The sequence below is a fragment of the Streptopelia decaocto genome (assembly GCF_964273445.1).
Source record: "Streptopelia decaocto genome assembly, contig: HAP1_SCAFFOLD_129, whole genome shotgun sequence".
In the NCBI taxonomy this organism is placed as follows: Eukaryota; Metazoa; Chordata; class Aves; order Columbiformes; family Columbidae; genus Streptopelia; species Streptopelia decaocto.
In genome coordinates this window covers 127,449-198,964 of record NW_028115434.1, presented here as the reverse complement: position 1 = coordinate 198,964, position 71,516 = coordinate 127,449, and the positions used below count along the sequence as shown (strand labels likewise).

Sequence of the window (71,516 nt, the reverse complement as noted above, 5' to 3'; positions counted from 1 at the left end):
CTCAGGCTCTATCGGGCTCTGTCGAGCCCTGTCAGGCTCTGTTGAATCCTCTTGGGCTTTTTTGGGCCCTGTCAGGCACTATGGGGTTTTATCGGGCTCTGTCCAGCCCTGTCAGACTGTGTCACTCTTTGTCAGGCTCTGTTGGGCTTTGTTAGGATTTGTTGGGCTCTGTTGGGTTTTTTTCAAGCTCTGTTGGGCTCTGTTGGGCCCTGTCAGTCGCTGTTCGGCTTTGTCGGGCTCTGCTGGGCTTTGTCAGTCTCTGTCGGCCTTTATTGGGCTTTGTCAGGCTCTGTCTGGCTCTATCAGACTTTGTCTGGCTCTGTCAGGCTCTGTCGGGCTCTGTCAGGCCCTGTTGGTCTCTTTCAGGCTTCATTGGGCTTTCTTCAGCTCTGTTGGGCTTTGCCAGGCCCTGTCATGCTCTTTCAGGCTCTATTGGGCTTTGTCAGATTTTTCTGGGCTCTGTTGGGCTCTACAGGTCTTTGTCGGGCTTTATTGGGCTTTGTCGGTCTTTGTCAGGCCCTGTCAATCCCTTTCGGTCTCTTTCGGCAAAGCGCAACACAGCCCAACAAACCTTGAAAGAGACTGACAGAGACTGACACAGCCCGACAGAGCCAGACAGAGACCAATAAAGACCAACAAAGCCCGACAGAGCCTGACAAAACCCAACAGAGCCCAATAAAGCCTGACAAAGACCTATAAAGCCTTACAGAGCCCAAAAAAAGTCTGACAATGCCCGACAGGGCTTGACCAAGGCCAATAAAGCCCGACAAAGCCCGTTAAAGCCCGACAGAGCCCGACAAAGCCCAGCAGAGACCAACAAAGCTCAAACAAGACCGACAGAGGCTGACAGAGGCCAACAGAGCCCGACAGGGCTGGACAAAGCCCAACAGACCCCCAACAGAGCCCAACAAAGCCCAATAAAGACCGAGAGAGCCTGACAAAGCACAACAGGGCCTGACAAAGCTTCAGAAAGCCCCACAAAGCCCCATGGAGCCTGACAGAGCTTGAAAAAACCCGACAGAGCCTGACAGGGCCCAACAGTGCCTGATAGAGCTCAAGAGAGCTCAACAAGGCCTGACAAAGCCTGACAGACCCCAACAGGGCCCAACAAAGCCTGACAAAGCCCGACAGGGCATGACAGAGTCCGACAGGGCCCAACAAAGCATGACAGAGCCTGACAGGGCCTGACAGAGCCCAACCAATCCTGAAAGCACCTGACAAAGCCTGAAAGCACCTGGAAGACCCCAATAGAGTCCAAGAGGACATGAAAAAGCCCGACAGAGCTTGGCAGAGTCTGACAGGGCCCAATAGAGCCAAACAGAGCCTGACAGAGTTTCACAGAGCCTGACAGGGCACAAAGAACCTGATTGTGGCTTGCAGTGGGTATATGATCTTCTAGGGTAAGACAAAGCACTACAGGGGGACTTGGACCTTGAAAAAACACAACACAGAAAAATAATTACACTAATTCAAAGCAGGCACTCTCCCCAGTTTTTTTCCTCTCAGATTTGGTTTGGTTGGGGTTTTTTTTCTCTTCCAGACAGCAAGTCCCAAGGGCTACAGTGCAGTATCAAATAGCAAGAAAACATGATTTAGACTGCAGACAGTCACTCCTGATTTTAAAATGCTAGTCTAGTCTATTTAACCTTACTACTTATTTGGCAATTTGTAGAGGATGCAAAGCACTTGTACTGCAATCATATATACTATTTAATCCTATGTGCTATTTAATCCTCCATACTGTTTAATCAACACTTCCAGCCAGATGTCCCTGCAAAATTTTGCACATACTTTGAGCTCTGACCAGGAACAGTGACCACATGTTGATCAAATCACCTCTAAAAGCTTCTAAACTCAGTTTCTAGAAATATGACAGATCCTGGCACCATGACTAATAGAGATCTCTTCAGACTCCTGCCCAAGGGATTTGGGGGATAGAAAACATCAGCTGCCCTGATTATTTTTTCTTTTTTTTCTTTTTTTTTTTTTTTCCACAAGCTCTCCCTTTATTATTTTATGAAGAGACATTTCATATTATTCCACATATGTTCATTAACCTCACTCCTCCTCTAAATGTCTTTCACCAATCGAGAATTTCTTTACAAACAAGTCTGATGTTTTAATTCCTAAGTTAACCATGTCAGCAAAAGACTAGTGGAAGTCACCAGTCTGCAGTCCAGGTTAAAATCTCTCTGGGTATCCATGTGAGAGAAATGAAAAATGAAATGAAGACAGTTTCTCTGACCATATTTGAGCTGTAAATCACACAGGAAACTCCTGTCCCTGCAAACCCTGAAGTCATCCAATCCACCCAATGACAGAGATGTGCAATGGAACTCCTCTGGCTTCTCCTAGACAATCTTCTTCTCCATTACAGACATATAAAGCAGTTACTTGGAAAATGAATACGTACGCTCCTTTGGACTCCTTTCCTATTCCATCAGTTCCTGGGAACAGGCTAAAAAGATTTGTGCTGTTATGAACAGAAATGCAGACATCTCTCATCGTAAGACCCAAACTTGTAATGACATTTCACTGATCATTTTAACTAGCAAAAGCTTTTAATCCTCTCATTTTGCCAAGCATAAGGGCTGCAAGGACAAGCAATGCCAGGCTAGGCTGCAGGACCTTTTTTTGCTTTATATTTTCATACCACATTCATCTTCAGACGATGAGGAAAGCCATCAGACCTTATGGCCCAAAGAAAAACTCCAGCTACTTGAGACACTTAGACTAAGCCTAAAATACAAAGATCTCTCCATAAGAATGGTTTTTCTACTGTACTTCCACAATCTGCTGGCAGTACAAAAAAATAAGCTGCCGAGCCCCTTAGGCTGAGTCATGGTGGTTTGGTGCAGGGATCATGCATATGATGGGAATATTTCACCATTTCTGCTCTAGTTTTCAGTGTATTACTACGAAAACACCCACCTGATGACATCATTTCAACAGCAAAGCCAGCAATTTGCAGAATTCAGCTTCTTTGGGGAACTGAGAAATTGCTGAGCTGACACCAAGTCCTGCAGTGTCCCTGTCACCTGCAGAGTCACCACATCCTCGCCACGGTAGCGGGCATTGTGACAAAGGTTCTATGTCAGCTGGGTGTGGCAGCCGAGCGCCCCCTAGGGGAGGGGGAGCCTGTCAGCCCCGGGCCTGTCACTGCCTGCTGTCCCTCCTGTCACCAGCGAGGCCTCTGAAAACTTGCCAAAATATCCCCAGACTTGGGGGCAAGGTCGCCCAATGTCTCCAAAAGACAAGTCAGGAATAAGGATATGGGACAGAAGGAGAAAGCAAAGGGAGCAGGACAAAGGGAGAGAAGAGGAAAAAGTAGAGCCAGGCTGCAGGACTGAAATGGGGGAATTGAAAGAAAAGAGGCCGTAAGCGGGAGAGTGAGAGAAAAAGGGAAGAAGAGATGAAAGAAGAGACATCCAGCCAGACGAGGGGTTAGTGAGAGAGGATGGGACAGAGAACAGGATGAGAAGGAAATAAGGCAAGGAAAGGCAAGGCAAGTCAAGGATAGGAAAGGCAAGGCCAGGTTGCAGGACGTTTTTTTGCTTTATAGTTTCTAGCAAATTTGTCTTCAGATGAGGACGAAATCCATCAGACATTTTAGATAAGGCCCAAACAAAAACCCCCGCTGTAATAAATTTTGACTCGATCTTGTAAATAACAAGAATTTATTTAGAATCCGGCAATAAGCAAAGACAGCGCTGGGTGCGGCCTGGAGACCTCAGTCTCTCTCACGGTACGCGCACACCACTAATTCAGTTCTCTGGGTTTTTAAAGTCCATCTCTGGTCCACAGCTTCCGGATGTAACTTTTCACTCACGTTGAAGGCTCGTATCATGTGGGTGTTGACTGCTGTGTAGCCAGTTTCGATCGCCTTACTTTGGTTACTTATGAGGTAAATACATCAAGCAGGACAAAGCAAGTAAGCATACAAACAAACATCTCCTTGTTAGGTAAATACATCAAGCAGGACAAAGCAAGTAAGCATACAAACACTTCTCAAAACTCAAACAAACATCTCCACGAGCTTTAATGAACAAACATTTCTCGGAACTGCTTGTTACAATTTCCCCCTTTTCTATTTTTTACTTATTTTGTTCGTTAAAGCGTTGCAACTCTTGACCACTTAATACTAATAATTCGGTGTTGTTTTGATCATGCAATTTCTCATATTTTGCCTCAATCAACATCAAGTGAGCGGCTTCTAGTCTGCCTTTCACGATCTCTATTACTTTATTTAAGATACAAGGTCCGAATGTTAATACTAGGATTAAAAGAATCAGTGGTCCTGCTACAATAATACTCATTAGGATAGTTGCAGTAACTCTTCCCTGGATTGGAAGAGGGACAAACATAATAACCTTTTTGATCTAAGCATGGTTGTGTAGGTGCTAACTGACAAAGGGTTACAGAAAAACTAGGGGATCCCACTGTAATATTCTCTTTAATCACTTGGCTCTCTTCTACCTGAATTAGGGTCCATTTGTATGGTCTATGTGCTGATTCCCCATTACTGGCCATTAGTAATAATACTAATACAGCATACCAGGTGGGGTTGCATTTGCCTAGGTTCAGCTTGCTTTGATTTTGCAATTTGTTGTGCTGCCTAGCACTGGGGTAGTTCTCCCAACATCGCCACACAATTCCATTTGGGTTTTTGCCCCCACTTTGTGTTATTCCTCTGCCTCGCCCGTCGACTCGGTTGCTTCAAGCCACGGGGTAAACCATCTTCTCGGCAGCAAGAATATTCTTCAGGAGGCCCCAAATGTTTCCAGCAACTGCACCATCGCTTGTAAGCTTCCCAGTTGCAGCTTTTTTTTTTTTTTTTTTACCAAGGGGGAATGGCATGTTATTTCTTTTACAGTGGTTCGACAGCACACTTGTACTATGTGTAATTTCAGAGGAGTTGGCTCATTATGGTGGAAATAAAACCGTTCAGGTCGTATTCCATAGGCATATATGTTCCACCAACTAGGATCTTCGGTCTCGATTTCTCCTCGTAAGACTTTAAGTTTTAATGTTAATTCAGTAATTTCTCGTTCAATTGAATAACACTGATCACAAGTCCCTAGAGGGGGAATACCGTCTAGGCAATGCAACCACCAGTTTTCCTGGCACACTGTGCATTTAAAACATACGGTCCCTCCCATTGAGGGGTTAGTGATGCCTCCTTCCAGGTTTTTATAAGCACTTTATCTCCGGGTTCTAGAGTATGTATTTTTATGCCTAAGGGCAGACATTGTACCACCAATCCTTTCTCCCAAAGGTATTTTCTCCGTTTTAGTACCTGTATTAGATAATTCCTTATCTGGAAATCCTTTACTTCTGGGTGTTTCTGTGGTATTTCTAAATCATAGGGCATACCATATAACATCTCAAAAGGTGAGATCCCGAGGTCTGTTCTCGGCTGCATTTTTATATTTAATAGTGCTAAGGGCAAACACTTTACCCATGACATTTTAGTTTCTATCCCTAATATTTATCTTATCTGCCTCTTAGACTTTGGGGCTGGTAATGACAAGATCCCTTTTACTCTTTCTGGGTCTAAATGTTTGGTCCCCCTGCTTAAATAGTGCCCTAGATATTTTACTTCTTGTTCAACAAACTGGAGTTTGGTTTTTGATACTTTGAGTCCCTGTAAACTAAGAAAATTCAATAATCGTATGCTCTCTTATCTAACCACTTCCTCATCCTGCCCTGCTAGCAATCTATCATCTAGGTACTGCACCAACACCGCCTCAGGGCTGCGTTCACACTCCTGTAAAATCTGTTCTAAACCTTGCCCAAACAAGTTGGGTGACTCTGTAAATCCCTGGGGGAGTACCGTCTATCGCAACTGTTGTTTTCTGTGAGTGTCTGGGTCCTCCCACTCAAAGGCAAAATAATTTCGACTTTCCTCATCTAGTGGGCAAGTCCAAAAGGCATCTTTTTAGTCTATCACACCACACCACTAATCATTAGGTGACTCAGAAGGGTATATGGGTTAGCCACCACGGGAAATCGACTCACAGTCCCCTTGTTTACCTCCCTCAGGTCATGTACCAGCCTCCATTTCCCATCTTTTTTTTTTTTTTACAGGTAAAATGGGGGTGGTAAAGGGAGACATGTAAGGTTCAAGCAAGCCTTTTTCTAACAACCTTTCTATTTCTGGTTTTAACCCCCTTCGACCTTCTTCAGATATTGGATATTGTCTTACCCGAATGGGTATTTCTGGGCTAGAGATTTTAACTTTAAAGGGTGTTATGTTCAGTTTCCCTACTGAATCTTCCATATACCACACTTCACAATTAATTTTATTCTCATCTTCCACCCTGAGAGGACATAATCTTATCTGAATTTCTTTCTCCGTTACTTCTAAATTAACACCCAATTCGATTATTAAATCCCACCCCAAGAGATTATATTCAGCTTCACGAACTAAAAGTAAATTTCCCACTCCTATTATGGAGTTGGTTTCGATAATCACCGCCTTTATAACAAGAACACGAAATGGCTCTCCTTTTGCCCCAATTACTTGCATTGTGTCGGAGGATATTTTGCATCCCCTGGGCAAGGCTTGTATGGTAGATCGCTCTGCCCCGGAATCGACAAGAAATTCAATTTCTTGCTGCTGGGGGCCCACTTTCAATTTTATCAAGGGCTCTGTTCCTTTTTGGGTCCCCAGCAAAAAGAGCCCCTGACACCCCTATTCCGCTTTGAACATTTTCTCATCCGCCATTTTCTTCCTACAGTTCCACTTAATGTGCCCTTTCTTTCCACAGTACAAACATTCTATCGGCTCACCCTGTTCCATTGTAGTCTCGCTATTAAGGGGTCTTGTCTTAGGACTAGGCCCCTTATACTCTGCCCTTCAATCTTTGGATTTCTGAGCTGTACCTTCTCTGACTGCTGCAACCATCATTCGTACAGTCCTCTGCTCCTTTTCATCCTCTCTCCTGACATACACTTTCTGAGCTTCCCTCAATAGTTCATCTAACAACATTTCCAAATTTCTACTTTTTGTTGCCCTTAGTTTCTATTACTTCTCTAGGGGAGATCTCACCATTTCAGGTGTCAGGCTACCCCGAGAAGCATACGGCTTGTCCTCCCCCTGCTTCCTTCCCCCTCCGCCGCTTCTAGCAGCGCTTTTTTTTTTTTTTTTTTTTTTTTTTTTTTTTAATATATATTTTTCTTTCTCTCCTTGCTGCAGTTTAGACACAGGCAAGGCCACATGGATGGGGGAGGTTCAGTTTATCTTACAACTTAGCACAGGCTTGTGATTTATGTTACAACACAGGCCTGGGATATTTAGCTTTCTTATTTTTCGATTTAATTCCAGTCATAATATACTTCATATGCAGTTCCAATTACCTCAGCGATAGTTACGTTCCTCAGTCTCATTTACCTTTGCAGACGTCAGAAAAACAACATATTAAACATCAATTCCTTACATTCATTTTAGATCCAAATCAGTCTATCCACAGAACAACACTAACTTCAATACAGCTAATTCAGAATTTCACATTCAAATCACTTCCCCCACTAATTTATTCTCATGTGTACAGATGCAGCTTAACGGGGAGCAAGGTGGTACTTTAATAATGGAAACAGTTCTCATTTTGTAATTATACCATCCCCAAACCAGGACCCAACCTCCGGTGTGCATACAAAAGAGCCAAATCCAGCACGCCGAGATGTGACACAGCCTATCACAGAGCTGTGCAAGTTCAGATGCCAGAACAAAGCCAGCAAGCCAGAAAGAATAGCACTGGCTATCATACACAAAACTCCATTACCACATTCACACAGTCAAGATCGCTTGCAGTTCATCTCACGTATATGTAATAGGTCCTAAGAATTGATCAACCCGCCCAGCTACTCCTAGCGGGTCCTCTAAAAGGCTCCTCATTTCCTTTTTAAAATCTCTAACGTCTCCGGAATTGAGGGGCACCACCACATACCCCATTCCCACCTGTGGACCTCCCATCGCAATTTCTCGCAACGGATATAATTGTCCCGTAGCCTGGTACTGCTGCTGTCTAGTTTTACTACGTGTGACGGGCCCTGTGGGTTGACTGAGATTCATTTCCTCCAGGTTCGGTGCCAGTGGTGGAGCATTCGGACTAGGGGCCAACACCGGGGTGGTGGCGGCAGCACATAAGGTGGGGGTGTTACGGGAATTTCTTCCTCATGCCGCTTGTTTCTTCGTTTATCGTACTTCTCATCCCCCTTTTCTTTTAAGGGATACAGATTGATCCTAGTTTCTGACCCTATCTATAAGCGTGCATAATCACTCTCCTCTTGACTAAATGGTTCCTTTGAGTTAACATAAAGATTCAGGGCTTGGCAAATCCAATCCTCAGAGGATCCGAATACTGGCCAAAACAGGTGGTCCTTACGGATTTCCTTACTGCCCCAAACTTCCATACAATAGTGTATCATTTTTATTTTACTCTTACCCCGCCTAGAGGGGTAAATCGTTCCAATATTTGATCATTAATCCTAGTAGACTATCCTGAGGAATTGCTTGCGAATCCCCACCCATGGGACCAGAAGGTCTACTTTTCTTCTGTCCCATCTTCCAGGGTACACTCACGCACACTCACACGCGCTCCCCTTGTTCGTGACTCGCTCCCTCGCGGGCTACGAGAACTGCACTACTGGAGGGTCCGCACTCGCTTCATCCGCAATTGGACATCTCAGTCATCGTACCCCAGGAATCCCAGCCCCAACCCGAGTGGAAATCCGGCCTATAGTCACGCGTCCTGCGTGTTCACTCGGGGTCTTCGTGCACAAAGTTTAAGGGGCTGCCGGCATTTACTTTGCTTATTGCAATTTAGAAGGTTCGTCGGTGAAGGGTGGCGACAAAATCCTCCAAGGGCCGCTAGAAAAAGAAGCGGGGCGCCTCCCTCAAAAAGGATTGCCGCCGAATATCCTTCATCCGAGTCATGGCACCAAATTGTAATAAATTTTGACTCGATCTTGTAAATAACAAGAATTTATTTAGAATCCGGCAATAAGCAAAGACAGCGCTGGGTGCGGCCTAGAGCCCTCAGTCTCTCTCACGGCACGCGCACACCGCTAATTCAGTTCTCTGGGTTTTTAAAGTCCATCTCTGGTCCACAGCTTCCGGATGTAACTTGTCACTCATGTTGAAGGCTCGTATCATGTGGGCGTTGACTGCTGTGTAGCCAGTTTTGGTCGCCTTACTTTGGTTACTTATTAGGTAAATACATCGAGCAGAACAAAGCAAGCAAGCATACAAAGACTTCTCAGAACTCAAACAAACATCTCCTGGTTAGGTAATTACATCAAGCAGGACAAAGCAAGTAAACATACAAAAAAACATCTCCTTGTCAGGTAAATACATCAAGCAGGACAAAGCAAGTAAGCATACAAAAAAACTCAAACAAACATCTCCAGGAGCTTTAATGAACAAACATTTCTCGGAACTACTTGTTACATACCCCGTCTCTGCTATTGCGTCCCCTCGGACTCTGCATCGCCCCCGGGTACCTCATCCCCCCCGGTACCGAACCCCCAGGCACTGCATCTCGTCCCGGGTACCAAGCCCCCAGGCACTGCATTCCCCCCACTACTGAACCCCTGGGTATCGCACCCCCCCCCGGTACCGAATCCCTGGGCACTGTATTCCCCCAGGTACCGAACCCCTGGGCCCTGCACCCGCTCCGGGTACCGAATCCCCAGGCACCTCACCCCCCCCAGGTGTCAAACCCCCAGGCCTTGCATCCCCCCCGGGTACCGAACCCGCTGGCACTGCATCCCCCCTGGGTAACGAACCCCCGGGCACTGCATTCCCCCCGGGTACTGAACCCACTGGCACTGCATCCCCCCCGGGTACCGAACTCTCAGGCCCTGCATCCCCCCCGGGTAATGAACCCCCGGGCACTGCACCCCCCACCCCGGTCTCTGCTCGAAAGCGAAAGGGGAAGGCGGGTCTGGTCACACCGGATATGTCCAGCGGCGGGTGGCGGGGCCGAGCCTCGGGCCCCCCCCGGGAGCCCTGAGCCCTCCGGCCCTGCCCCAGTGCCGCCATCGTCCATGGCGCGGCCGCTTCTGCCGCTGCTCTGCGCTACCGTCGGTAAGCGGGACTCACTCGAGCTCCCTCGCCTCGCCGCCGGCGTCGCCACGCCGTTCCCTGGGTGTCCGCACCGTCCCCGGGGTGTCCACGCCGTTCCCGGGGTGTCCGCGCCGTCCCCAGGGTGTCCGCGCCGTTCCCGGGGTGTTCACGCCGTCCCCGGGGTGCCCAATCCACTGCCTGGGGTGCCTGCGGTGCTCCCTGGGTACACACACCTCCCTCCTGCTGCCCCATGCACCCCCGCGGCGTACCCACGCTGCTCTTCGGAGTGCCCAGGCTCCCTCTTGGGGTACCCATGCTGCACCCCTGGGTGCCTACCCTACTCCCTGGGGTGCTAAGGCTCCTTTCTGGGATGCCCACGCTGCTCCCTGGGTGCCCACACCTCCCTCTAGCTGCCCCATGCACCCCCCTGGGGTACCCACACTGCTCCTTGGGGTGTTCAGGCTCTTTCCTGGGGTGCCCACACTGCTCCTTGGGGTGCTCAGGCTCCCTCCCAGGGTACCCACGCTGCACCCCTGGGTGCCCACACCTCCCTCTAGGTGTCCCATGCACCTCCCTGGGGTACCCACACTGCTCCTCCGAGTGCCCAGGCTCCTTCTTGGGGTACCCATGCTGCACCCCTGCGTGCCCCCACTGCTCCCTGGGTGCCCACACCTCTCTCTAGGTGCCTCAGGCCCACCCCTGGGGTGTCCATTCCCTGGGGTGCTCAGGCTCCCCACTGGGGTGTTCATGGTGCTTCCTGTGTGCACACATCTCTCTCTTGGTGCCCCATGAACGCCCTGGGGTATCCACACTGCCCCCCGGGGTGCCCTTGCTGCTCCTTGTGTGCCCATACCTCTCTCTAGGTCCCCCATGCACCCCGAAAAGGTGCCCATGCTGCACCGTGGGGCACCCTGGGGTACCTGTACTGCTCCCTGTGTGCCCACACCTCCCCCTAGCAGCCCCACATGCACCCCCAGGGCGTCCAAGCTGCTCCCTGGGGTGCCTGGATCCCTCCTGGGGTGCTCATGCTGTTCCCTGCTATGCCCACACCTCTCTCAAAGTGCCCTATGCCCACCCCTAGGGTACCCACCTGCACCCTGGGGTCTCCATGCTGCTCTTTGGGGTGCCTGGGCTCCTTCCTGGGGGGCCCACGGTGCTCTCTGCATGCCCACACCTCTCTCTAGCTGCCCCATGTACCCCCCCGTGGTACCCACACCGCACCCCTGGATGCCCAAGATGCTCCATGCGTGTCCACACCTCTCCCCGCATCCCCCATACCCACCCTGGGGGTACCCACACTGCATCCCGAAGCACCCACACCTCTCTCAAGGTGCCCCATGCACCCCTCTGGGGTGCCCACGCTGCACCCCAGGGTGCCCATGCTGCTCCACGCATGCTCACACCTCTCTCTGGGTGTCCCATGCCCACCCCTGGAGTGCCCACGCTGCTCCCTGGGGTGCCCAAGCTGCACCCCCATGTTCCCCTTGCACCCCTCTGGGTGCCCACCTCCCTCCTTGGGTGCCCACTCCACCTCCCCACCAGTGTCCAGGGAGGCTGGGAGTGAATTTAGGGTCCACGTGATGGACCCACAGGAGCTGCATCACTGCAGGATTTCACCCTGGGTGGGCTCTGTGGGTTTTCCATGGGACTGTGATTTGTCCACGGCTGAGAATCACCACTGGATCGGGAATGTCACACCGTGTCTTGCATCTCCTAAAGCAGCTTTAGGAAAAATCACCATCACAGCCCAGCGTGGAGCTGGCGATGCTGACACCCCAGCGAATTGCTGACAGCATTGGCGAGACTATTAGGAAATGTTTAATTAATATTTAATTAAATAAACATGTTGGAATTGTGAAGGGTGGGCGTGGAAGCGTAGGAAATGGGGCTGGAAGGGACTGAAAAGGTTCGGGACAGCTTTAGTGCTGTCCCTTCTCCTAGCTCCTGTCTGCTGCCAAAGCTGCAACGCCCTGGAAAATCATGGAGTCACAGAATCATTTTGGTTGGAAAAGACCTTTAAGATCATGGAGACCAACTGTTAACCCATCCCTGTCCCTGCCCCATGTCCTGAGAACCTCATGTCCGTCTGTCCAGCCCTCCAGGGATGGTGACTCCAGCACTGCCCTGGGCAGCCTGTTCCAATGCCCCACAGCCCTTTGGGGAAGAAATTGTTCCCAGATCCAACCTCAACCCCCCCGGCGCAACTTGAGGCCGTTTCCTCTGGTCTTGTTTTTCATTATCACTTACAGACCCTCATACCCACTACACGTGGGCACCTGGGAAGGTGGAGCAGTCGCAGAGGAGACGTTCCTGCTGCCCCAGGACCTTGTCACCATTCCCCCTTTAATTCAGTCAACAGACAATTTGGGATGTGCTGGTTGTGCTGACACATCCCATGACGCTCACTCTGGGCATCACGTCCTCTCCTGCTTCTCATTCCTGGCACAACTGGTCAGCCATAAATATTCTTCAGTTTGAATGTGAAAACGTTTTATTTATTCCTATGATTTCAGTGCTCCTGAGGAATTCTTCAGTCTTGGGCACAGAACTCCGAAATTTCTCTTTTTCACCACTTTTTTTTTGCTTATGCTTTTTAAACCATTAGCAGAAAATGCTCTAGAAAATAGAAAGAAAAATCGTTACGTTTTCCTGGTGTGGATTCTCTGGTGTCTCGTTGTGGTTGTGCAGCCCCATGAGCCAGAGGGGTCATCTCCATGCTGTGGGATGACAGCACAAAACAGCATTTGCATCCCTGGGACTAATCCAAGCAACTCTATGTTCTGCTTCCCAACCTGTCGGGACGAGCTCACCAGCATAATTTGAGATCGCTGGCTGAGAAAGCCAAAAAAAGCAAAGCAAAAATGTGCTTAATTCATGCAATACCAAAAAAAAAACCACCCCAACAAATCACAAACCTATTGTGTGTGTATTTTGGCCTGGAAATTTAATATCAGTGGGATACAGGGAATTAGGGTGGAAATAAAGCAGCCAGAGGTATTTTCACAGGACGGCTGGTTCCCAGCACCACAGCTCGTTTGGGAGGTTCGTTAACGATGCAACGGGGTTTTGAGCGCTTGGGCTGGCACATCAATGGGAAAATTCAACCTGCAAAGCTCAGAGGGAATGGAGACGAGCGCAGAGATGCTTCTGGCCATCCTGAGAGAGTCTTGTGAGCTTTTCCTTGAATTAAAAAGCAAAATAGAAGACAGATGTTGGGTTTTTGCCGTGTGGAAGTCCCCAGTGGTGCACAGATCCAGGGAATTTTATCAATCTGCTTCAATAAAAAAGCAAATAGGAGATGGAGAGGTTTTAGTTACCACCGATCTTGCTTGGAAGCAAGAGCTTTATCACGGTCCCAGTTCTCTCCATCCATCCATCCATCCATCCATCCATCCATCCATCCATGTTTTGCACCATTTCCAATTCACTATATAAAGGAAACCTAAATCTTGGCCACACATCTCCAGTGCTGGAAAACTGAATTCTCAAAGATTTCCTCCTCTTTTCCCCCTCGGCACGTGTTCATCTCATTGAACAAACTAAAATCCATGCAGCGATGGGACGAGATGCCGGGGTCATGATCCTGGACAGCAGAGATGTTGGGGTTTTCCCATTGAAGGATTTGGGTGTTTTGTGGAAGAGAAGTTTATTTTAGAGTTGAACCAAGTGGAAAAAAAGTGCTTTGGTGAGATTACAGTGACAAGATCAGGTTTAAGAGCTGAAAGGCATAAGCAGGACTCAACAAGTCACTGTTTTTCCTGGACATTTTGGTGCTTCGGGCTGGATTTCAGTGTCCGCGGGTTGTGTTGGCACTGGGAGGGCTTTTCATTCGTTTTCTGGCACAGCTTCTGTTCTGGTGACGTGTGAGGCTGTTGTGAAATGTCCCGTGGGGTTTTCTCGCAGTGGTCCCAGAAATTCCGCTGCTGCCTTGAGCAGAGGCTGAGAACCAACATGCTCAGCACACACATGGGCACCACATCACTTGCACTCTCCGGCCACAGCGGCTGCAGCTTTTTGGGGTGTTCCAGCACCAGGGGACACACATGGACCCACCTGAGCACTGAAATGGAGCAGACACACCTATTCTGGAGATAGATAAATTGATTTTTATCTGCAGGAGTTTTGGGTGAGCATGTGGTGCTCCTGTCCCCACTGTGCTCCCATCACCGTCCCGCTCCCGATCCCAGACCAACTGTGCATCCCTCACACCAAACGTGTTTCATCCCAGTTGAGCATCAATTCATCCACCTTGCGCATCACATCCCAGCCACGGATCACTCCATCCCGGCCCTGTGGGACTCTCTGTAACTCCCTGAAAGGAGCTTGGAGACAGGGGGGTCGGGCTCTGCTCCCCAGGAACAAGCGCCAGGAGCAGAGGAAACGGCCTCAAGTTGCACCAGGGGAGGTTGAGGTTGGATCTGGGGAACAATTTCTTCCCCAAAGGGCTGTGGGGCATTGGAACAGGCTGCCCAGGAGTCACCATCCCTGGAGGGGTTGAACGGATTGGAAATGAGGTTCTCAGGGACATGGGGTAGTGCCAGGGCTGGGTTAACACTTGCACTCAATCTTTGAAGGTCTTTTCCAACCAAAATGATTTTATGATTCTGTGACATCCCATCCCTGCATTGCTCCATCCTGTCCATGCATTTGCGTCCCAGCCATAAATCATCCCAGCCTATTTGTGACAGGCCAAGGGGTGATGGTTTTAAACTAAAGGAGGGAGATTCAGGTTGGACATGAGGAAGGAATTGTTGCCCTGAGGGTGGTGAGAGCCTGGCCCAGGTTGGCAAGAGAGGTGGTGGATGAACCATCCCTGAGACATCCCAGGCCAGGCTGGACGGGGCTCTGAGCACCCTGAGCTGGTGCAGATGTCCCTGCCTATGGCAGGGGGCACTGGGGAGCTGGGAAGGTCTTTCAGCCCAAACCCGTCTGTAGTTTTGTGATTCTAGGGCTGACCCTGTGCATGGGTTGCGCTGACAGCAAGCCCACAGTGGGACCCAAAGACTGGGGGTCAATGTGACAATTCGAGGTGCTTCGTGTTCCTGCAGCACACCTGGCAGGAGGGGGGTGTTCGCTGAAACAGGGGAGCGAGCTCCGGAGCCGGGAGGGTGGGTGCTCAGGAGCTTCGCCCTGGGTTTGGCGATGCTGACCTGCCGGTCATGTGGAATGGAAATGGTCGTGGAGCCCCTGAGACTGGGGGTCCCCATGGTGTGGTTTTCTGTTGGAGCGATAAAGGACTCAGCAAACACTTTGATTCAATGTGAATCACACTAAAGCCATTTATTATAGAAACAAGCCTCCTTATATATGCAACTATATTCTAATCACGCGTCCACGCTCCAAGCATGGATTCGCTAAATGAGTATCGTGGGCTGTCCGTGCGCTGGAGTCTCACTGATGATGCGTCCGATGATTCACGCCACGCCAGGACCCCGCTGATTGAGGACGCCCCTCTTTCTCACAGCAGATTCTGTTCTCAGCTTCTCGAAGTGGCCTTGATATTCCTTTGAGCCTGACTAATTCAGCAACAGATCTTTATCCATCAAAACCCCGCCACAGTTTCCCTTGTGTCCTGGGGACTTGGTTGGGGACCACGGAGGCGAGGAAGCCTGAGCTCAGCTCTGACATCACTGCTCACTCTGACATCAATTGTGATGTCACAGCACAGCGCCGCTGCATGGGCATTCTATACGGGCAGGAGGCTGCAGTGGGACAGGGAACATGGGGGAACTGCACGGGTGGTGAGCAACTGGAGCAGCTGTGCAACATCTGCGGAGGGAGGTGGTCCTTGTCCCCGTGTCACTGCTCCCTCCTGGCATGTGTCACCATAGCAGGGGTAACTGCCACCCCCTGTTTCCACTGCAGCTGTCACCCTCTGTCACCTCCTACCAGCACCGCTGCTTTTCAACAGAGCGACACGCAGCCCTGGTCTCGGAGTCACCGTGCCCAGAAGCAAAGGGGCAGCAGAGACCGGTCAGCCTGTTGTCACCATGGATTCCTCGAATATCATCAAGGTTACTGTGAAGACGCTCAAACAGGAGGAGAAGTTCGAGGTTGCTCAGAGCAGCACCATCCAGGAGTTTAAGAAAGAAGTTGCCAAACGTTTCAAAACATCCCCTGATCTGCTGGTCCTGGTATTTGCTGGGAAAGTCCTCAAGGATCAAGACACTTTGAGCCAGCATGGAGTTCACAGTGGGGTCAACATCCACGTTGTCATCAGGTCCCAGCAGAAACCACAGGATGGCCTGGCAGATCAAGAAAGAGCGACCACCCTCATGCAACCTCCCAGCTGCAGCAATTCCAACTTATTCTGCTTGGGAAGCACGGGTCATCTGCAAAACCCAAGCTTAATCCATCACGACTTGTCTGAGCTGTCGACCTCCAGCCAGGAAACAGTGGCACAGACCATGGCAGACCTCTTGTCCAGGATCCCTGCTTCAGGCCTGGATCTGAACACCATCAACAACACCACACTTCTGCTGGGCTTCCTCCTTGGGGTGACGGACGTATTTCTCCTGGGCCTGGACTCCACAGACACGTTGGACTTGGAGAGCAGCATTCAAGAAGAAGAGGTACCCCTGCACAGCTTGAAAAGGGAGATGCAGACTGCTTTGGTGCAGGATGTCCTCGACAATGCCGACATTGTCAGGGACCTCCTCATGTCCAGCCCTCAGATGCAGCAGCTGGCTGAAGAAAATCCTGAGATTGGCCACATTCTCAGCGACCCCCAGACTATCAGAGAAATGCTGGAGGCCTCCAGCAGCCCTGCCGTAAGGCAGGAGATGATAAGGAACCATGATGTGGCCATGAAGAACCTGGAAAGCATCCCTGGAGGGTTCAGCGCTCTGGAGCAGCTGTACAGAGAGGTTCAGGAGCCCATCTTGGACGCTGTGCAGATGGGAAACAGCCCCTTTGCTCCCCAGGACAGTGACCCACCCGTGACGGGAGCCAGGCTACCAGCCCACACCGAAAACCGGAGGCCATTACCCAACCCTTGGGCTCCGCGGTCCAGCGGGGTCAGTGGTAATGCAGGGGACTGCGATGGCCAGTTCGCCATCAGCAGCACAGGTGACAGTTTCACCTCACTGAGCTTGGGTCCTGCGGCAGGACCGGTGGTGCCCAACTCGGGGCAGGTTCAGACCATGGTTGAGCAGCTGACAGGAGACCCAAAGCTCATGCACAGCCTGGGGAGTGCGGTAACACACCCCGAAAGCCCCGCACAAGTGCTGCTGAATGGCGCCAAGACACCGAGTGACGGAAATTCTCCACGTGAAGACCAGCAGGTGCAGCAGCTGCCACCGGAGCTGGAGGATGCCGAGATTTCGTCCCTGCTGAGGAACCCGCGGGCGCTGCAGGCGTTGCTGCAGATCCAGCGGGGATTACAGACCCTCTCGACAGAGGTACCGGATTTTATACTGAGTTTGCAGGACCCAAGTGTGCAGCTGGATCTGGAAAGCATGGACGACTCGTCACAAAGCAGCGAGTCTGAGGACAGTGGAGATTTCAAGTCAGATGGGGAGCAAGGAGAACATCAGATGGAGATGGATGAGGAGGTGCCACAGGCCAGATTTGGGAGACAAATGGAGCAGCTCAGGGCCATGGGCTTCCAGGACCAGAGCGCAAACTTGGAGGCGCTGATTGATGCAGAAGGAGACGTCAGTGCAGCAGCAGAGATACTGGCGAAAGCACCGTCATCGGACAAGATACCATAACTGGTTTGTCCAAATGAACCGGTTACAGCACCTCCTCTGTCAATGGCTGCATTTCAGTCTCACCCCACACTAAAAGCAGCAGGGTGCATGCTAACAAGTTGTGTGCTGTAGCGTTCTTCCATCCGTGAGAATTGATTTCCCCTGGTCCGCAAGGGTTTCTTGCATCCAAAGGCAATAGACTGAAGAGCTTTCTGTGTCGCCTGTCACTGCCGGCATCAGCCTTTCCTCAAGGGAGCAAATGCTGTTATGAAAGTCAATGTGTCACTTCTGCCACTGCGTCTCCTGTGCGTGTGCTGTCCGTGAGGGTTATCTTAACAGTCAGTGGTGGCTGTAAGTCACGTTTACATCCCAAATGTATGCACAGTGGGTTTTTACCCACCTGTTGTTGCACGGAAGGATTGAATTTCATGCACCAGTTCAGAGTTCAGCGTTCCGGGAGCGGCGCGTTCCGGGGCCACCAAGCGCTGTTTACTAGAGGGTGTTGGGCCGGTGCTGGAGCGAGCTGAGAGAAGAGAACGGAGCTGGGGAAGGGGGTGTCTGGCCCCGTTGTTGGGGATTTGGGGATGCTGGGGGGGTTAGGAGGGGGCACCACCGGCTGAGCCCCACTCTGTTGTCTCTGAATCGCTGCCTATTTGTTTGTATTTGAGCAGGTTTGCAGCAAAACTGGGAAATGGAGGGATGCTGTGTCTGGCATGCTGTATCTGGGATGTTGTATCTGGGATACTGTACTGGGATGCCATATCTAGGATGCTGTGTCCGGGATGCTGTATCTGGGATGCGGTATCTGGGATGCTGTACCTGGCATGCCGTATTAGATATGCAGTATATAGCATGATGTTTCTAGGACGCTGTATCTAGGATGATGTATCTGGGATGCTGTATCTTGGAAGCTGTATCTGGGATGCTGTATCTGGGATGCTGTATCTATGTTTCTGTATCTACGATGCTGTATCTGAGATACTGTATCTGGGATTCTGTATCTGGGATACTCTATCTGGCATGCTGTATCTAGGATTATCTATCTAGGATGCTGTATCTGGGATGTTGTATCTGGGATACTGTATATGGAATGCTGTATCTAGGATGCTGTATCTGAGATACTGTATCTGGGATGCTGTATCTGGGATGCTGTATCTGGCATACGGTATCTAGGATACTGTATCTAGCATGATCTGTCTGGGATGCTGTATCTAAGATGCTCTATCTGGGTGCTGCATCTGGGATACCCTACCTAGGATGCTGTATATAGGATGCGGTATTTGGGATGCTGTATCTAGGGTGCTGTATCTGGGAGGCTGAATCGGGGATGCTGTATCTGGGATACTGTATCTAGGATGATGTATCTGGGATGCTGTATCTGGGATGCTCTATCTGGGATACGGTATCTAGGATACTATATCTAGGATGTTCCGTCTCGTATGCTGTATCTGGGATGCTGTATCAGGGATACTGTATCTGGGATGCTGTATCTAGGATGCTGTACCTAGGATGCAGCATCTGGGATGCTGTATCTAGGATGTTGTATCTGGGATACTGTATCTAGGATGCTGTATCCAGTATGCTGTATCTGGGATCCTGTGTCTAGGATGCTGTATCTGGGATGCTGTATCTGGGATGCTGTATCTGAGATACTGTATCTAGGATGCTGTATATTGGATGCTGTGTCTGGGAACGGTATGTGGGATACTGTATACAGGATTCCTTATCTTGGGTGCTGTACCTGCGATGCTGTATCTAGGATGCTGTATCTATGATGCTGTATATATTATGCTGAATCTGGGATGCTGTATCTATGATGCGGTATCTGGGATGCTGTACCTGGCATGCCGTATTAGATATGCAGTATATAGCATGATGTTTCTAGGATGCTGTATCTGGGATGATGTTTCTGGGATGCTGTATTTTGGAAGCTGTATCTTGGATGCTGTATCTGGGATGCTGTATCTAGGATGCTGTATCTAGGATGCTGTATCTGGGATGCTGTATCCGTGATGTTCTATCTGGGATGCTGTATCTGGGATGTTGTATCTGGGATACTGTATCTGGGATGCTGTATCACGGATACTGTATGTGGTATGCTCTATCTACCATGCTGTATCTAGGATGCAGCATCTGAGATGCTGTATCTAGGATGCTGTATCTGGGATGCTCTATCTAGGATGCTGTATCTGAGATACTGTATCTAGGATGCTGTATATGGGATGCTGTATCTGGGTACTGTATGTGGGATACTGTATCCAGGATTCCTTATCTTGGATTCTGTACCTGGGATGCTATATCTAGGATGATGTATCTGGGATGCTGTATCTATGATGCTGTATATATTATGCTGAATCTGGGATGCTGTATCTACAATGCGGTATCTGGGATGCTGTACCTGGCATGCCATATTAGATATGCAGTATATAGCATGATGTTTCTAGGATGCTGTATCTGCAATGATGTATCTGGGATGCTGTATCTGGGATGCTGTATCTGGGATACTGTATCTGGGATACTGTACCTAAGATACTCTTTCTGGAATGCTGTATCTAGTATGCTGTATATGGGATACTGTATCTGGGATACTGTATCTAGGATGATGTCTCTAGGATGCTGTATCTGGGATGCAGTATCTGGGATGATGTATGTGGGATACTGTATCTAGGACGCAGCATCCGGGATGCTGTATCTAGGATGCTGGATCTTGGATGCTATATCTGGATGCTGTATCTGGGATACTCTATCTAGGATGCTGTGTCCGGTATGCTGTATCTGGGATCCTGTATCCTGGATGGTGTATCTGGGACGCTCTATCTGGGATACGGTATCTAGGGTGTTCCATCTCTTATGCTGTATCTGGGGCTGTATCTGGGATACTGTACCTAGGATGCTGTATCTAGGATGCTGTATCTAGGATGATGTATCTGGAATGCTATATCTGGGATGCTGTATCAGGGATGCTGTATCTAAGATGATGTATCTGTGATACTCTATCTGGGATGGTGTATCTGGGATTCTGTATCTGGGATACTGTATCTGGCACGCTGCATCTGGGATGATGTATCTGGGACGCTCTATCTGAGATACTGTATCTTGGATGCTGTATCTAGGATGCTGTGTCTGCGATGCTGTATCTGGGATACAGTATCTAGGATAATGTATCTAGCATGATCTGTCTGGGATGCTGTATCTAAGATGCTGTATCTGGTATGCTGTATCTGAGACACGATATCTAGGATACTGTATCTAGCATGATCTGTCCGGGATGCTGTATCTAAGATGCTGTATCTTTGATAACGTATCTAGGATGCTGTATCTGGGGTACTGTATCTAGGATGATGTATCTGGGATACTGTATCTGGGATGCTGTATCTAGGATGCTATACCTAGGATGATGTATCTGTTATGCTGTATCTAGGATGCTGTGTCTTGGATGCTGTATCTGGGATGCTGTATCTAGGATGCTGTATTTACGATGCTGTATCTACGATGCTGTATCCAGTATGCTGTATCTTGGATGCTGTATCTAGTACGCTGTATCTGGGATGCCGTATCTTGGACGCTGTATATAGCATGCTGTATCTGGGATGCTGTATCTAGAATTATCTATCTAGGATGCTGTATCTGGGATGCTGTATCAAGTATGCTGTATCTGGGATGCTCTATCTGGGATGGTGTATCTTGGATGCTGTATCTGGGATTCCGTATCTGAGATGCTGTATCTAGGATGCTGTTTCTTGTATGCTCCTATGTGGGATGCTCTATCTGGGATGCTGTATGAGGGATACTGTATCTGGGATGCTGTATCTGGGTACTGTATCTGGGATACTCTATCTACGATTCCTTATCTTGTATGATGTATCTGGGATGCTGTACATAGCATTCCGTATCTGATATGCAGTATATAGCATGATGTTTCTACGATGCTGTATCTAGGATGATGTATCTGGGATGCTGTATCTTGGAAGCTGTATCTGGGATGATGTATCTGGGATGCTGTATCTAGGATTCTGTATCTGGGATGCCATATCTGGGATACTGTATCTAGCATACTGTATCTAGGATACTGTTTCTGGGATGCTGTATCTGGGATGCTGTATCTAGGATGCTGTATCTGGGATGCTGTATCTGGGATGCTGTATCTAGGATGCTGTATCCTGGAATGCTGTATGTGGGATGCTGTATCTGGGGTAATGTATCTGGGATGCTCTATATAGGATGCTCTATCTGGGATGCTGTATCAAATATGCTGTATCTGGGATCCTGTATCTGAGATGCTGTATCTAGGATGCTGTATCTTGGATGCTGTATCTGGCATGCTCTATCTGGGATGCTGTATCTAGGATGCTGTATCTGGGATGCTGTATCTAGGATGCTGTATCTGGGGTGCTGTATCTAGGATGCTGTATCAGGGATACTGTATCTGGGATGCTGTATCTGGCATACGGTATCTAGGATACTGTATCTATGATTCCTTATCTTGGATGCTGTACCTGGGATTCTGTATCTAGGATGATGTATCTGGGATGCTGTGCATAGCATTCCGTATCTGATATGCGGTATATAGCATGATGTTTCTACGATGCTGTATCTAGGATGATGTATCTGGGATGCTGTATCTTGGAAACTGTATCTAGGCTGATGTATCTGGGATGCTGTATCTAGGATTCTGTATCTGGGATGCCATATCTGGGATACAGTATCTAGCATACTGTATCTGGAATACTGTATCTGGTGTGCTGTATCTAGGATGCTGTATCTGGGATGCTCTATCTCGGTACTGTATCTGGGATACTGTATCTAGGATGCTGTATCCGGGATGCTGTATCCGGGATGCTGTATCTGGGATGCTGTATCTAGGATGCTGTATCCTGGAATGCTGTATGTGGGATGCTCTATCTGGGATTCTGTATCTAGAATGCTTTGTCTGGGATGCTGTTTCTGGGTTGCTGTATCTGGGGTAATGTATTTGGGATGCTGTATCTGGGATGCTGTATCTGGGATACTGTATCTGGGATACTGTACCTAAGATACTCTTTCTGGAATGCTGTATCTAGTATGCTGTATATGGGATACTGTATCTGGGATACTGTATCTAGGATGATGTCTCTAGGATGCTGTATCTGGGATGCAGTATCTGGGATGATGTATGTGGGATACTGTATCTAGGACGCAGCATCCGGGATGCTGTATCTAGGATGCTGGATCTTGGATGCTATATCTGGATGCTGTATCTGGGATACTCTATCTAGGATGCTGTGTCCGGTATGCTGTATCTGGGATCCTGTATCCTGGATGGTGTATCTGGGACGCTCTATCTGGGATACGGTATCTAGGGTGTTCCATCTCTTATGCTGTATCTCGGATGCTGTATCTGGGGCTGTATCTGGGATACTGTACCTAGGATGCTGTATCTAGGATGCTGTATCTAGGATGATGTATCTGGAATGCTATATCTGGGATGCTGTATCAGGGATGCTGTATCTAAGATGATGTATCTGTGATACTCTATCTGGGATGGTGTATCTGGGATTCTGTATCTGGGATACTGTATCTGGCATGCTGCATCTGGGATGATGTATCTGGGACGCTCTATCTGAGATACTGTATCTGGGATGCTGTATCTAGGATGCTGTGTCTGCGATGCTGTATCTGGGATACAGTATCTAGGATAATGTATCTAGCATGATCTGTCTGGGATGCTGTATCTAAGATGCTGTATCTGGTATGCTGTATCTGAGACACGATATCTAGGATACTGTATCTAGCATGATCTGTCCGGGATGCTGTATCTAAGATGCTGTATCTTTGATAACGTATCTAGGATGCTGTATCTGGGGTACTGTATCTAGGATGATGTATCTGGGATACTGTATCTGGGATGCTGTATCTAGGATGCTATACCTAGGATGATGTATCTGTTATGCTGTATCTAGGATGCTGTGTCTTGGATGCTGTATCTGGGATGCTGTATCTAGGATGCTGTATTTACGATGCTGTATCTACGATGCGGTATCCAGTATGCTGTATCTTGGATGCTGTATCTAGTACGCTGTATCTGGGATGCCGTATCTTGGACGCTGTATATAGCATGCTGTATCTGGGATGCTGTATCTAGAATTATCTATCTAGGATGCTGTATCTGGGATGCTGTATCAAGTATGCTGTATCTGGGATGCTCTATCTGGGATGGTGTATCTTGGATGCTGTATCTGGGATTCCGTATCTGAGATGCTGTATCTAGGATGCTGTTTCTTGTATGCTCCTATGTGGGATGCTCTATCTGGGATGCTGTATGAGGGATACTGTATCTGGGATGCTGTATCTGGGTACTGTATCTGGGATACTCTATCTACGATTCCTTATCTTGTATGATGTATCTGGGATGCTGTACATAGCATTCCGTATCTGATATGCAGTATATAGCATGATGTTTCTACGATGCTGTATCTAGGATGATGTATCTGGGATGCTGTATCTTGGAAGCTGTATCTGGGATGATGTATCTGGGATGCTGTATCTAGGATTCTGTATCTGGGATGCCATATCTGGGATACTGTATCTAGCATACTGTATCTAGGATACTGTTTCTGGGATGCTGTATCTGGGATGCTGTATCTAGGATGCTGTATCTGGGATGCTGTATCTGGGATGCTGTATCTAGGATGCTGTATCCTGGAATGCTGTATGTGGGATGCTGTATCCGGGATGCTGTATCTGGGATGCTGTATGTAGAATGCTTTGTCTGGGATGCTGTTTCTGGGATGCTGTATCTGGGGTAATGTATCTGGGATGCTCTATATAGGATGCTCTATCTGGGATGCTGTATCAAATATGCTGTATCTGGGATCCTGTATCTGAGATGCTGTATCTAGGATGCTGTATCTTGGATGCTGTATCTGGCATGCTCTATCTGGGATGCTGTATCTAGGATGCTGTATCTGGGATGCTGTATCTAGGATGCTGTATCTGGGGTGCTGTATCTAGGATGCTGTATCAGGGATACTGTATCTGGGATGCTGTATCTGGCATACGGTATCTAGGATACTGTATCTATGATTCCTTATCTTGGATGCTGTACCTGGGATTCTGTATCTAGGATGATGTATCTGGGATGCTGTGCATAGCATTCCGTATCTGATATGCGATATATAGCATGATGTTTCTACGATGCTGTATCTAGGATGATGTATCTGGGATGCTGTATCTTGGAAACTGTATCTGGGATGATGTATCTGGGATGCTGTATCTAGGATTCTGTATCTGGGATGCCATATCTGGGATACAGTATCTAGCATACTGTATCTGGAATACTGTATCTGGTGTGCTGTATCTAGGATGCTGTATCTGGGATGCTCTATCTCGGTACTGTATCTGGGATACTGTATCTAGGATGCTGTATCCGGGATGCTGTATCTGGGATGCTGTATCTAGGATGCTGTATCCTGGAATGCTGTATGTGGGATGCTCTATCTGGGATTCTGTATCTAGAATGCTTTGTCTGGGATGCTGTTTCTGGGTTGCTGTATCTGGGGTAATGTATTTGGGATGCTGTATATAGGATGCTGTATCTGGGATACTGTATCTGGAATGCTGTATCTAGGATGCTGTATCTTGGATGCTGTATCTGGGATGCTGTATCTATGTTTCTGTATCTGGGATGCTGTATCTCAAATGCTTTATCTAGGATGCTGTATCTGGGATTTTGTATCTGGGATACTGTATCTGGCATGCTGTATCTTGGATGCTGTATCTGGGATGCTGTATCTGGCATGTTGTATATGGGGTGCTGTATCTGGTATACGGTATCTAGGACGCTCTATCTGGGAGACTGCATCTGGGATGCTGTATCTAGGATGCTGTGTCTGGGATGCTGTATCTGGGATGCTGTATCTGGGATACGGTATCTAGGATACTGTATCCAGCATGATCTGTCTGGTATGCTGTATCCAAGATGCTGTATCTGGAATGCTGTATCTGGGGTACTGTATCTAGGATGATGTATCTGGGATGCTGTATCTAGGATGCTATACCTAGGATGTTGTATCTTGGATGCTATATCTAGGATGCTATACCTAGGAAGACGTATCTGGGATGTTGTATGTAGGATGCTGTGTCTTGGATGCTGTATCTAGGATGCTGTATCTAGGATGCTGTATCTGGGATGCTGTATCTAGGATCATTTATGTAGGATGCTGTATCTGGGATGCTGTATCTAGGACCCTGTATCTAGGATACTGTATTTAGGATGCTGTATCGGGGATGCTGTATCTAGAATGCTATATCAAGGATGCTGTATCTTGGATGCTGTATCTAGGAGGCTGTATCTGGGATGCCGTATCTGGGACGCTGTATCTAGCATGCTGTATCTAGGATTCTGTATCTGGGATGCTGTATCTGGTATACTGTATCGTGGATGCTGTATCTGGGATGCTGTATCTGGGATGCTGTATCTAGGATGCTGTATCAGGGATGCTGTATCTAGGATGCTGTATTGGGGATGCTGTATCTGGGCACAGTATCACACAGTATCACAGTATGTTTGGGTTTGGAAGGGACCTCAAAAGAACATCTAGTCCAATCCCCCTGCTGGAGTAGGAACACCTAGTTGAGGTCACACAGGAACATGTCCAGGTGCGTTTTGAATGTCTCCAGCGATGGAGACTCCACAACCCCCCTGGGCAGCCTATTCCAGTGCTCTGTTACCCTTACTGAGAAGAAGTTTTTTTCTCAAATTTAAGTGGAACCTCTTGTGTTCAAGCTTGATCCCATTACCCCTTATCCTATCATTGTTTGCCACCGAGACGAGCCTGGCTCTATCCTCATGGCACTCACCCTTTATATATTTATAAACATTAATAAGGTCCCCCCTTAGTCTCCTCTTCTCCAAACTAAAGAGACCCAGCTCCCTCAGCCTTTCTTCGTAAGGGAGGTGCTCCACTCCCTTAATCATCTTTGTTGCCCTATGCTGGACCCTCTCCAGCAGTTCCCTGTCCTTCTTGAACTGAGGGGCCCAGAACTGGACACAATATTCCAGATGTTGTCTCACCAGGGTGGAGTAGAGGGGAAGGAGGACCTCTCTCGATCTACTAACCACCCCCCTTCTAATACACCCCAGGATGCCATTGGCCTTCCTGGCCACAAGGGCACAGTGCTGGCTCATGATCATCCTGTTGTCCACCAGGACCCCCAGGTCCCTTTCTCCTACACTGCTCTCTAATATGTAATTTCCCAACCTATACTGGAACCTGGGGTTGTTCCTGCCCAGATGAAGGACTCTACACTTTCCCTTGTTAAATTTCATCAGGTTATTCCCCACTCAACTCTCCAGCCTGTCCAGGTCCCGCTGTATGGCTGCACAGCCTTCTGGCGTGTCAGTCACTCCTCCCAGCTTGGTGTCTTCAGCAAACTTGCTGATAGTACACTCTATTCCCTCGTCTAAATCGTTAATGAATATATTGAATAGTATTTGCCCCAATACTGACCCCTGAGGCACTCCACTAGATACTGGCCTCCAACTAGACTCCGCACCATTGACTACCACTCTCTGGCTTCTCTCCTTAAGCCAGTTTGCAACCCACCTCACTACTCTATTGTCTAGACCACACCTCCTCAACTTAGCTGTGAGGATGCTGTGGGAGACTCTGTCAAAGGCTTTACTGAAGTCAAGGTAGACCACATCCACCGCTCTGCCATCATCCATCCACCTTGTTACATTCTCATAAAAGGCTATGAGGTTGGTCAAGCATGACTTACCCTTGGTAAAGCCATGCTGACTGCCCCTAATAACCCTCTTATCCCTGATGTGCCTTGAGATGGCACCAAGGATAAGCTGTTCCATTACTTTCCCAGGAACAGAGGTGAGGCTGATGGCTCTATAGTTACCCGGGTCCTCCTTCTTGCTCTTTTTGAAGACTGGAGTGACATTTGCTTTCCTCCAATCCTCGGGCACCTCTCCCGTTTCCCAAGACTTGGCAAAGATGATGGAGAGCAGTCCAGCAATGACTTCAGCCAGCTCCCTCAGCACCCGCGGATGCATCCCATCTGAACCCATGGATTTATGGATGTCCAGACTATTTAATTGCTCCCTAACCCAGTCCTCATTGACTAAAGCAAACTCCTCCATTGACCTGGCTTCATCCGGGGTCTCAGGGGTACAGGGCTCCCCAGGACAGCCTCCGGCAGAGTAGACAGAGACAAAGAAGGCATTCAGTAATTCTGCCTTCTCTGTATCTTCTGCCACCAGGGCACCCACCCCATTCATCAGTGGGCCTACATTGCCTCTGGTATTAGTTTTATCTGCTATGTATTTGAAAAAGTTCTTTTTGCTGTCCTTGACCCCTCTCGCCAGCTGTAATTCTAAGGAGGCCAATTTCTTCCCCAAAGGGCTGTGGGGCATTGGAACAGGCTGCCCAGGGCAGTGCTGGAGTCACCAACCCTGGAGGGTTGAACAGACGGACATGAGGTTCTCAGGACATGGGGCAGTGCCGGGGCTGGGTTATGGTTGGACTTGATGATCTTGAGTGTCTCTTCCAACCAAAATGATTCTGTGATTCTGTTCTACAGTTGTCTTGTTGTCTGCTTGAGCTTTTTCACCCCCTGCTGTAATCAGGTCACACCAGGGTTGGACACGAGGAGCTGTGAAACCTGTGTTGCCGTGCTGGATGATTGTTGGTGGTGAGTACAGCGCTTGGGTCACCAGAGCTGTCCCTTCATCCTCCTTCAGCAGCACTCAAGCAGTTTGGAGGAAGCCAGTCCTCAAGAACTTGCTGGGAAAGGCCAAGCCAGGAAAAAGGAAAGGTTGATTGCAGGAAAGTATGAAATATATATGCAGGGAGCACTAAGTCAGAAAAGGCTTCCCACGGATGCACAAGCGAGACGCCCTGGAGCTGTGCAGCACTGTGCGAGGAGGACACCCCATCCAATGGACCAAATTCCCACCTAAACCTGAATAGCAATAAACATGTGTCAAATGCTCAGGCCTGTACAAGGATTGTTGTGGTCCCATTTCTTCTTTAATCACTAAAAGGTGTCGGGCGGATGCTGCAGCACTGGGGGGAGATGCAGGGTCTGGTCTGATTGAAGTGGTTTTGGCCGGGGATCCGGTGCGTGCAGGGAGGTGGATTCACTGCGAAACGGCGGCTGGTTTGGGGGGTGAGACCAGAATCCACGGAGTGGGAGATGGGGCTGCAAGAAGCACCTTGTAATGATGCTTCCAGACTGATTGTGGAGGATGGGAGCAGGACAGAGGGACGTGACCAGCGACAGGTCCTTCCTGCTGGGAGCCCTTGGGAGGGGGAAGGTGTAGCCTCAGCCTCTCCCTCTGCATCCTTTTTCGCTCTCCCTTTGCATTGTGCCCAGTCGCGCAGGGGTGGCTGGACCAGCCTGAGCCTCTTCCTTCAGATGCCAAGTCTCAGGGCCCAAACAAGGGGGTTATTTCCCCCTGGGGGGCTCAGCAGCACCTCCTGACCCTGAGCAAGAGGTGGTGGGTGAACCATCCCTGGAGACATCCCAAGCCAGGCTGGATGGGGCTCTGAGCACCCTGAGCTGGCGAAGATGTCCCTGCTCATGGCAGGGGTGGCACTGGGTAGCTGGGAAAGTCTCAACCCAAATCATTCTATGATTTTCCACTTCACAGCAGCAGTTCACTGTCGTGCCGGGTGCTGATAGCTCTGTCCCTGCCCCTCCACCTGCTCTGGGTCACCGCAGGCCGGCCCGGCTGCTCCCAGGCTCAGCTGGGGCTGTTTAAGCCCTGACAGGTCTCACCTGGAGCCTGGTGGGTCCATAAGCACCCACCTGGGCTCTTTGTGGGCAGCTCCCCTTATAAACCAGCAGCCTGCTTGTGCTCAGGGCTTTTTCTTTCTTTCTTTTTTCCCTCCTTTCTTTTTCACTTTGTCTTTCAGGAACCTCACCTTGGAGGTGGGGAGGGTTGGGCTTTGCTGCCTGTGGGTCTCTAGAGGAGATTTTCTACCCTTCCCAGCACTGCCAAGCAGGTAAGGACACAGCAATGAGCTGCTTCTGCTCCCCCATGGCTGGGCTGGGCTCGGGGGCTCTGCAGTCAGGAGGTGTCCCAGCCCTGTCCTCCTCCTGTTCGCCATCCCGGATGAAGGACGATGTCATCACGTAGCTCTGGAGTGGCCCTGGGGCTTGGTTCCCAGCCCAGCTGCAGCAACTCTCTGATAGCGCAAAGAAACTCTGTCCCGGCGCTGAACGTCCGTGCGTCCCAGAGCTGCTCGCTCGCCCTGCTCAGCCGCGAGGGATTCGGCAAAGGCTTCAGCGGGTACGTGGCTGTTGGGATGTGCACGGGGTCTCACCTTGTGTTTGTCCCCAAGGGAACGTGTCTCCTCTCTGGGATGGGTTTAGATTCACGGTCTCAGCACTGGGAGCCTCGCAGGGTGCGGGCTGCTGTTCCCCTGTGTTCAGAGCAGAGCTGGTGTCCCTGCTGTCCCTACTGCCCTTGTGGCAGAGACTGGGCAGTGCTGATATCCCAAAGGCCACCAGCGCACACCTGTGTCCCCGCTGCTCTGCCAGGAGCTTCCGCAAGGTGAGCTATGCGTTGAGGGCTGATCTGTTGGACCGCAGCTGCTCCATCCCCAACCCACAGCTGGTCCGGAGGATCGTGTCCCAGGTGGAGTTCTACCTTTCCGATGAGAACCTGGCCAAGGACGCTTTCCTGCTGAAACATGTCCAGAAGAACAAGATGGGCTTCGTCAGCATCAAACTGCTGACGTCCTTCAAGAAGGTAGGTGGTTTCTGGTGCCGGCCAGCGGGGCTGGAAGTGGCCTTCATGTGGAGGGTGTCCGTGTGTCTGGGTGTCCTCTGGCTGCTTCTGCTGGGGTGTATGGGTAGGTCCAGGTTGCCATTTCCAGAGCCCATTGGGAACGTTCTCCTGCAAACCCCTAAGATGCTCATGTGGCATGGGGACGTTGCTTTGCTGTGGTTTCAGGTTGATGGGGCCACAACGTGCCCAGACAGCAGGCTTAGGGTGGTCCCTGCCTGAGACGCTCATGGGGACGTGGTGACCCCCGTCTCTTTCACAGGTGAAATATCTGACACGCAACTGGCAGCTCACACTCTACGCCCTGCGGTTCTCAGAGCTGCTGGAAGTGAACGAGGAGGGCACCAAAGTGCGGCGGCGTGTCCCCATCCCTGAGTTCCTGCTCAGCATCCCCCCCAGCAAACTGCTGCTGGCCTGGGAGCTGCTGCCCTGTGAGCAGGATGCGCTGTTGCCGCTGCAGAAGAACTTCCTGGAGACCATCATGAGGATGTTCAGCCCCTTCGGCGCCATCGCCTCCATCCGCATCCTGCGCCCCGGCCGCAAGCTGCCCTCGGATGTGCGCAAATACACGTCGAGCTTCCCCGAGCTGCTGAGCCGGTGCTGCGTGCTGGTGGAGTACGAGAGCCTGGAGAGCGCCCGCAGAGCCCTGGAGGAGCTCGGCCACCCGGGCGGCCAGAGCATCAGGGTGGTCCAGCTCAGCGGGAAGGGCTCCAAGAAGAAACCGGAGGCGGTGGAGGAGCTGGTGGATCAGCTGGGTTGGAAAGCGCAGGCGACAGCCGCGACGTTCCCCTACGGCCTCGGGGGCTCTCTGCTCGGCAGCGCTCGGGAGCTGAATGGTGCCTCAGCGTTGCCATCGCTCCTCCTGAACAAGGAACCCTCGGAACCCACCTGGCCCAGCAGTGACTTCAATCCCAGCGACTGGAGCGACGCCTTCACTGGATCCCTCCTCTGCAGCGACCTCTGCCCTTCCTTCAATGCCAACGTGGGCACCGGCAGCTGCTCCAGCCCCGAGAGCCCCCACAGTGCCTGGGGCAGTGGAGCGCCCGCCTGGGCCCCCTGGGCCGGCAGCTCCTCTCGGGATCCCAAACCCCGCCCCGGGATCCCCCCAGCAACAACCAGGGTGTCCGAGCTCCTCGGGCTCTGCGACAGGGTCCTGCGCCTGCCCCGCGGCCACAATGGCACCGGCGGCTTCTCCAGAAGCATTGGGAGGGGAGAGCTCGTCCTGCAGCACTGAGGCTTCTCTACATTTGGGTTTGGGGATTCTCTTTTTTCTCCTTTTCTCTGTGCCCCCCCGGAGCTGTGGTGGGTGCTGCAGCTGCTCCAGGGACCCGAGTTTTGGGCCAGGATAAAGCTCGGGGTGCTGAGCGGCAGCAGGGGCTGCACCGTCACCAGCATCTGGGATGGGGACTCTGCACCTGCTGCTGGCCGGACCTGCGGAGCTGGGGTCGCTGGGTGCTCCATGGGCCCCAGGTTGTGGAGCTGGGGTGGGAAATGAGCAATAAAGGGAGATGAGGTTTCCAGGCAATTTCTGGCCAGTGTAGTGATTGTTTGGTTGGTTGCAGGACCAGGGAGTGGAAAAACAGCTGCCCAAGGTGCAGCCAGACAAGGGCAGGAGGCTCCCTGCCCTGCAGTGCCTCCCTCGCCATTCTGGGGGTGATTTGGGTTTATTTTGCTGCAGCAGGGAGGCAAAACCGGGTCTGTGGTTCCCAGTGCCCCTTACACCCCACCCCCCACAGGCATAGAGCAGATCCGGAAAAACAGCATTTAATGGAAAGCGAAAAAAAGGTCCCATGAAAGCCACTCCAGCCCCCCTCCCCCCTAATGAGGCATCCCGTCCTCCCAAACCCCTCCAGCCCCCTTCCTAATGCAACATCCCATCCTCCCAAACTTCTCCAGACCCCCCCAATACAGCATCGCGTCCTCCCTAACTCCTCCACCCCCCTCCCTAATGTAGCATCGCGTTCTCCCAAACCCCTCCAGACCACCCCCCAATGCAGCATCACGTTCTCCCAAACCCCTCCAACCCCCACCCCGCCCAGAACCCCATCCCCTGCTCTTGGTCGAATCCCCCCCTTCCACCCCAGCCCTGCGCTTGCTGGGGGGCTCAGACTTGGGGCTTTGTCCCCGTTGGTGTCTCCGTTTGCGGCCCTGCTGCTCTGCGGCCCTGCTGCTCTGCTGGGGCAGCGTGCGACTGTGGCAGCTCCATCTCTGCACTGCGCTTGCTGGGGGGCTCAGACACGGGGCTTTGCCCCCGTTCGTGCCTCCGTTTGCAGCCCCGCTCCTCAGCCGGGGCAGCCTGGGACTGTGGCAGCTCCGTCCCTGTGCTGCGCTTGCTGGGGGGCTCGGGGCTGTGCCCCTGTTCGTGCCTGCATTTGCACCCGCGCTCTTCAGGCTTGGGGACACTGCTGAGATCTTTCTTGCCCCGGGCATCTTGTAGAATGGTCTTCTTGGGGACCGCAAGGTGGCTTGTGGGGTCCTCAGTGGCTTTGTTGGGGGCAGCCGAGCAGCTGGGGCGGACATGGCTGCCTGGAGGTGTCCCTGCAGTGGTGGCCTTGCTGGAGATGCTCAGTTGTGCTAATTTTTCCTCCAGGCTCTGGTAGCCAGATGGGATGGGAGGTGGCGGCGCTGGAGTGGCTGCGGCCACCACTGTGCTCTGGTGGTTATAGGGCACGGTCCATTGAATGCGGAACACCATGGGGTCAAAACAGCATCCACGTGGTGCCCTCAGAAGCCCTGTGAGGGGGAGAGGGAGTTGTCATGGGCTGGTCCCCATCACCGATGTCCCCTGGGTCTTCTCATGGCCGCGACATCCCCATAGGGTGAGCCTCTGTGCAGGGAACGGGGCTGCAAAGCGGGAGGAGACTCGGTTCTGGGAGGGGAAACGGGAGAGATGGCCCCGGGTACTGGGGAAATGCTCAGAAAACGGGATTTTCTGGGCACATATGACCCAGGGCAGGGCTGCTTGGCCGCGCTGGCTGAACCCCTGGGCCGGGGACACGGGTGGTGGGTGCTGGGAGTGCCCAGGGTCGGGGATGGCGAAGGGGCCGAAGGTGCCGGGGTGTCCGAGCAGACGGGGAGCCAGGGGTGCTGTACCTGCTGGTGGGGCCTGGGGGGGCGCCCAGGCTGCAGGGATGGGCTGCTGCTGCTGCATGTGCGGTGGGCACAGTGGGGCTGAGCCTGCGAGAGAGACAGGAGCAACAGCCGGCGCTCGCCTCCGCTCTTGCCCCCACGAGTGTCCCGGGCTGCAGGGGTCGCGGTGGGTTCCTACCTGGGGGAAAGAAGTTTTGGGGGAGCACGAATGGCTGTAGCAGCCGCAGGACCGAGCGGACCCAGGAGCCGTGCACTGGGAACATCGTGGTCGCTCTGACCGTTGGTAACTGAGGACTCTTTGGGGTGTCCCAGGAAGGAATGTTGGGGCTCCCCGTGTTCCACCCCAGCCCAAGAGCCTCCCCAGCTCCTCCTGGGCAGGGAAAGGGTTCAGGGGGTTTGGTGGGTGGTGGGTACAAATGCTTTTTGCTTTGAATGTTATTTTTCTGAGGAAAAGGAACAAGTCGATGCAGTCAAGCTGTGTGTGGGGACCAAGCTGCACCTTGTGCCACACAGTGAAACATTTGTAACCATTCCCTGCATTTCTGTGCGCTGGAGCGATAGTGAACATGTTTGTGAGCATTGCTTGTGTTTCTGTGCACTGGAGTGATGCAGAGACAGGAAAAAGGGACCTCAGGGACGGGAGGAGGTGTCACAGAGCGCGTGTTGCCCAGACCTCACTCCAGCAGTCCCCTGACCAGGAAACCCGAGCAGCCCTGGATCCCCCTTGGAGGGGCTAAGCTTTCCCAGGCGGGTGACACTTGGGAGGAGACGGAACCCACCACTGTGTGCTCCCCAAAAAACGGGCCGGATGCTGCACATCTGCCAAGGTGCTGGGACTATTTGTGCTCTGCAGGACCCCAGGGATCGGGTCAGTACATCGTACATGGACCATTTGGCACCACCAAGGACATCCTGGGAGGAACAACAGGGCTTTTGCTCCTGCTATGTGAGCTGGGACAACTCCTGCTGCGAACCAGAGGCCAGAGCTCTGTGGTGGCCCGTATGCTGTTAATTAATCGCACTGTTCTCTATTAGCGAGGCACCGCTGGCCGCGAGGCTGGCTGAACCCATCTGCTGCGGGACTCGTGGCAAGGACTCTCGTTGGGGGCGTGAAGACAACCGGGCTTCTAAAAACATCAACCTTTATTTCATTTTGGAGCCAACCTGCCCCTCGACACCTCCACTCAACTCGCAGCCGCGGGAAAGGGCTCCTCAGCCCTATCTGTAGGAATTGGCCTTGTGTTTGGGCAGGAAGGTGAAGCTGGTAGGTACAGGGCCCAGAAGCATCTCGCTGGAAGAAAGAGAAGAATAAAACAAAAAAATAAGGAGAGGTTTGTGTTCAGTGCACCATACACAGTTGTTTTATGGCCCCGTGGCTCTATAGCGATGGTGACTACACTCAGGTGTCTCAAATCAAGACTTTAATCTCCCTAGAAATGAAGGCTGCTGCACAGAAGCACCCACAGTGCTGAGCTTCAGCCACAAACCACAGCCCTGGAGGGACAAGACCATCAGGTAAGGGAAATGTCCTTCTCGCCGGGGAGTCCCCAGGGTCGGTGCCGGGTTTGGTGACCTGAACGTGGCGTCACCGCTGGCGGGGATGTGCCAAAAACCAACACAAGCCTCCGAAAAGCTGCTCCCAACCTCTCTCTGTGCATGTGCGGAGCCAGAAACCTGCTCGTGCCAAACTGCATTAAGATCAGGTCCCAAAATGATGGAAGTCAGTGCTAGCACGATCACATTTGGCCTCGCTTAAGACTTGAACTATTTCACACTTTGGAACGCACACTGTACTTTCAGTGCACAGTAATTTTCTTTAGGGTTGAGGTGGTTTAACATATTTCCTGGATGCTGGTTCAACTAAAACTTTCCATAAGGTGACTTTGTGCTCTGCCTTGTCCCTTCCCACCGATTTTACTGAAATTCAATGCTTTCTTACCTTATTTTAATCCAATCATCCACGTTCTGGCTTGCCATCAGCATCTCCAGATAGTCTCTCCCCATGTAGTAAGGCGGTCGCTCGTTAATTTTCTGAGGTAGGTGTTCTAATAAGCCGACTGGGATGTACCTGCAGTGAAACGCAACAGCGGTGGGTGCGGTGCCTCGGACAACGCGGGTTCACTGTGCTGAGCGACCCCGGCCGGCAGAGTTACCTGCAGAGGAACGAGAGCCATTCCAGCAGGAACTTCCTTGTCTTCTCCACCCACTGCGTGTCCGAGCCCCAGTGCTTGAGGCCGTAGCTGGTGAAGTCCTTGAGGATCCCAAATCTCTCACTGGAAGAGATATCCCAGTGGCACTGCTCCTTAATTTCAGTGAAAAACCATGGTTTGATGAGCGCCCCTCTGCAACAAAGAAGTGCATTGTTATTCCCCTCACTGATGCTTCTGAACATGCCAACTAATCTAAGAGGCTTTCCAGCACTCATCTGCCCGCCAGTGCCGCTTGAATTTTTATCTCAATTTCAACAGGAACCTGCTGGACGTTCCCACAGATGCAAAGTGATTTTACCAACTTTCAAAGAGTAGTTTCACCAAGAAGAAACTTCTGGTGTTTCGGGTCTGTTCAGGTATTTAATTCCCTTTTTACTCTTGCACTGATGGAGCTCAGAAGCGAGGGGGGAACACAAGCACTTGCCTTGCGATCATGATTCCTGAAACACCCATCTGCAGGGCTCGATTAGCATCTTCATAAGACAAAATATCACTGTTTCCTGTCCAGAAGGGAGAAGCCGGAGGTCAGAGCGATACAGAGGGCAAGTCAAGCTGAGTGAATCCAGGCATGGGAGAAAATTCACGAAGGACACGGGGTCCAAGAGCCAGACTGGCCAAAGAGGCCCCACAGCTCATCTTCTGAGCCCCCCAGGGATGTTGCTGACACTCCACCTCCTTCAGGCTAATCCTCTTGAATTCAACACGCAGCACTTCCACTCCACGTGACAAAACGGAACACCTACCGAAGAGAGGCATGGGGTGGCTATTCTGGCACACTCTGCTATGTAGTCCCAGTCCGCGCCCCTCGTCTAGCGCTGCTCCCGGGACCGGCTGTGGAGCTGGCGAAGAAACCTGCAGTGAGACCCCAAAAAACGCCCAGAGGAGGCAGAGCAGACTGGGAATAATGGGCTTCAGTAAAGGAAATGACACGGGCAGGGGTCAAGGATCCCTCTGGAATGAGGTTTATTGGGCTGAAAGCTCCCTCCCAGAGCACCGCAGGGACCATCTCCCTTTGTCATGCACGCAAAGCTCAGAAGCACCCACGAAAACGCTCCCCGCACCTGAATTTTTCACTGTCATGAGCAGAAAACACTAAAAGCTCGTATGCAGCTCGGCAAAGGTGTTTAAAAGAGCCGCTGGGCTGCAGGGAATGGTAAAGTCACCCCCGTGTTGCGCAGAGTTCCCTGGCCACCAGCCAATGATCCCTGTATCGTGACCATGGAGGCTCCCCACTCACGGATGTTGGGGATTATTTTGTGAGCCACGTTCATCTTCTCTTGCACCCCGGTCCGTATCTTCACAGTCAGCGGGATGTCCAGCACCTGCAGAAATGGAGGGTGAGGCAGGAGTCGGCTCCATCAGCTCATCCCCCGCTGCTGGCAGATGCGCCAACTCACCGAGTTCATCCCTCAGACGATCTGTTCAAACCTGTTGGTCTGAGTCATCAGGGCGCAGCCTCCTCCCTGGGGGACAAAAAGCGGGAGAGTCAAGATTTTCTGCCTCCTCGCATAGTGAAGATGCTGCTTGGAGCTGCTCCACAGCAGCTCTCTGCTCAGGGGATGCAGCTGAGACTTGGAGCATCCCAAGACTTTTGGAGCATCTCAAGACTTGGAGCATCTCAAGACTTTTGGAGCATCTCAAGACTTGGAGCAACAGGACTCACAAAGCGTGATAGAGAACATCTTACCTTCTTGTAGACCAGGTCAATGGGACATCCCACGTTGATGTCTACAAAGTCTACTTCAATTGTCTGATTCAGGAGCTCTGCACATTTGGTCATTGTGTCTGGAAACGCCCCTTCTAGCTACCAAAGAGGGGACAGGTTGCCTGAGTTCAAGAAGCAGCTTTTCTCTTCAGAAGCGAGTTACCATTTTTTTAGGTTATCAAGGTGACAGCACTCACCTGCACCCCAAAAATATCTTCGGTGTGATGGCGTTTGAGGAGAGCCCACTCGGAGGACTGGCCCTGGAGCAGGTTGGTGCACACAGCCATCTCTCCACAGGTGACATCCGCCCTGAAGCGCTTGCAGATCCTTCGGAAAGGGAGGTTACCACACTGGGAGAGACAACAGAGACGTGGTTCTTCAGATCTGCCCTGCTCCAAATGTGGAACAGTAACATTTGACAAGAGGAGAGAATGATCTACTCACCGTGGTGAGTGGAGCCAAGTAGAGCTTGCCTTGGATTTCCAGCTGGGAAACAAGAGTGATGGAGGAAGATATTCCAGTCAGCAATTTTATCACTTGCCATGAGTATAACTCAGTGGGAAAACCAGAAGATCACCAGTTTTGTTCAGGAACCTCAGATATTCCCTGAGAACGTATTGTTTGGATGAAAGAACCAGAAACTGAACCACTTCAGTTGTTTTCACTGCTCGGCTTGGAGAAAACTCAAAGCACTTACAGACCGAGGGATGCGAGACGGGCTAATGGGTGCAAGGACAGAGGTGATGAGGAGGAGAGGCGGGAGGTGACGAGGAGGAGAGGAGGGCATCGTGCAGTACAAACCAACCAGCCCCAGCCTCGACTCTTCCAGCAGCTCGTTTCCACCCTCACCAACAGCTCAGCTCCTCCACGTGCAAGGAGCTGCAGCTTCTCTTGCTTCTCCCCCTCCAAGGACACCACCACGACCCCAAGAGCTCACCTTCCCACATCCCACCCCTCACAACAGTAACACGGTCCCCAGGCAGCTCTGTCCTCTGCCTCTCACCCAGCCCAGAGCTCCCTCCTGTCTTCCCAAGCACAATCTCAGCCACTTGACAAGAGACGGCAGCCCTCAACCAAACTCTCACCTTCTTCTTCTCGCATGCCCGCAGCTTTATAAGATCTTCATCTGTCACCGAGCCGGCTGTTTTGATGGAGGAAGGCTCCTCGCCACTCTGCCAGGCGTCTGGTTTGGGATCTTCTCCCTGCTCTGGTCGCACAGGACATTCGGGGCCGTCTCCCAGGCTCTCCTGGGCTGTTGTGCAGTTGGACACCTCTTACTCCTCTGCAGAGCACCCGGTGGCTTTGTCACCCTTCCCACTGTCGCCGTGGGGCTTGGCCAGACCGCGGAGATACTCATGGGCCTTCTTGAAGTTAAACTTCTCCTTGCGCAGCTGGTGCTGGAGGTCCTTGGAGAGGTTGTTCCTCACCAGCGTCTTCCCTTCCCACTGCTTGGCCAGGTCTGCTTTGACGATGTTCTGGTAGCCGGCCCGAGGTGGGACTGGGCAAAGCGGCAGGTGACACCATAAACGCACTTGCCGAAGGTTTGGAAGAGCACGCAGCTGCGGCCCAGGTCGCCCGGCTTCACGGCCATGTACTCACCGACATCGTGGAGGAAGCGGCACTGCGCGTCGAAGTAGCACTTCTCTGCACAGCCCTTAAAATGATAAAGAGCGGGGTGAGACCTCTGCCCTCTGCTTCCCCACCCAGGCATGCCAGGGTTGGAGATACACGAGACATAAAGACAAAGGACATTAACGAACTGGGTGAAGAACCCAGTTTTGGGACAACACCACTATCCTCCAGCACAGGTGAGGTAAGCCTGGGTCTGCCCTGGCCCAGAACTGCTCTGAGCACCCATCACACCCCAGAGCCCCGTGTCCCACCTGCGTGACCGACGGGCACAGCCTGTTCTGCTCGTAGTGGGTGGGTTTCGTGCACGGCCGGCTCTTGTTCTGCCCCCGCGCCCGCTTCCGCTCTGCCGGCTCCTTCTCCGCTGATCCACCTCCTCTCGGCTCTCCCCGTCCTGACCCGGCTCCTCCGGCCTCACCCGTTTGGCGGGGGGCTCGCTCTGGGGGCTGCCGCCATCCTCATCCTCATCCTCCTTCTTCTCCTCGACCTCCTCCCCATCCTCCCCACCCCCCCGGGCCCGCAGGAACGCGTGGAACTGCTCCTTGGAGGTGAGGAACCTGCGGGGACACGGCACCGGCTGAGCGGGGGTGACCGGGACACGGGGCTGCCGGGGGTGGCGGGGAGGGCACCGGCCGGGGGGTTATGGAGGGACCGGGCACCAGCCAGGAGGGATACGGAGGGACCGGGCACGGAGTGGGGGGGCTATGGAGGGGGCGGGCACGTCCCGGGTTGGGGTTGTGGCAGGGACTGGCACGTACCATGGGGGATCGCGGGGCTGGGCACGTCCCGGGGTTATGGATGGACCGGGCAGGGCTGGGCAGCCCCGCTCCGCACTCGCCGGGCACTCACCGCTGCCGCCATGCTGCCGCTCGCGGTGATGACGAAAGGGGCGGGGCGGGGCCACGTGACGGGGAGTGTATAAAAGGCCCGGCCGAGGCCCAGCGGCCTCACAGCGGCGGGCGGGGCGGGCCGGCAGCGGGGCGTTTGTGGTGACGCTCGGGCTGCCTCCAGCACGTGGCCGGGCTCCGTGCGGAGCCTTGAGCCCTCGGCCTCGCTCCGGAGCGGACACAGGGCTGGTCATGGCGTGAGGGACAGGAAAATACGCCTGGGGCCTTTTGTTTCATGACTTCTGAGGGGTTCCCTGATTCTGGCGAGGGGGTCTGGCTGCTCTGCATCTCCAGAGCTCCCGGCTGGGGAAGATGGAGCTCTCTGCAGAGATACAAGGCTCTTGCTCTAGGTTTTTTGGATGCTCGAGGTTGTTTTGATTTTTAAGCAGTAAATACAGTGCCTAGTTTCTAGGTGTTCAGCTGGTGTGTGCCAGCTCCCATTTCACAGAGCCATAAATCTGCCTTGGAGCCATCCCATGGGCAGAATTCTGTTGTGGCTGCTCCAGCAACAGGATTTTCCATGTTGCCCTTTGGAAACATTTGCAAGCCTAACCCAGCTGAGGTGTAGGAGGGCTTTGTCTGTTTGCTGGGCCATAGGAAGAGCTGGTTTGTGCTCTGGGCCCGGGCCCGGCTTTCCTCCCGCCAGGGACGGGCTGCAGGAGGGACGGAGGAGCTGTGAGATGAGGCCATCGTGTCCCCGGGGTTTGGGGTTGTCCTTGGACATGGGCTGTAGCCAGCACAAAACTCCAGATCTGAGGGGCTGCTGCACATGCCTGTTGGTTGTGTTAATGAGGTTAATGAGCAGCAAGCAAGGGCTGGAGCTTGTGAGGCTGGAGCGCAAAGCCTGTCCTTGCCTTTGGACTGTGGGTGGAAGCTCAGGCTGAAAACCAAACTTGACGTGTCGGATGTTGGATGCGAGATGGCACCTGCTGAGCTCTGCTCCCTCCTCTATACCCACCACGTTTTCCCCATGTGTTTAGGACTCTTGTTACAACCTTTCCTGGTCCCCATCCCTACCCACCAGAAACAGCCTCGTCTGCGACGCTCTTGCTCTGGCTGGTGTGTGTGGGCCTTGGGCAAGAATTTGAAGATTTTTGGCTCTTCTACTGCTCTGACATACCTTTCAATTTTCTTGGCACGGTGCCAACTCATAGAATTGTGATACTCGCGCGTCTGTTTGCTTCGGATATTATTTAGTTGTATTAAGGCAAAGTGAATTACACTGATTTAAAGACGTTATGGCATAAGTTGTATCAGTTATTTCCTACATTGTGCTAACTGATTCCATATCTGTGTTGGGCCTTCTTTTTAAATTGAAGTATTCATTATATAACAACAAGGAACTGGACAATGGTCATGATGATACTGTGTGGTTTGTCACTGGTTTATTTCATTATACTGCAACCGCTAATGAATTTCTACTCACTTCTGCTTTACCTTGAAAAGCCTCCAGGAGAGATTAAAGAGCAGTATGGCTCTGTGTTTGCTAATTGGTCAAGCGAATCTTTAGAAAGGCTGACTAACATACTTTTGTTTTTTCGCTAGGACAGTTTGCAAATGTTTTAGAGAGCTTTGAATATCCTTGGAGTTTTGATAGAACTGTGATGGTGTTATCCGATTTGCTGAATGTGTGTCAGTTTCTGTTAATGTTAAGAGAAATGGTGTTCAACAGAAGGTTTGCCTCTCTTTTTTGTCCTGAGATTTGTGGTGCATCTTCGGAAGCTTTATCAAAAAGCTCTCCTGGCCGCTCGAGAAAGAGCAAAACAGCGAAAGCTGCCGCTGCAGCCACTGCCCCCGCAACGGCGGCTTCGCAGGCTGAAGCTACAGCTCCTCCGCAGAGTTCCTCTGCCAAGGCCGCTGCAGATAACGTTACTTCTCCAGCCTCAAAGGCTAACAAGGCAGCCCCTCCTTCCTCACACACTGGTCACAGTTGCTGCTGTAACCACAGCAATCACTGTGACAGTCATTCAGACTCTGGAAATGAATCAAATGATGGTGAACCCATATCAGCATCAGTTGCCGGTTGTAAGAAAGTCACTAGAAAGACTACCCGTGCAGCAGATGATGGCACAGGGCCAACATCAACCCAAGGGCCATCATCATCAGGACAGGGAGGAGATGAAGTGACCACCACTCGGTCCTTTTCTCCAGGTGAACTGAGAGATCTGCGAAAAGACTTTAGTCGTCGTGAAGGCGAGAATATTTTAACCTGGCTGCTCCGATGCTGGGACAATGGGGCAGGAACAATTGAATTGGAAGGTGGTGAAGCCAGGCAGCTGGGATCTCTGTCAAGAGATTCCACCATTGATAGGGCAATTTCAAGAGAGTCTAATGCCACTACTCTCTGGACCCGACTCCTGGCAGCTATGAAAGTAAGATTTCCCTACAAGGAAGATTGTATATCCAAGTTAGGGAAATGGAATACTATGGAGAGAGGTATTCATTTCCTGAGAGAATTAGCTGTGCGAGAGATCATCTATTTTGAACCAAACAGCCAGGAGGGGACAGACCCAGATAGAATCAATTGTACACGACCTCTGTGGCGCAGATTTGTACAAGGGGCACCACCTGCATATGCTAAGTCATTGGCAGGAATGGTCTGGTCAGCTGGAGGTAGACAAGATATTACTGAAGTGATTGAGCAGCTCCGGAACTTTGAGGACAGCCTTGCTGGTTCTCTACGGGCTTGTGTCTCTGCTGTGGAGAAACTGTGTGAAAAATCTGATGACTGGTTTGAAAAGCTATTGCAAGAAATCAAAGAACTCAGAGAAGACACATACCATTCACGACCTGCACAAACCTATGTTTCAGCTGTTAGGAAAAGGCGTTTCCAATCTCGAGAGAGAGGACAGAGGCAGCCCACAAAAAGAGGTTCACTGTGGTTCTTCCTACATGAGCAGGGAGAAAACATGAATAAGTGGCATGGAAGACCTACCTCAGAACTTCAAGCACGAAGACGTGAGATCAAAGAAAAAACTCCTAGGAAGGTGGCTGCTCCAGTTTACAAAAGGAGCAGAAGAGATTCTGATGCTCTTGAAGGAACCTCTAATTCACACCCAGAGACTGTGCAAAACAGAAATTAGACGTGCCCTGCCTCCAACCGGGTGGAGGAAAGGGATAACAGAGTTTATTGGACTGTACAAATACGATGGCCTGGTACAACACACCCCCAGGAGTACAAAGCTTTAGTGGACACTGGTGCTCAGTGCACGATAATTCCTTCTAATTATAAAGGAACGCAATCCATCAATATTTTTGGAGTGACTGGGGGATCCCAGGAACTGACTGTTGTAGAGGCTGAAATGAGCCTAACTGGAAAAAACTGGCAAAAGCATCCCATTGTGACTGGTCCAGATGCTCCGTGCATCCTTGGCATAGACTACCTCAAGAGAGGGTATTTTAAGGACCCAAAAGGGTATAGGTGGGCATTTGGTATAGCAGCTGTGGACACTGAGAAAATTGAACAGCTGTCTGATTTGCCTGGTCTTTCAGATGACCCTTCTGTTGTAGGACTGCTGATGGTTGACGATCAGCAGGTGCCAATTGCTAACACAACAGTGCATCGCCGGCAATATCGCACCAACCGAGACTCTTTGATTCCTATTCAGAAGTTGATCCATCAATTGGAAAGCCAGGGTGTGATCAGTAAGACTCGCTCACCTTTTAACAGCCCAATCTGGCCAGTGCGTAAGTCTAGTGACGAGTGGAGACTAACTGTGGACTATCGTGGCCTGAATGAAGTTACGCCACCACTGAGTGCTGCTGTGCCTGACATGCTAGAACTGCAATTTGAACTGGAGTCAAAGGCAGCTAAGTGGTGTGCTACAATTGACATTGCTAATGCATTTTTCTCTATTCCTGTAGCAGCAGAGTGCAGGCTGCAGTTTGCTTTCACCTGGAGAGGCATCCAGTACACGTGGAATCGCTTGCCCCAGGGGTGGAAACACAGTCCTACCATCTGCCATGGACTGATCCAGACCACGCTGGAGCAAGGTAAAGCTCCAGAACACTTGCAATATATTGATGACATCATCGTATGGGGTGACACAGCGACAGAAGTCTTCGAGAAAGGTGAGAGAATAATTCAGATTCTTTTGGATGCTGGTTTTGCCATAAAACGAAGCAAGGTCAAGGGACCTGCACGAGAGATCCAGTTTTTAGGAATAAAATGGCAAGATGGCCGTCGTCAGATCCCAATGGATGTGATCAACAAAATTGCAGCAATGTCTCCACCTACTAATAAAAAGGAGACACAGACTTTCTTGGGCGTTGTAGGTCTTTGGAGAATGCATGTTCCTGACTACAGCCAGATTGTGAGCCCTCTCTATCGAGTGACTCGAAAAAAGAACCAATTTGAGTGGGGCCCTGAACAACGACAAGCCTTTGAACAAATTAAGCGTGAGATAACTCATGCGGTGGCCCTTGGACCAGTTCGGACTGGACTAGATGTTAAAAATGTGCTCTACACTGCAGCCGGAGATAATGGACTTACCTGGAGCCTCTGGCAGAAAGCACCAGGAGAAACCCGAGGTCGACCCTTAGGTTTTTGGAGTCAAGGATACAAAGGATCTGAGGCCAACTATACTCCAACTGAAAAAGAGATACTAGCAGCATATGAAGGAGTTCAAGCTGCTTCAGAAGTGATCGGTACTGAAGCACAGCTCCTCCTGGCACCTCGACTGCCGGTGCTGAGCTGGATGTTCAAAGGGACAGTTCCCTCTCCACATCATGCAACCGAAGTTCCGTGGAGTAAATGGATTGCATTGATCATGCAACGAGCTCGAATTGAAAATCCCAATCGCCCAGGGATCTTAGAAGTGATTACAGACTGGCCAGAAAGCAAAGACTTTGGGATGTCTCCAGATGAGGAGGAAGTAAAACGTGCTGAAGAAGCACCACCGTATAATACCCTTTCAGAGACTGATAAGCAGTATGCACTGTTCACAGATGGATCCTGTCGTCTTGTAGGAAAACATCGAAGGTGCAAAGCTGCTGTGTGGAGTCCCACACGACAAGTTACAGAAGCCACTGAAGGACAAGGTGAATCGAGTCAGTTTGCAGAAGTGAAAGCCATCCAGTTGGCTTTTGACATTGCTGAACGAGAGAAGTGGCCAATACTTTATCTCTATACTGACTCATGGATGGTAGCAAATGCCTTGTGGGGGTGGCTACAGCAATGGAAGAAAAGCAACTGGCAGCGCAGAGGTAAACCCATTTGGGCTGCCACACTGTGGCAAGACATTGCTGCTCGGCTAGAGAGCCTGCCTGTGAAAGTTCGGCATGTAGATGCTCATGTGCCTAAAAGTTGAGCCACCGAGGAACATCTAAACAACCAACAAGCAGATCAAGCTGCTAAGATTCAAGTAGCTGAGGTGGACTTGGACTGGCAACATAAAGGTGAACTTTTCCTAGCTCGGTGGGCCCATGATGCTTCAGGACATCAAGGTAGAGATGCAACATATAAATGGGCTCGTGATCGAGGGGTGGATTTAACTATGGACACTATTTCACAGGTTATTAATGAATGTGAAACTTGCGCAGAAATCAAACAAGCGAAACGGTTAAAGCCTGTATGGTATGGGGGGCGATGGTTAAAGTATAAGTATGGAGAAGCTTGGCAGATTGATTATATTACACTTCCACAAACACGTCAAGGTAAGCGTTATGTACTTACAATGGTGGAAGCAACCACTGGGTGGTTGGAAACATACGCTCATGCTACAGCCCGAAATACTATCTTGGGCCTTGAAAAGCAAGTCCTTTGGCGACACGGTACACCAGAAAGAAGTGAATCAGACAACGGTACTCATTTCAAAAACAGTATTATAGACAATTGGGCCAAAGAACATGGTATTGAGTGGGTATATCATATTCCATATCATGCACCAGCCCCTGGGAAAATTGAAAGGTACAATGGTTTGCTAAAAACTACAGTAAAGGCACTTGGTGGTGGAACCTTTAAAAACTGGGATTCACATTTAGCAAAAGCCACTTGGTTGGTCAACACCAGGGGATCAACCAATCGAGCCAGGCCTGCCCAATCAGAAATTCTACGGACTGTAGAAGGAGATAAAGTCCCTGTAGTACACATGAAAAACATGTTAGGAAAGGCAGTCTGGGTTCCTCCTGCCTCAGGCAAAGGCAAACCCATTACTGGGATTGTTTTTGCCCAGGGACCTGGCAACACCTGGTGGGTGATGCTTAAGGATGGAGAAGTTCGGTGTGTACCTCAAGAGGATTTGAGTTTAGGTGAAAATATACAATAATGAACTGCAGGATGTGAATTGCCATACTAACAGTATTTAATAAGTGTCTTTCAGATCAAAACAATGATGATGAAACCAGAGCCAGCTTCTTCGAGTGGCGCCTGACAACTTCTTCGAAGTTGATGTCTTTAACCCACAAACAGTGGTCATGAGATGCACTTGTACCATTTTTCCTGCCCTGGGAGACTGTCGTGACAAAATGAACTTAATGAACTTTTTAAAGGATGGTCCACTGATTAATTACTCCTGTGTATATATGTACATATGTGTATATATATACATATATATATATAGTAGTAGTGATTAATTAGATTGTATTGATAGATTGTATTGATAAGGTTTAAGTATTCAGTGAATGGCATATTATAAGGGGTGGAATGTCCCGGTTTTGTTAAAAACAAGTTTCTCTTTTAGTGTATTTGCCTGTCAGCTAAAGCTTCATATTAACTGCATTTTCCTGGAGAACCAGACACATGTTTTGGTAAACCTAGCAATGGAATGCAAACTTATTGATAAGCATGGATGGACATCTTGTGCGAGGGGCGATGAGAAACAAGTGACTAAGAAACTGACCAACTGTGTATAACATTCCATTCATGTGAATACTTCATATAAAAGTGGGAGATCACGAGGATCTTGTCCGTTTTTTTGCCTTTTCCCTTCTGCTTATGGCTGACATTAGGAGAGGACCTTGCTAGTCGTCCCTGCAAACTGAGGCCTAATGAGAGACTGAATCCAGCTCCGGTTGGCTGCAGAGTCTAATCCAGGACTTTGGTTGCCGACTCTGCAGTTGCTGAGACTTTCAAGATTGGTTCTGTATATTTTGTATTATTTTCTCTATTCTTATTAGTAGCATTAGTAAAACATTGTTAATTTTTTCCAACTCTCTTTTCTCTGTCCTTCTTTCCCTCCTGATCGCCTGTCTTGAGTGGGAAGGGGGGAGAGGGAGGGGCAAAAGGGGGAAGTGGGGGGGAGATGTGGTTAACAATGCATCTGCCAGGGTTTTATTGTCACCCCGCAATCTAAACCCTCGACACATTGCTACACAACTATGAATTTACCTTTGGGAAAGGGTTGGTGTTTTTCTCCAGGTTTGCAAACACTATCATTCTGCTGCTAAAATATTATATAGATGAGAAACACAAGGAAACACTTGACTGGTAAAGGGTCTGGATCTGGATTTGCCGCTGAAGTCGAATACTATGTGTCTCTTACATGCTCTTTATATTTTCTCTTTATTTTGATGTAAATTGCATTTATTGTATTCCAACTAATTCAGATGGATTTTTATTTCATGAAAACAGCTATTTTTCTCTTTTTTTAATAGCATGTGTAGTAACACAAAGTCTGTCTTCATAAATACAATTTATTTGGCTTTTTTTCATGTTTCTGTATGTATTTCAAAGCAGAACTTCGTGTGGTAGGAATAAATCGCTGGAAAGCTCGCCCATGATTGTGGAACAGTAAGGCGACAACATCTGAATTCGTTACAGCTGTTTTGTGCTGCTCTCCCACTCTTACTACGCTCTGTCTTGAATGTACGGTTGAATACGTGTTTAAGTTTTTGTGAACAGCTCGATGACTCTCCTGCACCTCTTTCTCTGGCACAGCTTATTAAGGTATTACAATAGAATATAAGGTATATATTCCTGTCAAATACTTTAATACTTTCTGGAAGAGAAAACAAACAAATAAACCAACCAAATCTGAGAGGAAAAAAACTGGGAAGACTGACTGCTTTGAAATAATGTCATTACTTTTCTGTGTTGTGCTTTTTGAAGGTCCAAGTCTCCCTGTAGTGCTTTGTCATACTCTAGAAGTTCATATACCCACTGCAAGTCACGATCAGGCTCTTCCTGCACTCGCTCTGACTCTCGATCACGGAGTCGTTCCCATTCCCGTTCCTACTCGCCATTGCTGCCGTCTCCAAGAAGAGGCAAAGGGAGGAGTCCTAACTATCATTCTAGGTCAAGGTTGCGTGGTGATCACCACTCATGGTCAAGGTGTTCTTAAAAATCTTGAAGCGAGAAGAAGCCAGTGCCAGCGCTGAGCAACTGGCAAAAGAGCTCCGGCCCCTCTTTGATTCTGTCAGACCCTGTCAGGCTCTTGCAGGCTTTTTCACACTCTGTCAGGTCCTGTTGGGCTCTGTCGGCCACTGTCAGGCCCTGTCAGGCTTTGTTGAGCCTTGTCAGGCTCTCTTGGTCTTTGATGGATTCTATTGGGCTCTGCCAAGCATTGTCGGGCTCTGTCAGGCTCTGTAGGTCTGTGTCAGTCTTTATTGGTTATGGTCAGGCTTAGTCAGCCTCTGTCAAGCCCTGCCAGGCTCTTTTGGGCTCTATGGAGCTTTGTCAGGCTTTATTGGACTTTGTCAGGATCTGTCCATCCCTGTCAGACTTTGTCAGGCTCTGTCAGGCTTTGTCAGGTCCTGACAGGCTCTGTTGGGCACTGTCGGGGTTCATTGGTCTTTGTCGGGCTCTGTTGGGCTTTAGTGGGCTTTGGCAGGCCCTGTCAGGCACCATCAGGCTCTATCAGGCCCTGTCACGCTCTGTCCATCCCTGTCAGATTTTGTCTGGCTCTGTCAGGCTCTGTCGGGGTCTATTGGGCTCTGTTGGGTTTTTTTCAAGCTCTGTCGGGCTCTGTTGTGCTCTGTTCGGCTTTCTTAGGCTTTATTGGGCTCTGTCCGGCCCTGTCAGTCTTTGTCTGCCTCTGTTAGGCTTTGTTGGGCTCTGTCAGGGCCTGTCAGTCTCTTTCAGGCTTTGTTGGGCTCTGTTGGGCTTTGTCAGGCTCTGTCGGGCTCCGTCAGACTTTTCTGGGCTCTGTCAGGCTTATACAGGTCTGTCGGGCCCTGTTGGTCTCTTTCGGGCTCTGTCAAGCTCTGTCGGGCTCTGTCAGACTCTGTCGGGCTCTGTCAGACTCTGTCGGGCTCTGTCAGGCTCTATAGGTCTTTGTTGGGCTCTGTCAGGCTCTACAGGTCTTTGTCGGGCTTTGTCAGGCTCTGTTGGGCTTTGTTGGTCTCTTTCAAGGTTTGTTGTGCTATGTTGCGCTTTGCTGAAAGAGACTGACAGAGCCCCACAGGGCCTGACAAAGCCCAATAAAGCCCAACAAAGACATATAGAGCCCAGCAGAGCCCAGAAAATGTCTGACAGAGCTCGACAGGGGCTGACAGAGCCCAACAAAGCCTGAAAGAGACCAACAAAGCCTGACAGAGGCAGACAAAGTCTAACAGGGCCTGTACAAAGCCTGACAGATCCCGAAAGGGCCCAACAAAGCCTGACAGGGCTTGACAGGGCCCAAGAGGGCCTGACAAAACCTGACAGAGCCTGACAGGGCCCGACAGAGCCTGATAAAGCTTGACAGAGCATGACAGAGAATGAGAGAGCCCAACAAAGCCTGAAAGAGTCTGAAAGACCCCAATAGAGTCCAACAGATGATAGAGTCCAATAGAGCCACAAAAATGATTAAGGGAGTGGATCATCTCCCTTATGAGGAAAGGCTGAGGGAGCTTGGTCTCTTTAGCCTGGAGAAGAGGAGACTGAGGGGTGACCTTATTAATGGCTAAAAATATATAAAGGTTGAGGGTCACGAGGATGGAGCCAGGCTCTTCTCGGTAGGACAAGGGGTAATGGGTTCAAACTGGAACACAAGAGGTTCCACTTCAATTTGAGAAGAAACTTCTTCTCAGTGAGGGTGACAGAACACTGGAATAGGCTGCCCAGGGGGTTTGTGGAGTCTTCTTCTCTGTAGACATTCAAACCCGCGGGGACACCTTCCTGTGTAACCTCATCTGGGTGTTCCTGCTCCAGCGGGGTGATTGCACTGGATGGGCTTTGGGATTCTGTGGGATTCTGTGATTCTCTGAACAGGGCATGAAAAACCCGACAGAGCTTGACAGAGTCTGACAGGGCCCAATAGAGCCCAACAGAGCCTGACAGAGTTTCACAGAGCCTGACAGGACCCAAAGAACCTGATCGTGACTTGCAGTGGGTATATGAACTTCTAGGGTAAGACAAAGCACTACAGGGAGACCTGGACCTTGAAATAACACAACACAGAAAGATAATTGCATTGTTTCAAAGCAGGCACTCTCCCCAGTTTTTTTCCTCTCAGATTTCATTTGGTTGGGTTTTTTTTCTCTTCCAGACAGCGAGTCCTAAGGCCTACAGTGCAGTATCAAATAGCAAGAAAACATGATTTAGCCTGCAGACAGTCACGCTCGATTTTAAAATGCCAGTCTAGTCTATTTACCTTCACTGCCTTTTTGGCAATTTGTTGAGGATGCAAAGCACTTGTACTGGAATCATATATACTATTTAATCCTATGTACTATTTAATCCTCCATAGTGTTTAAACAACACTTCCAGCAGATGTCCCTGCAAAATCTTGCACCTACCTTGATCTCTGACCAGGAACAGTGACCACATGTTGATCAATTCATCTCTAAAAGCTTCTAAACTCAGTTTCTAGAAATATGACTGATCCTGGCACCATGACTAAGTCACACATCACAGTCACAAAACCATAGTCACAGTCAGTGAGTCACAGAATCACAGTGTCACAGTGTCAGTGTCACACAGAGTCGGTGTCACAGAATCACAGAATCACAGAATCACAGAGTCAGAGTGACAGAGTCACAAGCACAGTGTCACAGTGTCACAGTGTCACAAAGAGTCACAGAGGCAAAGTCACAGAGTCACAGTGTCACAGAGTCACAGTGTCACAGAGTCACAGAGTCAGAGTCACAAGGTCACATAGTCACAATCACTGTGTCACAGTGTCACAAAGTCACAGAGTCAGAGTCACAGAGTCATATAGTCACAGTGTCACAGAGTCAGAGTCACAATGTCACAGAGTCACAATCACTGTGTCACAGTGTCACAAAGTCACAGAGTCAGAGGCACAGAATCACAATCACAGAGTCACAGAGTGACAGTCACATAATCACAGAGTCACAGAGTCATAGAGTCACAGGGTCTGAGTAACAGAGTCATAGTCACAGTGTCACAGAGTCATAGAGTCACAGAGTCAGAGTCACAGAGTGACCTTTACAGTCACTTATTCACAGAGAAACAGTGTCACAGAGTCACAGGGTCACATAGTCACAGAGTCTAGGTGTCACAGTCAAAGAGTCTCAGCACAGTCACAGTGTCACAAAGTCAGAGTCACAGATTCACATTCACAGTCACAGACTCACTGAGTCAGAGTAACAGAGTCACAGTTACAGTGTCACAGAGTCACAGAGTCAGTGTCACAGAGTCACAGAGTCAGAGTCACAGTCGTGGAGTCAGAGTCACAGTCACAGAGTCAAAGCCGTAGTGTCTAGGTCATAGTTACATAGTCACAGAGTCACAGTCACAGACTCACAAAGACACAGAGTCACAGTGTCACAGTGTCAGAGTCACAGAGTAATAGTCACAGTGTCACAAAGTCACAGTGTCACAGAGTCACAGGGTCACCGTGCCACAGAGTCACAGTGTGACAGTCAAAGGGTCTCAGTCATAGTCACAGCATCACAAAGTCACAGACTCACAGAGTCAGTCACATATACACTTAGACACAGAGTCAGAGTCACAGTCACAGAGTCGCAGTAACAGTCACAGAGTGACAGTCACTGTGTCACAGTGTCACAGAGTCATAGACAGACAGTGTCACAGTGACAGTCTCGTTCACAGTCACAGTGTCACAGGGTCACTGTGTCAAAGAGTGAGAGTCACAGAATCATAGAGTCACAGAGTCAGAGTAACAGAGTCACAGTGTCACTGAATGACAGAGTCACAGTGTCACAGAGTGACAGTCTCAGTCACTGAGTCACAGATTCTCAGTCACAGAGTCTCAGTCATAGAGTCAAAGTCACAGTCACAGTGTCATGGAGTCACAGAATCACAGTGACAGTCACAGAGTTACAGAGTCACATTAACAGTCACAGCGTCACAGTTACAGAGTCACTGGGTCACTGTGTCACAGAGTCTCAGTGTCACAGTCAAAGAGTCTCAGTCACAGTCACAGACTCAAAGATTCAAAGAGTCATATTTACAGTCACTTAGGCAATGAGTCAGAGTCACAGTCACAGAGTCGCAGTAACAGTCACAGAGTCACAGTCACAGACTCACAAAGACACAGAGTCACAGAGTCACAGTGTCACAGAGTCACAGAGTCATAGAGAGACAGTGTTACAGTGACAGTCTCATTCACAGTCACAGAGTCACAGGGTCACTGTGTCACAGAGTGACAGTCACAGAATCACAGAGTCACAGAGTCAGAGTAACAGAGTCACAGTGTCACTGAGTGACAGAGTCACAGTGTCACAGAGTGACAGAGTCTCAGTCACTGAGTCACAGATTCTCAGTCAGAGTCTCAGTCATAGAGTCTCAGTCCAGTCACAGTGTCGCAAAATCAGAATCACAGAATCAGAGTCACCACATCAGTCACAGAGTCACAGAGTTAGAGTTACAGAGTCACAGAGTCACAGTTTCACAGGCACAGAGTCACAGGGCCACAGTGTCACAGAGTCTCAGTTTCACAGTCCAAGAGGCTCAGTCACAGTCACAGTGTTACAAAGTCACAGTGTCAGAGTCACAGAGGCACATTCACAGTCACAGAGTCACAGTCATAGATTGTCAGTCATAGTTACATAGTCACAGAGTCACAATAACAGTCACAGAGCCACAGTCAGAGACACACAAAGACACAGAGTCACAGAGTCACAATCACTGTGTCACAGTGTCAGAGTCATAGAGACACAGTGTTACAGTCAAAGTGTCTCAGTCACAGTGTCACAAAGTCACAGAGTCATAAAGTCACAGAGTTACAGTGTCACAGTGTCTCAGGCTCAGAGTGTCACAGTCATAGAGACCCAATATCACAGTAAAAGAATCTCAGTCACAGTCACAGTGTCGCGAAGTCACAGAGTCAGAGTCACAGTCAAAGAGTCTCAGTCACAGAGTCAGAGTCACAGTCACAGTTTCATAGTGTCACAGAATCAGAGTAACAGAGTCACAGTGTCACAGAGTGACGGAGTCTCAGTCACTGAGTCACAGATTCTCAGTCATAGAGTCTCAGTCACAGTCACAGTGTCACAAAATCAGAGTCACAGAATCGGAGTCACAGTCATAGTCACAGAGTCACAGAGACACAGTGTCATAGTCGCAGTCACATTCACAGTCACAGAGTCACAGAATCACTGTCACAGTCAGAATCACAGTCACAGAGTCAAAATAACAGACACAGATCCTCAGTCACTGAGTCAGCGCAAGATACCATCTGAATGCCACTGTAAACTCATATCCATCAAAAAGTTTAAACCACCCTGAAACGCCTCACAAAGAATACAAAGCCCAAGGAATACTTACAAAATTTTGTTTTTTGCCAGGAGGTTTAACTACTCCAACTGCGATTCTTGCAAGAGTTCCTGGTGAGTTCTTAGGGACTGGGGCATTGTCATCTGTGTGCTCTGAAAACAACAGAAATACAGAAAAGAAAAATTCATGAGTGTATACGAATATGAGAATCCCTTTACAGATACAAATGCAAAATTTTGTACGTAACATCGCACTTCTATTGTCTCCACACACCGAGACATTTTGAGAATGCACAAGCAGCAATATACTTTTCGCAGAAGAGTAAAAAACAACCCAACTACTTGGGAAACTTAGACTGAGCCTAAAACACCAAGATCCCTTCACGAGGATGGTTTTTCTATTTATATTTACACCACATTCTTCTTTAGACAAGGAGGAAAGCCATCAGACCTTTTAGATTAGGCCTAAACAAAAACCCCATCTACTTGAGACACTTAGACGAAGCCTAAAATGCAACGATCTCTCCATAAAGATGGTTTTTATACTGCACTTTCTCAATCTGCTGGCAGAACAAAAAAATAGCTGCAGATCTAGTTAGGCTCTGTCATGGTGGTTTGGTGCAGAGATCATTCATATCATGGGAATATTTCACCAGTTCTTCTCTGTTTTTCAGCGTATTACACCAAAACACCCACCTGATGACATCATTTCAACAGCAAACCAGCAATTTGCAGAATTCAGCTTCTTTGGGGAACTGAGAAATTGCTGAGCTGACACCAAGTCCTGCAGCGTCCCTGTCACCTGCAGAGTCACCGCATCCTCGCCACGGTAGCGGGCATTGTGACAAAGGTTCTATGTCAGCTGGGTGTGGCAGCCGAGCGCCCCCTAGGGGAGGGGGAGCCTGTCAGCCCAGCCTGTCACTGTCACCTCACATTCCATTGCTGTGTCTACCAACACATGGATCTGGCTTTTCAGGAAATCAGCTAATATGAAGCGTTAGCTGACAGGCAAATCCATTAAAAGAGAAACGTGTTTTTAACAAAACCAGGGCATTCCACCCCTTATAACATGCCATTCACGGCATACTTAGACCTTATCGATACAATTTCATTAATACATTCTATCAATACAATCTAATTAATCACTACTTATATATATATATATATATATATATATATATATATATATATACACATATGTACATATATACACAGGAGTAATTCATCATTCTCTTAATCCCTTGACCATCCTTTGAAAAAGTTCATTAAGTTCATTTGTCACAACAGTCTCCCAGGGCAGGAAAAATGGTACATCTAGTGCATCTCATGACCACTGTTTGTGGGTTAAAAGACTCTATCAACTTTGAAGAAGTTGTCAGGCGCCACTCGAAGAAGCGAGCGCTGGTTTCACCATCACTGTCTTGATCTGAAAGACACTTATTAAACACTGTTAGTGTGGCAATTCACATCATGCAGTTCAGTATTGAATATTTTCACCTAGAATCAAATCCCCTTGAGGTACACACCGAACTTTTCCATCCTTAAGCGTCACCCACCAGGTGCTGCCAGATCCTTGGGCAAAAACAATCCCAGTAATGGGTTTGCCTTTGCCTGAGGCAGGAGGAATCCAGACTGCCTTTCCTAACATGTTTTTCATGTGTACTACAGGCACTTTATCTCCTTCTACAATACGTAGAATTTCTGATTGTGCAGGCCCAGCTCCATTAGTTGATCCTCTAGTGTTGACCAACCAAGTGGCTTTTGCTAAATGTGACTCCCAGTTTTAAAAGGTTCCACCACCCAATGCCTTTAGTGTAGTTTTTAACAAACCATTGTACTTTTCAATTTTCCCAGAGGCTGATGCATGATATGGAATACGTCTGCAGAGAGGAGCACAGGGAGTGACCTGGAGGTGCCTGAGCCTGCTGGCTCCCCTCCCAAGTCCCCCTGCCATGGTCATGGCCATGGCTGCATCCAGCACCAGGGTGCCGGCCACCTGGGGCTGCTCCTGGGCTGTCCCTGCCCTGCTGCCCTGCTGCCATGTCCAGGGTTGGGAGGAAAAGCCGCTGGGCTCTGCAAATCTTACTGGTGCTTGGCGATGCCCGAGGTGTCACTGAAGAGGAGGAGGTCCCTCTTCCTCGTTGCATGGCCCTGGCTCACCCGCACACGCTGCCAGAGCAGTGGCTCACCTGGTGCCGGGATGGGCATGCACGGCTGCTCGGGCTCAGGCTCGTCCCTGCAGAGCAGACGGCGTCGGGCAGGAGAAAATCGGCTGCTGCACGGTCCGGCTGCTCCGGGCTCTCCCGGCCGTGCATGGGGGAGCCTACCTGTTAAAAACAACGAGTTTATCCCCATTAGGATCATAGGGAAGATCCCAATTAAGGAAATTCACACTAATAAAAATGCCAGGTTTATCCCCATTAAGCAGCAGCAAAGTCCAGCCCAGAGAGCAGTGAAACCCCCGTTATTTTGCATTTGAGAAGAGCCCGGGATGTCCATCCCAGTTTGAGAAACTAAAACAGGGCAAAATGGGGATTTTGCTGCAAACGCGAGAACTTGAGTGTCCGGGTGTTTCATCCGAGGGTCGCTCGGGGGGAATAAAACACTTGAGGCTCAAAGGGATTCGCGGGAAACTGGCGACGGGCGTTTCAACTCCAATTGGGTATTGGGGGAAGTGTTGGACTCCATGATCTTAAAGGTCATTTCCAACGCAAGTTATTTGGGGATGCTAAAACCGGAGGAAACTGGGGGGTAAATTGTGGTGCAGGGGGGAAAATTGGGGGACGTGTCCCCCCCATGATCCTCATGACCCTTCCAGGTCCGCTTTGACACCCCACCCCCATGTCACCCCCCACGTCCGCTCTATGCCCCCTGTATCCCCCCATCCCGTGTGTCACAGAGGCACCCCAAAAGTTAGTTTTAGGCAGACAACAGTGTTCAAAACAAACTTTTATTCTGGTCAAAAAGGTGCAGCAGATTAACCGGTAAAGAATGGGGTTTTAGCTCTCCAAGAACATAAATACAGGTTTGAGTATCAGTTGAGGAAATTATTGGGGTGCAGCAAATAATAACAATGGAGATCCACAGTGTGCACGCACGTGGCTCACCAGATACAACGCCAGAGCCCTCCGGACGCCGGGAAAAGTACACACTTGCCTGAATCTGGCAAGGAATTACTAAAGAAAATACACGTGCTTATATTTAAACACAGAATACACTCACTTTGCCTAAGTGAGGAAAAATAAACAGAGACCCGTGATCCTGCGAGGAATTATTTCACTCACCCACACGGGGAGATGAGGGAATCCCCCCCTATGATCCGCGCCCCCCCAGCACCCCAAAGGCTTCTTCCAAAGGGTGCTGGGCGCAGGGGTGGCGGGCGGGGCTGCACACGGGGGCTCTGTCACCCCCATGTCACAATGCCAGCACCCGGCAACGCTGGGGTCACAATGCCCCGGGCAGGATAAAAAAGAGCAGCCGCCCGTGTCCACTGCCAGAGCTGGCCCGGGGGCAGCCCAAACACATCCCAGACGAAGCACTTGGGGAGCTGGCTGGCGGAATCCCAGGGCAGCGGCTGAGGGAGGAAGACCTTGGATGAAGCTACGGGAGGTTCTCCACTGCAAGACAATCTCCTGGCAGGGCCACTTCCCAAACTCATCTGATGCCTGGAAATCCTTTTCCACTGGGTAGCAGTGGCAGGACCAAGGGAAGTCCTTCTTGAGGAGCACTGCAGAGCTCACCATCATCATGCCCTGCAGAGCCAGGGGCAGTAGCTCTAAGAAGTGGGATGCCCAGATGTTGCAAGGGGGCCTAGGGCTCTCACCCGCATCAGAAGCTACGTGCCTCCTTGCCACAAGGTGACGGAGCAAGTGCCGAAGATGGGGCACGCTTCAGGTTATTCAATGCCTTCTGTTAGTGCAGGGATGGGAAGCAACGACATCCGAAATTTCCTCAGCGTCTGCTACTGCTAGGGAAAGGAGGAGGTAGGAACAGAAGGAGAGGAGAGAAGACTTCAGCTGGAAGGGACCTACAGTCATCATCTAGTCCAAAGGCCTGACCACTTCGGGGCTGGCCAAAAGTTGAAACATGGTATTAAGGGCATCGTCCAAATGCCTCTTCAGCACTGACAGGCAGGGGGCATCGCCCACCTGGGCTCCGGGAGCCCTGTTCCACCCTGTTTGACCAACCTCTTGGGAAAGAAAACTTTCCTCTTGTCAAGTCCAAAGCTCCCCTGAGGGATGGATGCAGCTTTGAGCCTTCTGCTATTGGCTGCCGGGAAGAAGGGATCAGCAGCTCCCTCTCCATTTTCCCTCCGCGGAAGCTGTAGAGAGCAACGAGGTCGCCTCTCGGCCTCCATCTCTCCAAACTAGACACATCCCCGGTCCTCAGCATCCATGAACCAGAAGAAGCTCTTCTCTCACAGTGGAGTTCTACAGCCCCCACACTCCCTCCCAGCTGAAGCTCTGACACAGGAGAAATCCCCTACATCAAGAAAGCCCGCCTGAAGGTCTACAGCCTAGAAATAGGGAATACAGCGTCACGTGGAGCACCAGGAGTTTCCGGCACTGCTTGCACACAGCAGAGTAGGAAAATGCTCCTGCAGGCACAAGTAGGTCACAGCCCGACTGCGAGCCACAAATGTGATACAGGCAAATGCATTCTGGTGTGTCAGACAAGGCATTGCGAGAGGAAAGGCAAGCCTGGTGCAAAGCCCCGCTGAGAACTCGCCTGGACGACTACGGACATTTCTCATTCCTCGGCTTCAGGAAAGATCAAGTCCAGCTGGGATGAAAGCAAACCAAGACTACGTAGTTGGTTAGGATCACGGAGGGCCTACAGAAGAAGACAACAGCTGCAAGGAGCAAGACCAAGCCTGAGAGGGCTGGCATGACCCTCAAGCAAGATATCAAGGATGAAAGCCAAAGGAGGAAAAGAGCCATCGAGTGCAAGCAAAGATAGGGTCAACAGCACAAAACCATTCAAGACTTCTTCCCAAGCAGACAACCTCACCATCAGCGACAGCGTAGCATCACGTATCACTTGCTGCATTGGGAAGGAATGGCACAGGGACTGCCAGGGCCACCTTCCAAGCTTATGTGATGGCTGGCGGGCTGGCTGGCTGGCTGGCAAGCCTCTTCAGGTGCATAGCAGTGGGACAAGACAAAGGGAATGCCTTCTTGAAGAGCACTGCAGAGCTCACCATCTTCATCCCATGCGCAGACAGGCTCAGGAGCCATCAGAAATAGGATACAGAGGGCTTGCAAGGGGTTGCAGTGCTTTGGAGCACCCACTGGTGTCCCACCAGGCACAGGAAGGATTCTCGCCCCCAAGGTCCATCAGGTCAGAGGCATTTGGGCACTCTGGGAAGTCCCCGAGATGGCTCCAGCTCAAGGGAGGATAGGGCTTGCGCAGCTCCTGGGAGGCGTGAGCAGCTTGTGGGACAAGGAGCCCGGTCTGGCTCACCTGCTCAGGGAACAGCCGATCGCCAGCACTGGGGTCAGGAAGGAATTTTTTCTCCCGGGGCAGATTGGCACTGGTCCCCGGGGGTTTTTTGCCTTCCTCTGCAGCATTGAGCATGACCACTTTTCAGAGCTCCTCTGGGCCCTTCTGGCTCGCTTCCTACCTGCTGCTCAAGCACCAGGAAGATGGCCTCTCGTGCCCTGCAGCTGGGGGGAGGAAGGCTTTTTTTTCCCCCCACGTGGGACACCAAGTGTCTCTGGGGGTTTTTTGCCTTCCTCTGCAGCATTGAGCATGGCCCACTTGCCGCGGCTTCTTTGGGCCATTTGGGCTGGGTGCCTGCTGCTCCACGAGGTGGCCCTAACCTTAGCTAGGACAGCCTACCTAAACCAGCATAGAACAACTAACCTAAGCCAACCTTAAACAGCTGAAAACAATCAACCTTCGAGAACCTAAACCAATCTCAATCTGCCTTCAAAAACTTCAAACAATCAGCCAACAACAACCTAAAAAGCACCTGAAACCATCTACAACAAATTACCTCAACCAACCTGAACCAAACCAAATAAAGCAACCTCAACACCCTCAAACAAACCTACCTAAAACAAATGACCTAAAAAATCCTACCGAAAACAACCTCAAACTACATAAATCAGCGTTCCTCAAACACCCTTCGGCAACCCTGATCCAAACAAGCTGAAGACATCTAAACAGACCCACCTTAATCAACCTAAAGCAACAATCTCAAACAACTTCAAAACCACCTCATAAAGCCTAAAACCGCCTGAAACAACCAAGCTAAAATAACCACCTAGACTAAACAACTTAAACCAACCCCCAAAATAGGAAACCAAACAACATAAGCAACCTGAACAAAAGGACCTAAAGCAAATCACCTAAGCCGAAATAGAACCACCAAACCCAACCTAAAACAACTAAGCTAAAAACCAGTCTCAACCAGCCAACACTTCAACAAACAAGCTAAAACACCCCAAAAAGCCTACATGACCAAAAACACCCAACCAACCCAAACCCCGCCCTACCCCATGCAGTGCCTCACTTGGATGTGTCTGCAGTCTTGGAAGCTCCGCTACCCCAGCCAGGTTCTCCTACAAATGCACCTTGAGCTTCTTTGGAGCTTCTAGAAGGGGAGTGCAGCTACTGTATAATCTTGACCCATGAATGGTACCCCTCCAACTGGGAAGCTCATCCTCTTGGACTGACCACCTAGCTTCGGGAAGGACACACAGGGAGCAGGGAGGGAGGAAGGGGACACCTGCCTAGACAGCCAGATCAGCCCAATCAACCCTGGCCGATCAATGGGGTGACACGGGTTGCAGACAGATTGCTCTCACATCCAAACCAACCAAATACAATCTAAAACCAACCAAAACCACCCTCAACCAAACCTCAACCGACCAGCCTAAACAACCCCGCCGAAACCAAGCAGCCAACCTGCAACCGTCAGCCTACCTACCATCAAACAAAAATGAACAACAAAATAAAACTACATTAAAGAAACAAAACCCTGGTCCCACTTTTTTTCTTTGTGTTTTGCGTCCTTGAAAGTCTTCTTGGAGCCAAACCCCCCCTGGCATTTCTGGGAAACAGTAGTCTCATCGTTGCTCGATTCATGGTGAGCAAATAGAACAGAAAAGTTCTGCTCTCTTGGGAGCCTGGACTTCTGCAGGGCAAGCCCTGACCGAGCCCTGAGGGCTCCATCCAGCAGAGCAGCTCTCTGCAGGGCGCAGACGGGCACACACACCTACACCATGGCTCAGGCAGGGACCCAAGGCCCCATGTTGAGCTGGGCCCTTGGCAGGAGACGGTGGCGGTGGGTGGGGGTCCCAGGGGAGGCCGGTCCCAGCCGCTGAGGCCTAGGAGCACCCCCAGGACCCTGGCAGAAGTAGACTTCCAAACACTTCCTTCCGTGCCTTCAAAATAGGTGCTCGCTTAGGGATTGTCAACAGCACTTGTGGCTACATCCACGGCCCTGCTGTGCTTGCTCACCATACCAAGTGCAGGCTCCCTGGAGGAACGGTTGCTTTCTCCTCTTTGCACTGAGGAAAAGGAGATGTTCCAGGAGGCAGCAGACGTGCCCGCAGCAGCCGGGTCCCTGAGCGCCGAGAGATGCGGCTGAGCTGCCGGGGACTCCGGGTTCTCCAAGGGTCCAGCCCAGCTGGGAGCTCTGCCAGGGCTCTCTCCTACACGCAGCCACCTCACCTCAGAAAACTTCCCCAGCTTTGGCACCTCTTGGCTCTTGCCTCCTCTCGTGCACTGACAGTGGACAAGGCACAGAGTGAAAAGGTGGCCATGAGGGGGACTGCCCAACCTGCCGGCACAGAGACGGGTGGGATCGCACGCACACACGGGCCTGTTCTCATCAGCCTCGCTCCTGCACAAGTCACACTAAACCCAACGCAATCAAGCTTCACCTTTTTATTCAAGATGCCACCTGCAATTTGCCGCAGGAAAAGCAGCAAGATAGCAACATTGTGTCCATTAGAAAACTCTCTGTGTCTGTCCAGGGCAGACGGTTTCTTAACTATCCAGTCATTAGCAGCTGCTTCCAGCAAAAGCAAGCCTTCCAAAGCACGATCTAGAGAGAGCGCAATGGTGGTTTACAAGCCCTATCATGGTTGTAAACAAAATGCGTCACTGGACGGCATGCGTGAAAAAGATTGCACTGTTACCTTCTCCCCATCACATACTGTCCAGAGCTGCACGAGAAGGGCTGATTTGCAAACTGGCCCAGAGCCAACACTTCACTGTGGAAGCCACGGTCACAGGGCACGGGTAGGAAGGTCCCAGTGTTAAACAGCCAAGGAGAAAAAACCCGCTGGGTCCCCAAACCCATCGGTGCCGAAACACCCACTGAGGCGGGAGCTGTCTAAGGAAGAGAAAGTCAAAACAGAGCGAGACATTGTCCCAGGTGCCAGACACAAGGCCCCTTCGTGGAATCGAACGGGAGGTAGTCACGGGCAGTATCACTACTGGAAGGAAGGCTGGACCGGCAACAAATCCGCACTGTATTTTTGCCAAAAAGGGACACGATTAGGTTGATTAGTCCCCTATCTCGTAGGCACGGGGACTGATCCGGGCCCCCCCAGCACCCCAAAGGCTTCTTCCAAAGGGCGCTGGGCGCAGGGGCGGCGGGCGGGGCTGCACACGGGGGCTCTGTCACCCCCATGTCACAATGCCAGCACCCGGCAACGCTGAGGTCACAATGCCCCGGGCAGGATAAAAAGGAGCAGCCCCCCGTGTCCACTGCCAGAGCTGGCCCGGGAGCAGCCCAAACACATCCCAGACGAAGCACTTGGGGAGCTGGCTGGCGGAATCCCAGGGCAGCGGCTGAGGGAGGAAGACCTTGGATGAAGCTACGGGAGGTTCTCCACTGCAAGACAATCTCCTGGCAGGGCCACTTCCCAAACTCATCTGATGCCTGGAAATCCTTTTCCACTGGGTAGCAGTGGCAGGACCAAGGGAAGTCCTTCTTGAGGAGCACTGCAGAGCTCACCATCATCATGCCCTGCAGAGCCAGGGGCAGTAGCTCTAAGAAGTGGGATGCCCAGATGTTGCAAGGGGGCCTAGGGCTCTCACCCGCATCAGAAGCTACGTGCCTCCTTGCCACAAGGTGACGGAGCAAGTGCCGAAGATGGGGCACGCTTCAGGTTATTCAATGCCTTCTGTTAGTGCAGGGATGGGAAGCAACGACATCCGAAATTTCCTCAGCGTCTGCTACTGCTAGGGAAAGGAGGAGGTAGGAACAGAAGGAGAGGAGAGAAGACTTCAGCTGGAAGGGACCTACAGTCATCATCTAGTCCAAAGGCCTGACCACTTTGGGGCTGGCCAAAAGTTGAAACATGGTATTAAGGGCATCGTCCAAATGCCTCTTCAACACTGACAGGCAGGGGGCATCGCCCACCTGGGCTCCGGGAGCCCTGTTCCACCCTGTTTGACCACCCTCTTGGGAAAGAAAGCTTTCCTCTTGTCAAGTCCAAAGCTCCCCTGATGGATGGATGCAGCTTTGAGCCTTCTGCTATTGGCTGCCGGGAAGAAGGGATCAGCAGCTCCCTCTCCATTTTCCCTCCGCGGAAGCTGTAGAGAGCAACGAGGTCGCCTCTCGGCCTCCATCTCTCCAAACTAGACACATCCCAGGTCCTCAGCATCCATGAACCAGAAGAAGCTCTTCTCTCACAGTGGAGTTCTACAGCCCCCACACTCCCTCCCAGCTGAAGCTCTGACACAGGAGAAATCCCCTACACCAAGAAAGCCCGCCTGAAAGGTCTACAGCCTAGAAATAGGGAATACAGCGTCACGTGGAGCACCAGGAGTTTCCGGCACTGCTTGCACACAGCAGAGTAGGAAAATGCTCCTGCAGGCACAAGTAGGTCACAGCCCGACTGCGAGCCACAAATGTGATACAGGCAAATGCATTCTGGTGTGTCAGACAAGGCATTGCCAGAGGAAAGGCAAGCCTGGTGCAAAGCCCCGCTGAGAACTCGCCTGGACGACTACGGACATTTCTCATTCCTCGGCTTCAGGAAAGATCAAGTCCAGCTGGGATGAAAGCAAACCAAGACTACGTAGTTGGTTAGGATCACGGAGGGCCTACAGAAGAAGACAACAGCTGCAAGGAGCAAGACCAAGCCTGAGAGGGCTGGCATGACCCTCAAGCAAGATATCAAGGATGAAAGCCAAAGGAGGAAAAGAGCCATCGAGTGCAAGCAAAGATAGGGTCAACAGCACAAAACCATTCAAGACTTCTTCCCAAGCAGACAACCTCACCATCAGCGACAGCGTAGCATCACGTATCACTTGCTGCATTGGGAAGGAATGGCACAGGGACTGCCAGGGCCACCTTCCAAGCTTATGTGATGGCTGGCGGGCTGGCTGGCTGGCTGGCAAGCCTCTTCAGGTGCATAGCAGTGGGACAAGACAAAGGGAATGCCTTCTTGAAGAGCACTGCAGAGCTCACCATCTTCATCCCATGCGCAGACAGGCTCAGGAGCCATCAGAAATAGGATACAGAGGGCTTGCAAGGGGTTGCAGTGCTTTGGAGCACCCACTGGTGTCCCACCAGGCACAGGAAGGATTCTCGCCCCCAAGGTCCATCAGGTCAGAGGCATTTGGGCACTCTGGGAAGTCCCCGAGATGGCTCCAGCTCAAGGGAGGATAGGGCTTGCGCAGCTCCTGGGAGGCGTGAGCAGCTTGTGGGACAAGGAGCCCGGTCTGGCTCACCTGCTCAGGGAACAGCCGATCGCCAGCACTGGGGTCAGGAAGGAATTTTTTCTCCCGGGGCAGATTGGCACTGGTCCCCGGGGGTTTTTTGCCTTCCTCTGCAGCATTGAGCATGACCACTTTTCAGAGCTCCTCTGGGCCCTTCTGGCTCGCTTCCTACCTGCTGCTCAAGCACCAGGAAGATGGCCTCTCGTGCCCTGCAGCTGGGGGGAGGAAGGCTTTTTTTTCCCCCCACGTGGGACACCAAGTGTCTCTGGGGGTTTTTTGCCTTCCTCTGCAGCATTGAGCATGGCCCACTTGCCGCGGCTTCTTTGGGCCATTTGGGCTGGGTGCCTGCTGCTCCACGAGGTGGCCCTAACCTTAGCTAGGACAGCCTACCTAAACCAGCATAGAACAACTAACCTAAGCCAAACTTAAACAGCTGAAAACAATCAACCTTCGAGAACCTAAACCAATCTCAATCTGCCTTCAAAAACTTCAAACAATCAGCCAACAACAACCTAAAAAGCACCTGAAACCATCTACAACAAATTACCTCAACCAACCTGAACCAAACCAAATAAAGCAACCTCAACACCCTCAAACAAACCTGCCTAAAACAAATGACCTAAAAAATCCTACCGAAAACAACCTCAAACTACATAAATCAGCGTTCCTCAAACACCCTTCGGCAACCCTGATCCAAACAAGCTGAAGACATCTAAACAGACCCACCCTAATCAACCTAAAGCAACAATCTCAAACAACTTCAAAACCACCTCATAAAGCCTAAAACCGCCTGAAACAACCAAGCTAAAATAACCACCTAGACTAAACAACTTAAACCAACCCCCAAAATAGGAAACCAAACAACATAAGCAACCTGAACAAAAGGACCTAAAGCAAATCACCTAAGCCGAAATAGAACCACCAAACCCAACCTAAAACAACTAAGCTAAAAACCAGTCTCAACCAGCCAACACTTCAACAAACAAGCTAAAACACCCCAAAAAGCCTACATGACCAAAAACACCCAACCAACCCAAACCCCGCCCTACCCCATGCAGTGCCTCACTTGGATGTGTCTGCAGTCTTGGAAGCTCCGCTACCCCAGCCAGGTTCTCCTACAAATGCACCTTGAGCTTCTTTGGAGCTTCTAGAAGGGGAGTGCAGCTACTGTATAATCTTGACCCATGAATGGTACCCCTCCAACTGGGAAGCTCATCCTCTTGGACTGACCACCTAGCTTCGGGAAGGAGGGAGCAGAGAGGGAGGAAGGGAGGAAGGGGACACCTAGCCAGCCAGATCAGACCAATCAACCCTGGCCGATCAATGGGGTGACACGGGTTGCAGACAGATTGCTCTCACATCCAAACCAACCAAATACAATCTAAAACCAACCAAAACCACCCTCAACCAAACCTCAACCGACCAACCTAAACAACCCCGCCTAAACCAAGCAGCCAACCTGCAACCGTCAGCCTACCTACCATCAAACAAAAATGAACAACAAAATAAAACTACATTAAAGAAACAAAACCCTGGTCCCACTTTTTTTCTTTGTGTTTTGCGTCCTTGAAAGTCTTCTTGGAGCCAAAACCCCTCTGGCATTTCTGGGAAACAGTAGTCTCATCGTTGCTCGATTCATGGTGAGCAAATAGAACAGAAAAGTTCTGCTCTCTTGGGAGCCTGGACTTCTGCAGGGCAAGCCCTGACCGAGCCCTGAGGGCTCCATCCAGCAGAGCAGCTCTCTGCAGGGCGCAGACGGGCACACACACCTACACCATGGCTCAGGCAGGGACCCAAGGCCCCATGTTGAGCTGGGCCCTTGGCAGGAGACGGTGGCGGTGGGTGGGGGTCCCAGGGGAGGCCGGTCCCAGCCGCTGAGGCCTAGGAGCACCCCCAGGACCCTGGCAGAAGTAGACTTCCAAACACTTCCTTCCGTGCCTTCGAAATAGGTGCTCGCTTAGGGATTGTCAACAGCACTTGTGGCTACATCCACGGCCCTGCTGTGCTTGCTCACCATACCAAGTGCAGGCTCCCTGGAGGAACGGTTGCTTTCTCCTCTTTGCACTGAGGAAAAGGAGATGTTCCAGGAGGCAGCAGACGTGCCCGCAGCAGCCGGGTCCCTGAGCGCCGCGAGATGCGGCTGAGCTGCCGGGGACTGCGGGTTCTCCAAGGGTCCAGCCCAGCTGGGAGCTCTGCCAGGGCTCTCTCCTACACGCAGCCACCTCACCTCAGAAAACTTCCCCAGCTTTGGCACCTCTTGGCTCTTGCCTCCTCTCGTGCACTGACAGTGGACAAGGCACAGAGTGAAAAGGTGGCCATGAGGGGGACTGCCCAACCTGCCGGCACAGAGACGGGTGGGATCGCACGCACACACGGGCCTGTTCTCATCAGCCTCGCTCCTGCACAAGTCACACTAAACCCAACGCAATCAAGCTTCACCTTTTTATTCAAGATGCCACCTGCAATTTGCCGCAGGAAAAGCAGCAAGATAGCAACATTGTGTCCATTAGAAAACTCTCTGTGTCTGTCCAGGGCAGACGGTTTCTTAACTATCCAGTCATTAGCAGCTGCTTCCAGCAAAAGCAAGCCTTCCAAAGCACGATCTAGAGAGAGCGCAATGGTGGTTTACAAGCCCTATCATGGTTGTAAACAAAATGCGTCACTGGACGGCATGCGTGAAAAAGATTGCACTGTTACCTTCTCCCCATCACATACTGTCCAGAGCTGCACGAGAAGGGCTGATTTGCAAACTGGCCCAGAGCCAACACTTCACTGTGGAAGCCACGGTCACAGGGCACGGGTAGGAAGGTCCCAGTGTTAAACAGCCAAGGAGAGAAAACCCGCTGGGTCCCCAAACCCATCGGTGCCGAAACACCCACTGAGGCGGGAGCTGTCTAAGGAAGAGAAAGTCAAAACAGAGCGAGACATTGTCCCAGGTGCCAGACACAAGGCCCCTTCGTGGAATCGAACGGGAGGTAGTCACGGGCAGTATCACTACTGGAAGGAAGGCTGGACCGGCAACAAATCCGCACTGTATTTTTGCCAAAAAGGGACACGATTAGGTTGATTAGTCCCCTATCTCGTAGGCACGGGGACTGATCCGGGCCCCCCCAGCACCCCAAAGGCTTCTTCCAAAGGGCGCTGGGCGCAGGGGCGGCGGGCGGGGCTGCACACGGGGGCTCTGTCACCCCCATGTCACAATGCCAGCACCCGGCAACGCTGAGGTCACAATGCCCCGGGCAGGATAAAAAGGAGCAGCCCCCCGTGTCCACTGCCAGAGCTGGCCCGGGGGCAGCCCAAACACATCCCAGACGAAGCACTTGGGGAGCTGGCTGGCGGAATCCCAGGGCAGCGGCTGAGGGAGGAAGACCTTGGATGAAGCTACGGGAGGTTCTCCACTGCAAGACAATCTCCTGGCAGGGCCACTTCCCAAACTCATCTGATGCCTGGAAATCCTTTTCCACTGGGTAGCAGTGGCAGGACCAAGGGAAGTCCTTCTTGAGGAGCACTGCAGAGCTCACCATCATCATGCCCTGCAGAGCCAGGGGCAGTAGCTCTAAGAAGTGGGATGCCCAGATGTTGCAAGGGGGCCTAGGGCTCTCACCCGCATCAGAAGCTACGTGCCTCCTTGCCACAAGGTGACGGAGCAAGTGCCGAAGATGGGGCACGCTTCAGGTTATTCAATGCCTTCTGTTAGTGCAGGGATGGGAAGCAACGACATCCGAAATTTCCTCAGCGTCTGCTACTGCTAGGGAAAGGAGGAGGTAGGAACAGAAGGAGAGGAGAGAAGACTTCAGCTGGAAGGGACCTACAGTCATCATCTAGTCCAAAGGCCTGACCACTTTGGGGCTGGCCAAAAGTTGAAACATGGTATTAAGGGCATCGTCCAAATGCCTCTTCAACACTGACAGGCAGGGGGCATCGCCCACCTGGGCTCCGGGAGCCCTGTTCCACCCTGTTTGACCACCCTCTTGGGAAAGAAAGCTTTCCTCTTGTCAAGTCCAAAGCTCCCCTGATGGATGGATGCAGCTTTGAGCCTTCTGCTATTGGCTGCCGGGAAGAAGGGATCAGCAGCTCCCTCTCCATTTTCCCTCCGCGGAAGCTGTAGAGAGCAACGAGGTCGCCTCTCGGCCTCCATCTCTCCAAACTAGACACATCCCAGGTCCTCAGCATCCATGAACCAGAAGAAGCTCTTCTCTCACAGTGGAGTTCTACAGCCCCCACACTCCCTCCCAGATGAAGCTCTGACACAGGAGAAATCCCCTACACCAAGAAAGCCCGCCTGAAAGGTCTACAGCCTAGAAATAGGGAATACAGCGTCACGTGGAGCACCAGGAGTTTCCGGCACTGCTTGCACACAGCAGAGTAGGAAAATGCTCCTGCAGGCACAAGTAGGTCACAGCCCGACTGCGAGCCACAAATGTGATACAGGCAAATGCATTCTGGTGTGTCAGACAAGGCATTGCCAGAGGAAAGGCAAGCCTGGTGCAAAGCCCCGCTGAGAACTCGCCTGGACGACTACGGACATTTCTCATTCCTCGGCTTCAGGAAAGATCAAGTCCAGCTGGGATGAAAGCAAACCAAGACTACGTAGTTGGTTAGGATCACGGAGGGCCTACAGAAGAAGACAACAGCTGCAAGGAGCAAGACCAAGCCTGAGAGGGCTGGCATGACCCTCAAGCAAGATATCAAGGATGAAAGCCAAAGGAGGAAAAGAGCCATCGAGTGCAAGCAAAGATAGGGTCAACAGCACAAAACCATTCAAGACTTCTTCCCAAGCAGACAACCTCACCATCAGCGACAGCGTAGCATCACGTATCACTTGCTGCATTGGGAAGGAATGGCACAGGGACTGCCAGGGCCACCTTCCAAGCTTATGTGATGGCTGGCGGGCTGGCTGGCTGGCTGGCAAGCCTCTTCAGGTGCATAGCAGTGGGACAAGACAAAGGGAATGCCTTCTTGAAGAGCACTGCAGAGCTCACCATCTTCATCCCATGCGCAGACAGGCTCAGGAGCCATCAGAAATAGGATACAGAGGGCTTGCAAGGGGTTGCAGTGCTTTGGAGCACCCACTGGTGTCCCACCAGGCACAGGAAGGATTCTCGCCCCCAAGGTCCATCAGGTCAGAGGCATTTGGGCACTCTGGGAAGTCCCCGAGATGGCTCCAGCTCAAGGGAGGATAGGGCTTGCGCAGCTCCTGGGAGGCGTGAGCAGCTTGTGGGACAAGGAGCCCGGTCTGGCTCACCTGCTCAGGGAACAGCCGATCGCCAGCACTGGGGTCAGGAAGGAATTTTTTCTCCCGGGGCAGATTGGCACTGGTCCCCGGGGGTTTTTTGCCTTCCTCTGCAGCATTGAGCATGACCACTTTTCAGAGCTCCTCTGGGCCCTTCTGGCTCGCTTCCTACCTGCTGCTCAAGCACCAGGAAGATGGCCTCTCGTGCCCTGCAGCTGGGGGGAGGAAGGCTTTTTTTTCCCCCCACGTGGGACACCAAGTGTCTCTGGGGGTTTTTTGCCTTCCTCTGCAGCATTGAGCATGGCCCACTTGCCGCGGCTTCTTTGGGCCATTTGGGCTGGGTGCCTGCTGCTCCACGAGGTGGCCCTAACCTTAGCTAGGACAGCCTACCTAAACCAGCATAGAACAACTAACCTAAGCCAACCTTAAACAGCTGAAAACAATCAACCTTCGAGAACCTAAACCAATCTCAATCTGCCTTCAAAAACTTCAAACAATCAGCCAACAACAACCTAAAAAGCACCTGAAACCATCTACAACAAATTACCTCAACCAACCTGAACCAAACCAAATAAAGCAACCTCAACACCCTCAAACAAACCTGCCTAAAACAAATGACCTAAAAAATCCTACCGAAAACAACCTCAAACTACATAAATCAGCGTTCCTCAAACACCCTTCGGCAACCCTGATCCAAACAAGCTGAAGACATCTAAACAGACCCACCCTAATCAACCTAAAGCAACAATCTCAAACAACTTCAAAACCACCTCATAAAGCCTAAAACCGCCTGAAACAACCAAGCTAAAATAACCACCTAGACTAAACAACTTAAACCAACCCCCAAAATAGGAAACCAAACAACATAAGCAACCTGAACAAAAGGACCTAAAGCAAATCACCTAAGCCGAAATAGAACCACCAAACCCAACCTAAAACAACTAAGCTAAAAACCAGTCTCAACCAGCCAACACTTCAACAAACAAGCTAAAACACCCCAAAAAGCCTACATGACCAAAAACACCCAACCAACCCAAACCCCGCCCTACCCCATGCAGTGCCTCACTTGGATGTGTCTGCAGTCTTGGAAGCTCCGCTACCCCAGCCAGGTTCTCCTACAAATGCACCTTGAGCTTCTTTGGAGCTTCTAGAAGGGGAGTGCAGCTACTGTATAATCTTGACCCATGAATGGTACCCCTCCAACTGGGAAGCTCATCCTCTTGGACTGACCACCTAGCTTCGGGAAGGAGGGAGCAGAGAGGGAGGAAGGGAGGAAGGGGACACCTAGCCAGCCAGATCAGACCAATCAACCCTGGCCGATCAATGGGGTGACACGGGTTGCAGACAGATTGCTCTCACATCCAAACCAACCAAATACAATCTAAAACCAACCAAAACCACCCTCAACCAAACCTCAACCGACCAACCTAAACAACCCCGCCTAAACCAAGCAGCCAACCTGCAACCGTCAGCCTACCTACCATCAAACAAAAATGAACAACAAAATAAAACTACATTAAAGAAACAAAACCCTGGTCCCACTTTTTTTCTTTGTGTTTTGCGTCCTTGAAAGTCTTCTTGGAGCCAAAACCCCTCTGGCATTTCTGGGAAACAGTAGTCTCATCGTTGCTCGATTCATGGTGAGCAAATAGAACAGAAAAGTTCTGCTCTCTTGGGAGCCTGGACTTCTGCAGGGCAAGCCCTGACCGAGCCCTGAGGGCTCCATCCAGCAGAGCAGCTCTCTGCAGGGCGCAGACGGGCACACACACCTACACCATGGCTCAGGCAGGGACCCAAGGCCCCATGTTGAGCTGGGCCCTTGGCAGGAGACGGTGGCGGTGGGTGGGGGTCCCAGGGGAGGCCGGTCCCAGCCGCTGAGGCCTAGGAGCACCCCCAGGACCCTGGCAGAAGTAGACTTCCAAACACTTCCTTCCGTGCCTTCGAAATAGGTGCTCGCTTAGGGATTGTCAACAGC

The 71,516-nt window shown here is 50.8% G+C and overlaps 2 protein-coding genes and 1 pseudogene across 3 annotated transcripts; 2 read left to right on the top strand and 1 right to left on the bottom strand.

Annotated features, from left to right (window-relative positions):
- Positions 1-16,059: 16,059 nt before the first annotated feature.
- On the top strand, positions 16,060-17,781 carry LOC309452758 (ubiquilin-1-like; the record flags this gene model as incomplete). The annotated part of the gene is made up of 1 exon (XM_082077418.1): positions 16,060-17,781. The coding sequence occupies one exon, from the start codon at positions 16,060-16,062 to the stop codon at positions 17,779-17,781; it is 1,722 nt and encodes a 573-aa protein (XP_081933544.1).
- A 12,095-nt stretch (positions 17,782-29,876) lies between these two features.
- Positions 29,877-31,775, top strand: LOC309452757 (la-related protein 6-like; the record flags this gene model as incomplete). Its single annotated transcript, XM_082077417.1, has 3 exons — positions 29,877-30,043; positions 30,295-30,505; positions 30,804-31,775. The coding sequence occupies 3 exons, from the start codon at positions 29,877-29,879 to the stop codon at positions 31,773-31,775; spliced, it is 1,350 nt and encodes a 449-aa protein (XP_081933543.1).
- A 1,996-nt stretch (positions 31,776-33,771) lies between these two features.
- Positions 33,772-40,256, bottom strand: LOC309452756 (tRNA-dihydrouridine(47) synthase [NAD(P)(+)]-like; annotated as a pseudogene). The gene is made up of 14 exons: positions 39,934-40,256; positions 39,430-39,732; positions 38,632-39,200; positions 37,991-38,032; positions 37,744-37,896; positions 37,529-37,645; positions 37,239-37,304; positions 37,053-37,163; positions 36,585-36,680; positions 36,266-36,341; positions 35,785-35,973; positions 35,571-35,699; positions 34,796-34,922; positions 33,772-33,805 (listed from the first exon to the last, which is right to left on the bottom strand). The product of its transcript is annotated as a tRNA-dihydrouridine(47) synthase [NAD(P)(+)]-like (transcript).
- Between the last annotated feature and the right edge of the window lie 31,260 nt (positions 40,257-71,516).